At 39.3% G+C, this 72089-nt stretch overlaps 1 protein-coding gene across 1 annotated transcript; it reads left to right on the plus strand.

Annotated features, from left to right (window-relative positions):
- Positions 1-23191: 23191 nt before the first annotated feature.
- On the plus strand, positions 23192-24158 carry LOC124740641. Its single transcript, XM_047248625.1, has 2 exons — positions 23192-23938; positions 24048-24158. Exons 1-2 carry the CDS (start codon positions 23192-23194, stop codon positions 24156-24158), a joined length of 858 nt encoding a protein of 285 aa, XP_047104581.1.
- Positions 24159-72089: the final 47931 nt, after the last annotated feature.

A 72089-nucleotide genomic window follows, 5' to 3' on the forward strand; every position in this document is an offset into this window, starting at 1 on the left:
ATCGGAATTAAATACAAAAGGCACAATGCCGACTTAAGGACAAAAAGACTGACTCTTCTTACTGACTATGTTTTGAACCATTCCTGTGACACTAGTTATAGATTCCGATGCTTCACTTCAGGTTTACTGTATCCCTTTGATCTTCTTATTGACGATGAAACACAGAAATTGCATCGGAATTAAATACAAAAGGCACAATGCCAACTTTAGTACAAGAAGACTGACTCATCTTACTGTCTATGTTTTGATCCATTCCTGTGACACTAGTTATTGATTCCGATGCTTCACTTCAGCTTTACTGTATCTCTTGGACCTTCTTATTGACGTCGAAGCACAGAAATTGCATCGGAAATAAACACAAAAGGCACAATGCCGACTTAAGTACAAAAACAGTGACTCTTCTTATTGACTATGATTAGAACCATTCCTGTGACACTAGTTATAGATTCCGATGCTTCACTTCAGGTTTACTGTATCCCTCTGACCTTCTTATTGACGATGAAACACAGTAATTGCAACGGAATTAAATGAAAAAGGCACAACGCCGACTTAATTACAAGAAGACTGACTCTTTTTACTGCTAACGTTTTGAACTATTCCTGTGACACTAGTTGTGGATTCAGATGCTTCACTTTAGGTTTACTGTATCCCTCTGACCTTCTTATTCGCGATGTAACACAGAAATTGCATCGGAATTAAATACAAAAGGCACAATGCCGACTTAAGTACAAGAAGACTGACTCTTTTTACTGACTATGTTTTGAATCATTCCTGTGACACTAGTTATAGAATCGGATGCTTCACTTCAGGTTTACTGTATCCCTGTGACCTTCTTATTCTCGATGAAACACAGAAATTGCATCGGAATTAAATAGAAAAGGCACAATTCCGACTTAAGTACAAGACGACTGACTTTTCTTACTGTCTATGCTTTGAACCATTCCTGTGACACTAGTTATAGATTCCGATGCTTCACTTGAGGTTTACTGTATCCCTCTGACCTTCTTATTGACGATGAAACACAGAAATTGCATCGGAATTAGTACAAAAGGCACAATGCCGACTTAAATACAAGAAGACTGACTCTTCTTACTGTCTATGTTTGAACCATTCCCGTGACTCTAGTTATAGATCCCGATGCTTCACTTCAGGTTTACTATATCCCTCTGACCTTCTTATTGACGATGAAACACAGAAATTGCATCGGAATAAAAAAAAAAAGGCACAATGCCGACTTAAGTACAAGAAGACTGACTCTTTTTACTGACTATGTTTTGAACCATTGCTGTGACACTAGTTATAGATTCGGATGCTTCACTTCAGGTTTACTGTATCCCTCTGACCTTCTTATTCACGATGAAACACAGAAATTGCATCCGAATTAAACAGAAAAGGCACAATGCCAACTTAAGTACAAGAAGACTGACTCTTCCTACTGTCTATGCCTTGAACCATTCCTGTGACACTAGTTATAGATTCCGATGCTTCACTTCAGGTTTACTGTATCCCTCTGACCTTCTTATTCACGATGAAACACACGAATTGCAACGGAATTAAATAGAAACGCCACAATGCCTACTTAAGAACAAGATGGCTGACTCTTCTTACTGGCTATGTTTTGAACCATTCCTGTGACACTAGTTATATATTCCGATGCTTCACTTCAGGTTTACTGTATCCCTTGGACCTTCTTATTGACGATGAAACACAGAAATTGCATCGGAATTAAATACAAAAGGCACAATGCCGACATAAGTACAAGAAGACTGACTCTTCTTACTGTCTATGTTTAAAACCATTCCAGTGACACTAGTTATAGATTCCGATGCTTCACTTCAGGTTTACTGTATCCCTTGGACCTTCTTATTGACGATGAAACACAGATATTGCATCGGTATTAAATACAAAAGGCACAATGCCGACTTAAGTACAAGAAGACTGACTCACCTTACTGTCTATGTTTTGAACCTTTCCTGTGACACTAGTTCTTGATTCCGATGCTTCACTTCAGGTTTACAGTATCTCTTGGACCTTCTTATTGACGATGAAACACAGAAATTGCATCGGAATTAAACACAAAAGGCACAATGCCGTCTTAAGTACAAAAAGACTGACTCTTCTTACTGACTATGATTAGAACCATTCCTGTGACACTAGTTATAGATTCCGATGCTTCACTTCAGGTATACTGTATCCCTCTGACCTTCGTATTCGCGATGAAACACAGAAATTGCATCGGAATTATATACAAAAGGCACAATGCCGACTTAAGTACAAGGAGACTGACTCTTTTTACTGACTATGTTTTGAATCATTCCTGTGACACTAGTTGTAGATTCGGATGCTTCACTTCAGGTTTACTGTATCCCTCTGACCTTCTTATTCTCGATGAAACACAGAAATTGCATCGAAATTAAATAAAAAAGGCACAATGCCGACTTAAGTACAAGACGACTGACACTTCTAACTGTGTATGTTTTGAACCATTCCTGTGACACTAGTTATAGATTCCGATGCTCACTTCAAGTTTACTGTATCCCTCTGACCTTCTTATTGACGATGAAACACATAAATTGCATCGGAATGAAATAGAAAAAGCACAATGCCGACTTAAGTACAAGGACACTGACATATCATACTGTCTACGTTTTGAACCACTCCTGTGACATTAGTTATAGATTCCGATGCTTCACTTCAGGTTTACTGTATCCCTTGGATCTTCTTATTGACGATGAAACACAGAAATTACATCGGAATTAAATAGAAAAGGCACAATGCCGACTTAAGTACAAGAAGACTGACTCTTCCTACTGTCTATGTTTTGAACCATTCCTGTGACACTAGTTATAGATTCCGATGCTTCACTTCAGGTTTACTGTATCCCTTGCACCTTCTTATAAACGATGAAGCACAGAAATTGCATCGGAATTAAATACAAAAGGCACAATGCCGAATTAAGTACAAGAAGATTGACTCTTCTTACTGTCTATGTTTTGAACCATTCCTGTGACACTAGTTATAGCTTCCGATGCTTCACTTCAGGTTTACTGTATCCCTTGGACCTTCTTATTGACGATGAAACGCAGAAATTGCATCGGAATTAAACACAAAAGGCACAATGCCGACTTAAGTACAAGAAGACTGTCTCTTCCTACTGCCTATGTTTTGAACCATTCCTGTGACACTAGTTATACATTACGAAGCTTCATTTCAGGTTTACTGTATCCCTTGCACCTTCTTATTGACGATGAAACACAGAAATTGCATCGGAATTAAATGCAAAAGGCACAATGCCGACTTAAGTACAAGAAGACTGACTCTTTTCACTGACTATGCTTTGAACCATTCCTGTGACACTAGTTATAGATTCGGATGCTTCAATTCAGGTTTACTGTATCCCTCTCACCTTCATATTGACGATGAAACACATAAATTGCATCGGAATGAAATAGAAAATGCACAATGCCGACTTAAGTACAAGGAGACTGACATATCTTACTGTCTATGTTTTGAACCATTCCTGTGACATTAGTTATAGATTCCGATGCTTCACTTCAGGTTTACTGTATCCCTTGGACCTTCTTATTGACGATGAAACACAGAGATTACATCGGAATGAAATAGAAAAGGCACAATGCCGACTAAAGTACAAGAAGACTGACTCTTCCTACTGTCAATGTTTTGAATCATTCCTGTGACACTAGTTATAGATTCTGTTGCTTCACTTCAGGTTTACTGCATCCTTCTGATTTTCTTATTGACAATGAAAGACAGAAAGTATACCGGAATTAAATACAAAAGGCACAATGGCGACTTAAGTACAAGAAGACTGACTCCTCTTACTGTCTATATTTTGAACCATTCCTGTGAAACTAGTTATAGATTCCGATGCTTCACTTCAGGTTTACTGTATCCCTTGGACCTTCTTATTGACGATGAAACACAGAAATTGCATCGGAATTAAACACAAAGGGCACAATGCCTACTTAAGTACAAGAAGACTGACTCTTCTTACTGACTAAGTTTTGAATCATTCTTGTGACACTAGTTATAGATTCCGATGCTCACTTCAAGTTTACTGTATCCCTCTGACCTTCTTATTGACGATGAAACACAGAAATTGCATCGGGATTAAATACAAAAGGCACAATGCTGACTTAAGTACAAGAAGACTGACTCTTTTTACTGACTATGCTTTGAACCATTCCTGTGACACTAGTTATTGATTCGGATGCTTCACTTCAGGTTTACTGTATCCCTCTGACCTTCTTATTGACGATAAAACACATAAATTGCATCGGAATTAAATAGAAAATGCACAATGCCTACTTAAGTACAAGGCGACTGACATATCTTACTGACTATGTTTGAACCATTCCTATGACATTAGTTATAGATTCCGATGCTACACTTCAGGTTTACTGTATCCCTTGGACCTTCTTATTGACGATGAAACACAGAAATTGCATCGGAATTAAATACAAAAGGCACAATGCCGACTTTAGTACAAGAAGACTAACTCTTCCTACTGTCTATGCTTTGAACCATTCCTGTGACACTAGTTATAGATTCCGATGCTTCACTTGAGGTTTACTGTATCCCTTGGACCTTCTTATTGACGAAGAAACGCAGAAATTGCAACGGAATTAAATAAAAAAGGCCCAATGCCGACTTAAGTGCATGAAGACCGTCTCTTCCTACTGACAATGTTTTGAACCATTCCTGTGACACTAGTTATAGATTATTGCGATGCTTCACTTCAGGTTTACTGTATCCCTTGGACCTTCTTATTGACGATAAAATACAGAAATTGCATCGGAATTAAATACAAAAGGCACAATGCCGACTTAAGTACAAGATGACTGACTCTTCCTACTGTCTTTGTTTAGAACCATTCCTGTGACACTAGTTATAGATTCCGATGCTGCCCTTCAGGTTTACTGTATCCCTTGCACCTTCTTATTGACGATGAAACACAGAAATTGCATCGGAATTAAATACAAAAGGCACAATGCCGACTCAACTACAAGAAGATTGACTCTTCTTACTGTCTACGTTTTGAACCATTCCTGTGACCCTAGTTATAGCTTCTGATGCATCACTCCAGGTTTACTGTATCCCTTGGACCTTCTTATTGACGATGAAACGCAGAAATTGCATCAGAATTAAATACAAAAGGCACAATGCTGACTTAAGTAAAAGAAGTCTGTCTCTTCTTACTGTCTATGATTTGAACCACTCCTGTGACACTAGTTATAGATTCCGATGCTTCACTCCAGGTTTACTGTATCCCTCTGACTTTCTTATTGACGATGAAACACAGAAATTGCATCAGAATTAAATAGAAAATGCACAATGATGACTTAAGTACAAGAAGATTGACTCTTCTTACTGACTATGTTTTGAACCGTTCCTGTGACACTAGTTATAATTTCCGATGCTTCACTTCAGGTTTACTGTATCCCTTGGACATTCTTATTGACGATGAAACACAGAAATTGCATCGGAATTAAATACAAAAGGCACAATGCAGAATTAAGTACAAGACGACTGACTCTTATTACTGTCTATGTTTTGAACCATTCGTGTGACACTAGTTATAGATTCCGATGCTGCACTCCAGGTTTACTGTATCCGTTGGACCTTCTTATTGACGATGAAACGCAGAAATTGCATCGGAATTAAATACAAAAGGCACAATGCCGACTACAGTACAAGAAGACTGACTCTTTTTACAGTCTATGTGTTTGAACCTTTACTGTGACACTAGTTATAGTTTCCGGTGCTTCACTCCAGGTTTACTGTTTCCCTTGGACATTCTTATTGACGATGAAGCACAGGAATTGCATCAGAATGAAATAGAAAAGGCACAATACCAACTTAAATACAAGAAGACTGACGCTTCTTAGTAACTTTGTTTTGAACCAAACCTGTGACACTACTTGAAGATTCCAATGCTTCACTTCAGGTTTACTGTATCCCTTGGACCTTCTTATTGACGATGAAACACAGATATTGCATCGGAATTAAATAGAAAAGGAACAATGCCTAATTAATTGCAAGAAGACTGACTCTTCTTACTGTTTATGTTTTGAACCATTCCTGTGACACTAGTTATAGATTCCGATGCTTCACTACAGGTTTACTGTATCCCTTGGACCTTCTTATTGACGATGAAACACAGACATTGCATCAGAATTAAATAGAAAAGGCACAATGCCAACTTAAGTTCAAGAAGACTAACGCTTCTTACTGTCTATGTTTTGAACCATTCCTGTGACCCTAGTTATAGCTTCCGATGCTTCACTTCAGGTTTACTGTATCCCTTGGACCTTCTTATTGACGATGAAACAAAGAAATTGCATCGGAATTAAATACAAAAGGCACAATGCCGACTTAAGTACAAGAAGACTGTCTTCTCCTACTGTCTATGTTTTGAACCATTCCTGTGACACTAGTTATAGATTACGGTGCTTCATTTCAGGTTTACTGTAACCCATGCACCTTCTTATTGACGATGAAACACAGAAATTGCATCGGAATTAAATGCAAAAGGCACAATGCTGACTTAAGTACAAGAAGACTGACTCTTTTCACTGACTATGTTTTGAACCATTCCTGTGACACTAGTTATAGATTCGGATGCTTCACTTCAGGTTTACTGTATCCCTCTCACCTTCTTATTGACGATGAAACACATAAATTGCATCGGAATGAAATAGAAAATGCACAATGCCGACTTAAGTACAAGGAGACTGACATATCTTACTGTCTATGTTTTGAACCATTCCTGTGACATTAGTTATAGATTCCGATGCTTCACTTCAGGTTTACTGTATCCCTTGGACCTTCTTATTGACGATGAACCACAGAAATTACATTGGAATTAAATAGAAAAGGCACAATGCCGACTAAAGTACAAGAAGACTGACTCTTCCTACTGTCAATGTTTTGAACCATTCCTGTGACACTAGTTATAGATTCTGTTGCTTCACTTCAGGTTTACTGCATCCCTCTGATTTTCTTATTGACAATGAAACACAGAAAGTATACCGGAATTAAATACAAAAGGCACAATGGCGACTTAAGTACAAGAAGACTGACTCCTCTTACTGTCTATCTTTTCAACCATTCCTGTGAAACTAGTTATAGATTCCGATGCTTCACTTCAGGTTTACTGTATCCCTTGGACCTTCTCATTGACGATGAAACACAGAAATTGCATCGGAATTGAATACAAAAGGCACAATGCCGACTTAAGTACAAGAAAATTGACTCTTCTCACTGTCTATGTTTTGAGCCATTCCTGTGACACTAGTTATAGATTCCGATGCTCACTTCAAGTTTACTGTATCCCTCTGACCTTCATATTGACGATGAAACACAGAAATTGCATCAAAATTAAATACAAAATGCACAATGCCGACTCAAGTACGAGAAGACTGAGTCTTCCTACTGTCCATGATTTGACCATTCCTGTGACACTAGCTATAGATTTCGATGCTTCACGTCAGGTTTACTGTATCCCTCTGACCTTCTTATTGACGATGAAACACATAAATTGCATCGGAATTAAATAGAAAATGCACAATGTCGACTTAAGTACAAGGCGACTGACATATCTTACTGTCTATGTTTTGAACCATTCCTGTGACATTAGTTATAGATTCCGATGCTTCACTTCAGGTTTACTGTATCCCTTGGACCTTCTTAGTGACGATGAAACACAGAAATTGCATCGGAATTAAATACAAAAGGCACAATGCCGACTTACGTTTAAGAAGACTGACTCTTCCTACTGTCTATGTTTTGAACCATTCCTGTGACACTAGTTATAGATTCCGATGCTTCACTTCAGGTTTGCTGTATCCCCCTGACCTTCTTATTGACGATGAAACACAGAAATTGCAACGGAATTAAATGAAAAAGGCACAACGCCGACTTAAGTACAAGAAGACTTACTCTTTTTACAGACTACGTTTTGAACCATTCCTGTGACACTAGTTATGGATTCGGATGCTTCACTTCAGTTTTACTGTATCCCTCTGACCTTCTTATTCGCGATGAAACACAGAAATTGCATCGGAATTATATACAAAAGGCACAATGCCGACTCAAGTACAAGAAGACTGACTCTTTTTACTGACTATGTTTTGAATCATTCCTGTGACACTAGTTATAGATTCGGATGCTTCACTTCAGGTTTACTGTATCCCTGTGACCTTCTTATTCTCGATGAAACACAGAAATTGCATCGGAATTAAATAGAAAAGGCACAATGCCGACTTAAGTACAAGAAGACTGACTCTTTTTACTGACTATGTTTTGAACCATTCCTGTGACACTAGTTATAGATTCGGATGCTTCACTTCAGGTTTACTGTATCCCACTGACCTTCTTATTCACGATGAAACACAGAAATTGCATCCGAATAAAATAGAAAAGGCACAATGCCAACTTAAGTACAAGAAGACTGACTCTTCCTACTGTCTATGCTTTGAACCATTCCTGTGACACTAGTTATAGAATCCGATGCTTCCCTTCAGGTTTACTGTATCCCTCTGACCTTCTTATTCACGATGAAACACACGAATTGCAACGGAATTAAATAGAAACGCCACAATGCCTACTTAAGTACAAGATGGCTGACTCTTCTTACTGGCTATGTTTTGAACCATTCCTGTGACACTAGTTATATATTCCGATGCTTCACTTCAGGTTTACTGTATCCCTTGGACCTTCTTATTGACGATGAAACACAGAAATTGCATCGGAATTAAATACAAAAGGCACAATGCCGACTTAAGTACAAGAAGACTGACTCTTCTTACTGTCTATGTTTTGAACCATTCCTGTGACACTAGTTATAGATTCCGATGCTTCACTTCAGGTTTACTGTATCCCTTGGACCTTCTTATTGACGATGAAACACAGATATTGCATCGGTATTAAATACAAAAGGCACAATGCCGACTTAAGTACAAGAGGACTGACTCATCTTACTGTCTATGTTTTGAACCTTTCCTGTGACACTAGTTATTGATTCCGATGCTTCACTTCAGGTTTACTGTATCTCTTGGACCTTCTTATTGACGATGAAACACAGAAATTGCATCGGAATTAAATACAAAAGGCACAATGCCGACTTACGTTTAAGAAGACTGACTTCCTCCTACTGTCTATGTTTTGAACCATTCCTGTGACACTAGTTATAGATTCCGATGCTTCACTTGAGATTTTCTGTATCCCTTGGACGTTCTTATTAACGATGAAACACAGAAATTGCAACGGAATTAAATATAAAAGGCCCAATGCCGACTTAAGTACATAAAGACCGTCTCTTCCTACTGACAATGTTTTGAACCATTCCTGTGATACTGGTTATAGATTATTCCGATGCTTCACTTCAGGTTTACTGTATCCCTTGGACCTTCTTATTGACGATGAAACACACAAATTGCATCGGAATTAAATACAAAAGGCACAATGCCGACTTACGTACAAGAAGACTGACTCTTCCTACTGTCTATGATTTGACCATTCCTGTGACACTAGTTATAGATTTCGATGCTTCACTTCAGGTTTACTGTATCCCTCTGACCTTCTTATTGACGATGAAACACAGAAATTGCATCGGAATTAGATACAAAAGGCACAATGCCGACTTAAGTACAAGAAGACTGACTCATCTTACTGTCTATGTTTTGAACCGTTCCTGAGACACTAGTTACTGATTCCGATGCTTCACTTCAGGTTTACTGTATCTCTTGGACCTTCTTATTGACGATGAAACACAGATATTGCATCGGAATTAAACACAAAAGGCACAATGCCGTCTTAAGTACAAAAAGACTGACTCTTCTTACTGACTATGATTAGAACCATTCCTGTGACACTAGTTATAGATTCCGATGCTTCACTTCAGGTTTACTGTATCCCTCTGACCTTCTTATAGACGATGAAACACAGAAATTACAACGGAATTAAATGAAAAAGGCACAACGCCGACTTAAGTACATGAAGACTTACTCTTTTTACTGACTACGTTTTGAACCATTCCTGTGACACTAGTTATGGATTCGGATGCTTCACTTCAGTTTTACTGTATCCCTCTGACCTTATTCGCGATGAAACACAGAAATGGCATCGGAATTATATACAAAAGGCACAATGCCGACTTAAGTACAAGAAGACTGACTCTTTTTACTGACTGTGTTTTGAATCATTCCTGTGACACTAGTTATAGATTCGGATGCTTCACTTGATGTTTACTGTATCCCTCTGACCTTCTTATTGACGATGAAACACAGAAATTGCATCGGAATTAGTACAAAAGGCACAATGCCGACTTAAATACAAGAAGACTGACTCTTCTTACTGACTATGTTTGAACCATTCCCGTGACTCTAGTTATAGATCCCGATGCTTCACTTCAGGTTTACTATATCCCTCTGACCTTCTTATTGACGATGAAACACAGAAATTGCATCGGAATTAAATAAAAAAGGCACAATGCCGACTTAAGTACAAGAAGACTGACTCTTTTTACTGACTATGTTTTGAACCATTCCTGTGACTCTAGTTATAGATTCGGATGCTTCACTTCAGGTTTACTGTATCCCTCTGAACTTCTTATTCACGATGAAACACAGATATTGCATCCGAATTAAATAGAAAAGGCACAATGCCAACTTAAGTACAAGAAGACTGACTCTTCCTACTGTCTATGCATTGAACCATTCCTGTGACACTAGTTATGGAATCCGATGCTTCCCTTCAGGTTTACTGTATCCCTCTGACCTTCTTATTCACGATGAAACACACGAATTGCAACGGAATTAAATAGGAACGCCACAAAGCCTACTTAAGACAAGATGGCTGACTCTTCTTTCTGGCTATGTTTTGAACCATTCCTGTGACACTAGTTATATATTCCGATGCTTCACTTCAGGTTTACTGTATCCCTTGGACCTTCTTATTGACGATGAAACACAGAAATTACATCGGAATTAAATAGAAAAGGCACAATGCCGACTTAAGTACAAGAAGACTGACTCTTCCTACTGTCTATGTTTTGAACCATTCCTGTGACACTAGTTATAGATTCCGATGCTTCACTTCAGGTTTACTTTATCCCTTGCACCTCCTTATTGACGATGAAGCACAGAAATTTCATCGGAATTAAATACAAAAAGCACAATGCCGACTTAAGTACAAGAAGATTGACTCTTCTTACTGTCTATGTTTTGAACCATTCCTGTGACCCTAGTTATAGCTTCCGATGCTTCACTTCAGGTTTACTGTATCCCTTGGACCTTCTAATTGACGATGAAACACAGAAATTGCATCGGAATTAAATACAAAAGGCACAATGCCGACTTAAGTACAAGAAGACTGTCTCTTCCTACTGTCTATGTTTTGAACCATTCCTGTGACACTAGTTATAGATTACGATGCTTCATTTCAGGTTTACTGTATCCCTTGCACCTTCTTATTGACGATGAAACACAGAAATTGCATCGGAATTAATTGCAAAAAGCACAATGCTGACTTAAGTACAAGAAGACTGACTCTTTTCACTGACTATGTTTTGAACCATTCCTGTGACACTAGTTATAGATTCGGATGCTTCACTTCAGGTTTACTGTATCCCTCTCACCTTCTTATTGACGATGAAACACATAAATTGCATCGGAATGAAAGAGAAAGTGCACAATGCCGACTTAAGTACAAGGAGACTGACATATCTTACTGTCTATGTTTTGAACCATTCCTGTGACATTAGTTATAGATTCCGATGCTTCACTTCAGGTTTTCTGTATCATTTGGACCTTCTTATTGACGATGAAACACAGAAATTACATCGGAATTAAATAGAAAAGGCACAATGCCGACTAAAGTACAAGAAGACTATCTCTTCCTACTGTCTATGTTTTGAACCATTCCTGTGACACTAGTTATAAATTACGATGCTTCATTTCAGGTTTACTGTATCCCTTGCACCTTCTTATTGACGATGAAACACAGAAATTGCATCGGAATTAATTGCAAAAAGCACAATGCTGACTTAAGTACAAGAAGACTGACTCTTTTCACTGACTATGCTTTGAACCATTCCTGTGACACTAGTTATAGATTCGGATGCTTCACTTCAGGTTTACTGTATCCCTCTGACCTTCTTATTGACGATGAAACACAGAAACTGCATCGGAATTAGATACAAAAGGCACAATGCCGACTTAAGTACAAGAAGACTGACTCATCTTACTGTCTATGTTTCGAACCTTTCCTGTGACACTAGTTACTGATTCCGATGCTTCACTTCAGGTTTACTGTATCTCTTGGACCTTCTTATTGACGACGAAACACAGATATTGCATCGGAATTAAACACAAAAGGCACAATGCCGTCTTAAGTACAAAAAGACTGACTCTTCTTACTGACTATGATTAGAACCATTCCTGTGACACTAGTTATAGATTCCGATGCTTCACTTCAGGTTTACTGTATCCCTCTGACCTTCTTATTGACGATGAAACACAGAAATTGCAACGGAATTAAATGAAAAAGGCACAACGCCAACTTAAGTACATGAATACTTACTCTTTTTACTGACTACGTTTTGAACCATTCCTGTGACACTAGTTATGGATTCGGATGCATCACTTCAGTTTTACTGTATCCCTCTGACCTTCTTATTCGCGATGAAACACAGAAATGGCATCGGAATTATATACAAAAGGCACAATGCCGACTTAAGTACAAGAAGACTGACTCTTTTTTCTGACTATGTTTTGAATCATTCCTGTGACACTAGTTATAGATTCGGATGCTTCACTTCAGGTTTACTGTATCCCTGTGACCTTCTTATTCTCGATGAAACACAGAAATTGCATCGGAATTAAATAGAAAAGGCACAATGCCGACTTAGGAACAAGACGACTGACTTTTCTTACTGTCTATGCTTTGAACCATTCCTGTGACCCTAGTTATAGATTCCGATGCTTCACTTGATGTTTACTGTATCCCTCTGACCTTCTTATTGACGATGAAACACAGAAATTGCATCGGAATTAGTACAAAAGGCACAATGCCGACTTAAATACAAGAAGACTGACTCTTCTTACTGACTATGTTTGAACCATTCCCGTGACTCTAGTTATAGATCCCGATGCTTCACTTCAGGTTTACTATATCCCTCTGACCTTCTTATTGACGATGAAACACAGAAACTGCATCGGAATTAAATAAAAAAGGCACAATGCCAACTTAAGTACAAGAAGACTGACTCTTTTTACTGACTATGTTTTGAACCATTCCTGTGACTCTAGTTATAGATTCGGATGCTTCACTTCAGGTTTACTGTATCCCTCTGACCTTCTTATTCACGATGAAACACAGAAATTGCATCCGAATTAAATAGAAAAGGCACAATGCCAACTTAAGTACAAGAAGACTGACTCTTCCTACTGTCTATGCTTTGAACCATTCCTGTGACACTAGTTATAGAATCCGATGCTTCCCTTCAGGTTTACTGTATCCCTCTGACCTTCTTATTCACGATGAAACACACGAATTGCAACGGATTTAAATAGAAACGCCACAAAGCCTACTTAAGAACAAGATGGCTGACTCTTCTTACTGGCTATGTTTTGAACCATTCCTGTGACACTAGTTATATATTCCGATGCTTCACTTCAGGTTTACTGTATCCCTTGGACCTTCTTATTGACGATGAAACACAGAAATTACATCGGAATTAAATAGAAAAGGCACAATGCCGACTTAAGTACAAGAAGACTGACTCTTCCTACTGTCTATGTCTTGAACCGTTCCTGTGACACTAGTTATAGATTCCGATGCTTCACTTCAGGTTTACTTTATCCCTTGCACCTCCTTATTGACGATGAAGCACAGAAATTTCATCGGAATTAAATACAAAAAGCACAATGCCGACTTAAGTACAAGAAGATTGACTCTTCTTACTGTCTATGTTTTGAACCATTCCTGTGACCCTAGTTATAGCTTCCGATGCTTCACTTCAGGTTTACTGTATCCCTTGGACCTTCTAATTGACGATGAAACACAGAAATTGCATCGGAATTAAATACAAAAGGCACAATGCCGACTTAAGTACAAGAAGACTGTCTCTTCCTACTGTCTATGTTTTGAACCATTCCTGTGACACTAGTTATAGATTACGATGCTTCATTTCAGGTTTACTGTATCCCTTGCACCTTCTTATTGACGATGAAACACAGAAATTACATCGGAATTAAATAGAAAAGGCACAATGCCGACTAAAGTACAAGAAGACTGACTCTTCCTACTGTCAATGTTTTGAACCATTCCTGTGACACTAGTTATAGATTCTGTTGCTTCACTTCAGTTTTACTGCATCCCTCTGATTTTCTTATTGACAATGAAACACAGAAAGTATACCGGAATTAAATACAAAAGGCACAATGGCGACTTAAGTACAAGAAGACTGACTCCTCTTACTGTCTATCATTTGAACCATTCCTGTGAAACTAGTTATAGATTCCGATGCTTCACTTCAGGTTTACTGTATCCCTTGGACCTTCTTATTGACGATGAAAGACAGAAATTGCTTCGGAATTAAACACAAAGGGCACAATGCCGACTTAAGTACAAGAAGACTGACTCTTCTTACTGACTATGCTTTGAACCATTCCTGTGACACTAGTTATAGATTCGGATGGTTCACTTCAGGTTTACTGTATCCCTCTGACCTTCTTATTGACGATGAAACACATAAATTGCATCGGAATTAAATAGAACATGCACAATGCCTACTTAAGTACAAGGCGACTGACATATCTTACTGACTATGTTTGAACCATTCCTGTGACATTAGTTATAGATTCCGATGCTTCACTTCAGGTTTACTGTATCCCTTGGACCTTCGTATTGACGAAGAAACACAGAAATTGCAACGGAATTAAATATAAAAGGCCCAATGCCGACTTAAGTGCATGAAGACCGTCTCTTCCTACTGACAATTCTTTGAACCATTCCTGTGACACTAGTTATAGATTATTGCGATGCTTCACTTCAGGTTTACTGTATCCCTTGGACCTTCTTATTGACCATGAAATACAGATATTGCATCGGAGTTAAATACAAAAGGCACAATGCCGACTTAAGTACAAGAAGACTGACTCTTCTTACTGTCTATGTTTAGAACCATTCCTGTGACACTAGTTATAGATTCCGATGCTTCACTTCAGGTTTACTGTATCCCTTGCACCATTTATTGACGATGGAACACAGAAATTGCATCGGAATTAAATACAAAAGGCACAATGCCGACTTAAGTACAAGAAGATTGACTCTTCTTACTGTCTATGTTTTGAACCATTCCTGTGACCCTAATTATAGCTTCCGATGCATCACTCCAGGTTTACTGTATCCCTTGGACCTTCTTATTGACGATGAAACACAGAAATTGCATCAGAATTAAATACAAAAGGCACAATGCTGACTTAAGTAAAAGAAGTCTGACTCTTCTTACTGTCTATGATTTGAACCATTCCTGTGACACTAGTTATAGATTCCGATGCTTCACTCCAGGTTTACTGTATCCCTCTGACCTTCTTATTGACGATGAAACACAGAAATTGCATCAGAATTAAATATAAAATGCACAATGATGACTTAAGTACAAGAAGACTGACTCTTCTTACTGACTATGTTTTGAACCATTCCTGTGACACTAGTTATAATTTCCGATGCTTCACTTCAGGCTTACTGTATCCCTTGGACCTTCTTATTGACGATGAAACACAGAAATTGCATCAGAATTAAATACAAAAGGCACAATGCTGACTTAAGTAAAAGAAGTCTGACTCTTATTACTGTCTATGTTTTGAACCATTACTGTGACACTAGTTATAGATTCCGGTGCTTCACTCCAGGTTTACTGTTTCCCTTGGACCTTCTTATTGACGATGAAGCACAGGAATAGCATCAGAATGAAATAGAAAAGGCACAATGCCGACTTAAATACAAGAAGACTGACGCTGCTTACTAACTATGTTTTGAACCAATCCTGTGACACTACTTAAAGATTCCAATGCTTCACTTCAGGTTTACTGTATCCCTTGGACCTTCTTATTGACGATGAAACACAGATATTGCATCGGAATTAAATAGAAAAGGAACAATGCCTAATTAATTGCAAGAAGACTGACTCTTCTTACTGTTTATGTTTTCAACCATTCCTGTGACACTAGTTATAGGTTCCGATGCTTCACTACAGGTTTACTGTATCCCTTGGACTTTCTTATTGACGATGAAACACAGACATTGCATCAGAATTAAATAGAAAAGGCACAATGCCGTCTTAAGTACAAGAAGACTGACTCTTCCTACTGTCTATGATTTGACCATTCCTGTGACACTAGTTATAGAATCCGATGCTTCCCTTCAGGTTTACTGTTTCCCTCTGACCTTCTTATTCACGATGAAACACACGAATTGCAACGGAATTAAATGGAAACGCCACAAAGCCTACTTAAGAGCAAGATGGCTAACTCTTCTTACTGGCTATGTTTTGAACCATTCCTGTGACACTAGTTATATATTCCGATGCTTCACTTCAGGTTTACTGTATCCCTCTCACCTTCTTATTGACGATGAAACACATAAATTGCATCGGAATGAAAGAGAAAATGCACAATGCCGACTTAAGTACAAGGAGACTGACATATCTTACTGTCTATGTTTTGAACCATTCCTGTGACATTAGTTATAGATTCCGATGCTTCACTTCAGGTTTACAGTATCCCTTGGACCTTCTTATTGACGATGAAACACAGAAATTACATCGGAATTAAATAGAAAAGGCACAATGCCGACTAAAGTACAAGAAGACTGACTCTTCCTACTGTCAATGTTTTGAACCATTCCTGTGACACTAGTTATAGATTCTGTTGCTTCACTTCAGTTTTACTGCATCCCTCTGATTTTCTTATTGACAATGAAACACAGAAAGTATACCGGAATTAAATACAAAAGGCACAATGGCGACTTAAGTACAGGAAGACTGACTCCTCTTACTGTCTATCATTTGAACCATTCCTGTGAAACTAGTTATAGATTCCGATGCTTCACTTCAGGTTTACTGTATCCCTTGGACCTTGTTATTGACGATGAAAGACAGAAATTGCTTCGGAATTAAACACAAAGGGCACAATGCCGACTTAAGTACAAGTAGACTGACTCTTCTTACTGACTATGCTTTGAACCATTCCTGTGACACTAGTTATAGATTCGGATGCTTCACTTCAGGTTTACTGTATCCCTCTGACCTTCTTATTGACGATGAAACACATAAATTGCATCGGAATTAAATAGAACATGCACAATGCCTACTTAAGTACAAGGCGACTGACATATCTTACTGACTATGTTTGAACCATTCCTGTGACGTTAGTTATAGATTCCGATGCTTCACTTCAGGTTTACAGTATGCCTTGGATCTTCTTATTGACGATGAAACACAGAAATTGCATCAGAATTAAATAGAAAATGCACAATGATGACTTAAGTAAAAGAAGTCTCACTCTTATTACTGTCTATGTTTTGAACCATTACTGTGACACTAGTTATAGATTCCGATGCTTCACTCCAGGTTTACTGTATCCCTCTGACCTTCTTATTGACGATGAAACACAGAAATTGCAACGGAATTAAATATAAAAGGCCCAATGCCGACTTAAGTGCATGAAGACCGTCTCTTCCTACTGACAATGTTTTGAACCATTCCTGTGACACTAGTTATAGATTATTGCGATGCTTCACTTCAGGTTTACTGTATCCCTTGGACCTTCTTATTGACGATGAAATACAGATATTGCATCTGAATTAAATACAAAAGGCACAATGCCGACTTAAGTACAAGAAGACTGACTCTTCTTACTGTCTATGTTTAGAACCATTCCTGTGACACTAGTTATAGATTCCGATGCTTCACTTCAGGTTTACTGTTTCCCTTGCACCTTTTTATTGACGATGAAACACAGAAATTGCTTCGGAATTAAATACAAAAGGCACAATGCCGACTTAAGTACAAGAAGATTGACTCTTCTTACTGTCTATGTTTGAACCTTTCCTGTGACCCTAGTTATAGCTTCCGATGCATCACTCCAGGTTTTCTGTATCCCTTGGACCTTCTTATTGACGATGAAACACAGAAATTGCATCAGAATTAAATACAAAAGGCACAATGCTGACTTAAGTAAAAGAAGTCTGACTCTTCTTACTGTCTATGATTTGAACCATTCCTGTGACACTAGTTATAGATTCCCATGCTTCACTCCAGGTTTACTGTATCCCTCGGACCTTCTTATTGACGATGAAACACAGAAATTGGATCAGAATTAAATAGAAAATGCACAATGATGACTTAAGTACAAGAAGACTGACTCTTCTTACTGACTATGTTTTGAACCATTCCTGTGACACTAGTTATAATTTCCGATGCTTCACTTCAGGTTTACTGTATCCCTTGGACCTTCTTATTGACGATGAAACACAGAAATTGCATCAGAATTAAATACAAAAGGCACAATGCTGACTTAAGTAAAAGAAGTCTCACTCTTATTACTGTCTATGTTTTGAACCATTACTGTGACACTAGTTATAGATTCCGGTGCTTCACTCCAGGTTTACTGTTTCCCTTGGACCTTCTTATTGACGATGAAGCACAGGAATAGCATCAGAATGAAATAGAAAAGGCACAATGCCGACTTAAATACAAGAAGACTGACGCTTCTTACTAACTATGATTTGAACCAATCCTGTGACACTACTTAAAGATTCCAATGCTTCACTTCAGGTTTACTGTATCCCTTGGACCTTCTTATTGACGATGAAACACAGATATTGCATCGGAATTAAAAGAAAAGGAACAATGCCTAATTAATTGCAAGAAGAGTGACTCTTCTTACTGTTTATGTTTTGAACCATTCCTGTGACACTAGTTATAGTTTCCGATGCTTCACTACAGGTTTACTGTATCCCTTGGACCTTCTTATTGACGATGAAACACAGACATTGCATCAGAATTAAATAGAAAAGGCACAATGCCGACTTAAGTACAAGAAGACTGACTCTTCCTACTGTCTATGTTTTGACCATTCCTGTGACACTAGTTATAGATTTAGATGCTTCACTTCAGGTTTACTGTATCCCTCTGACCTTCTTATTGACGATGAAACACATAAATTGCATCGGAATTAAATAGAAAATGCACAATGCCGACTTAAGTGCAAGGCGACTGACATATCTTACTGTCTATGTTTTGAACCATTCCTGTGACATTAGTTATAGATTCCGATGCTTCACTTCAGGTTTACTGTATCCCTTGGACCTTCTTATTGACGATGAAACACAGAAATTGCATCGGAATTAAATACAAAAGGCACAATGCCGACTTACGTTTAAGAAGACTGACTCATCCTACTGTCTATGTTTTGAACCATTCCTGTGACACTAGTTATAGATTCCGATGCTTCACTTGAGATTTTCTGTATCCCTTGAACGTTCTTATTAACGATGAAACACAGAAATTGCAACGGAATTAAATATAAAAGGCCCAATGCCGACTTTAGTACATAAAGACCGTCTCTTCCTACTGACAATGTTTTGAACCATTCCTGTGACACTGGTTATAGATTATTCCGATGCTTCACTTCAGGTTTACTGTATCCCTTGGACCTTATTATTGACGATGAAACACAGAAATTGCATCGGAATTAAATACAAAAAGCACAATGCCGACTTACGTACTAGAAGACTGACTCTTCCTACTGTCTATGATTTGACCATTCCTGTGACACTAGTTATAGATTTCGATGCTTCACTTCAGGTTTACTGTATCTCTTCGACCTTCTTATTGACGATGAAACATAGAAATTGCATCGGAATTAAACACAAAAGGCACAATGCCGTCTTAAGTACAAAAAGACTGACTCTTCTTACTGACTATGATTAGAACCATTCCTGTGACACTAGTTATAGATTCCGATGCTTCACTTCAGGTTTACTGTATCCCTCTGACCTTCTTATTGACGATGAAACACAGAAATTGCAACGGAATTAAATGAAAAAGGCACAACGCCGACTTAAGTATAAGAAGACTTACTCTTTTTACTGACTACGTTTTGAACCATTCCTGAGACACTAGTTATGGATTCGGATGCTTCACTTCAGTTTTACTGTATCCCTCTGACCTTCTTATTCGCGATGAAACACAGAAATTGCATCGGAATTATATACAAAAGGCACAATGCCGACTTAAGTAGAAGAAGACTGACTCTTTTTACTGACTATGTTTTGAACCATTCCTGTGACACTAGTTATAGATTCGGATGCTTCACTTCAGGTTTACTGTATCCCCCTGACCTTCTTATTCTCGATGAAACACAGAAATTGCATCGAAATTAAATAAAAAAGGCACAATGCCGACTTAAGTACAAGACGTCTGACACTTCTTACTGTCTATGTCTTGAACCATTCCTGTGAGACTAGTTATAGATTCCGATGCTCACTTCAAGTTTACTGTATCCCTCTGACCTTCTTATTGACGATGAAACACATAAATTGCATCGGAATGAAATAGAAAATGCACAATGCCGACTTAAGTACAAGGACACTGACATATCTTACTGTCTATGTTTTGAAACCATTCCTGTGACATAAGTTATAGATTCCGAAGCTTCACTTCTGGTTTACTGTATCCCTTACACCTTCTTATTGACGATGAAGCACAGAAATTGCATCGGAATTAAATACAAAAGGCACAATGCCGGCTTAAGTACATAAAGACCGTCTCTTCCTACTGACAATGTATTGAACCATTCCTGTGACACTGGTTATAGATTATTCCGATGCTTCACTTCAGGTTTACTGTATCCCTTGGACCTTCTTATTGACGATGAAACACAGAAATTGCATCGGAATTAAATACAAAAGGCACAATGCCGACTTACGTACAAGAAGACTGACTCTTCCTACTGTCTATGTTTTGAACCATTCCTGTGACACTAGTTATAGATTCCGATGCTTCACTTCTGGTTTACTGTATCCCTTGCACCTTCTTATTGACGATGAAGCACAGAAATTGCATCGGAATTAAATACAAAAGGCACAATGCCGACTTAAGTACATAAAGACCGTCTCTTTCTACTGACAATGTATTGAACCATTCCTGTGACACTGGTTATAGATTATTCCGATGCTTCACTTCAGGTTTACTGTATCCCTTGGACCTTCTTATTGACGATGAAACACAGAAATTGCATCGGAATTAAATACAAAAGGCACAATGCCGACTTACGTACAAGAAGACTGTCTCTTCCTACTGTCTATGTTTTGAACCATTCCTGTGACACTAGTTATAGATTCCGATGCTTCACATGAGGTTTTCTGTATCCCTTGGACGTTCTTATTGACGATGAAACACAGAAATTTCAACGGAATTAAATATAAAAGGCCCAATGCCGACTTAAGTACATAAAGACCGTCTCTTCCTACTGACAATGTTTTGAACAATTCCTGTGACACTGGTTATAGATTATTCCGATTGTTGTAACCGCAGGAACAAGCCAAGTCTAAAAAGCAGTACCTTAAAAATAGTACGTAGGGAGAAGTTAAGATTGTAGCGCTGGGACGCCAGGCGTGGCCGAAGGGCCAGCCGAGGCGGCACTCGAACGGCTGGGCAGCTGGGCGCGTTGATAGGAAAGTAAACAGCCAGCAAATACAAACGAGGGTCTGTGCAGGGGTGCATGATAAGCATTCAATTAAGACTATCAACAAGAAAGCATTCCTGGCTAGAGAGAGAGGTCTGGGAGAGGAGAGAGAAAGAAAGAGGGCCCTTGGTGGGGACCGCACTACGTCAAGAGGAGCCAATGAAGGGCTCAGGACGCAGTGCGTGACCATATAGGGAGAGGCGCCTCTGCCCCTCCACTCAGCCTCTGAAGAACAATAGCAACAACAATGTTTTAACGATACCAAATAAGGGCACGTTGCCTTCGACGCTACGTCAGGCCAAGCGCTGGCGGGGTCGAAGGGGAAACGCTAACAAAACCCGAGAGCACGCCGCTCTGGGGAGCTAAGTTTTGTCTGGTGAGGGCGAAGAGTTAGATAGCAGCAGCCGACTTGGGCTGGGGAACGGGCTGTAGGCAGGCAGCCGGAGATAGTCGCTGGAGAGCGTCAGGGCGTAGCCGCGGGACTCTAACGTAGGGTGTTAAGAAACGTTGCAGAACTTCTAGTAGGCAGTCGGAACGGTGGAGTCAGTCACCGTCTCTGTGTTAGACTTGGCCTTCCTGTGAGTGCAACCACCGTCAGATAGGGCGATTTGTATTCACTTAGAATAAACTGCAATTTATTAAAGTTATCACGACTTTAATTTCTATCACCTTCCTAGCCTTGTGAAAACCAGGGATTATACATCTTAGCCAGATCAAAAGTCTCCCTCTCATTACGGTCAACCGGCTAAAATCCCATCCACGAACCGTGTCGCCCAATCCCTCGCAATACCCACGCTTGGGACGCGACATAAATAAAAAGTTTTTGGTGCCAGGTGTGGGGTTATCACAAAGGCGCGTAAGCTTCTACCTACAGAAGACGTTAGATTTTGCTACAGCGACTGTGGCAATTGGCAGGAAGTTGTGGCGACTCGCAACTTTCAGCATTAGTAGCACCAGTACGTTAGAGTCCAGAAAGGTAGTCCTCGCGGGTGCAGGGCAACGCAGGACAGCGGCAGCGCGACGCAGAGCGACGAGGCACAGAGGTGCCTAAGCAGCCAGCGATCGAGTCCGGGGGTCCGGGCCGAGCAGCAGCAGAAGCGGCAGCAGCCGTAGCAGCGGCGACCGAGGAGAGCGACGGGGTCGGCACAGCCCAGCAGAGCGGCGGCCGGCGCATCGCAGCAGCGCGGGACAGCGCGGGCGCAGAGACAGCGCGGAGCAGCGCGGGACAGCGCAGGCACAAAGAGAGCGCGGAGCAGCGCGTGACAGCGCGGGACAGCGCGAGCACACAGACGGCGCGAAGCGGCGCTGGACGACGCGGACGAACAAAGCAGACGGCGCACTACAAGAGAAGCGGTAATTGTAAAACTGTCTTAAGAATATTGTATTTTGCTGTGTAAAGTGTTAACTTAGTTAAGATGCCCCTAACTAATGAAGTTGCGTCATCCTCCACTAGTGGTAAGATGTCAGTGAAAGAGGCCCTATGTATTGTGTCGAAAGTGTTCGAAGGGAACAAGAAAGACTTAAGGGAATTTATCGAAAACGTAGATGCAGCTTTTGAATTAGTAAAGCCAGAGGAACACGAAACGTTATTAAAGTTCGTTAAGGCAAAAATAACCGGTGAAGCTAGGTCGAGATTGCAGGTGCGTGAACGCACAGGTACGTGGCAAGAGGTGAAACGCGTTTTGGAAGAGAATTATGCCAGTAAGCGTACTATAGACTATTACGCTTGTAAAATTTTTCAAGCCAGACAAGGACAAGGGGAACCAATAGCAATGTGGGCAAGCAGAATTGATGAAATGCAGAGAGACTTTCGAGAAGCAGTAAATAGAGTTACGGCCCGAGAAAACTTGAAAGGTGCAATAGAACTAGTTGACTCCCTAGGAAGAGCGTGTTTTATACAGGGTTTAAGTAATGACAGAATACAGACAATAGTGAGAAGCAGAGGCGACGAAATCACGTTGGCAGCAGCAGTGGAATTGGCACTGCAGGAAGAGAGTGCGATATTGTCTATGAGAGAGCGGGGACTAGCCCCGAGGGTAACGTACACTCGAAATAAGGAAGCTGTAAAAAGCGCGAGAGAAAGTAAAGAGTTGAAATGTTTTAATTGTGGGCTGAGAGGTCACATAGCGAGCAAGTGTAGGAAAAGCAGGCCAGAGCATAGAGTACGAACCATGACAGGTAGAGAATTTACAAATTTTTGCTATGGGTGTGACAAGCCGGGACACACAGACATGGAATGCAGGGTGCGGTTAAGGAAAGTTCACCCGATAGATGTCAGGGAATTCAGAGGGAATCACAGAGAAACCGATGGAGGGTTACGAGAGTGGAGATGTCCACAGTGTAATTTACCGGGGAACTGCGGAGTTCCGTGTACGAGAGTAAAAGATGTCGCATGTTTTAAGTGTAAGCGGCAGGGCCACTACGCGAAAGATTGCCACGAAGGGCCCTGGCACGCCTGGAGATAAGGCAGGGTGCCAGTATCGGGTAAAACTGAAAAGGTGAGACAGAAATTTCACGTGTACGGTAGAGGGCTAGACATTCCGTACGACGGATTGTTAGGGAGAAAATTCTTGACACAGCATAGAGTCAAGCTGGACTATGCGGGTAAAGTGATAAGACTAAGAGGGCGAGATATACCCTTAGTAGTAGAGGAAGAACCAAAGGGACACGAGAAAGAAGCAGATCCAGAAATAGGAGGGGAGATAGGGCCCCGGGAAGAAAGAATAATGTTGTTGAAAGTGGACGGAAAGGTACCACGGGGAATCGAACGAGAAATGGTCATACCAAGGCAGGAGATTGCACAAGGGGTGCATGTACCTGAGTCCTTAGTAAAAGTGCGAAATGGGAAATGCATAGTAAGTGCATTGAACGTGTCAGAGGACAGAGTTCGATTAGGAAGTGTAAGACTAATAACGGAAGAAGTAGAAAGAATAGCGAAAGTTCGCGAAGTAAAATGTAGCACTGAGGCAGTAGGTAAGACGGAAAGTCGTGCTAGTGTGTTGCGAAGGCAGCTCAGAATGGATCATTTGAACGGCGAAGAAAAGAGCGCTCTAGCAGAGGTCTGCACGGAGTACGGAGATGTATTTCATCTGCCGGGGGACAAATTGTCCTATACTTCTGCAGTGAAACATAGAATACCGATTGCGCCGGAACACGCGGGGAAAGTAGTGAACGCTAGACCGTACAGGATCCCTGAAGCGCAAAAGGAAGTGCTAAAAGAGCAAATAGAACAAATGCTGAAGGATGACATAATTGTCGAAAGCAAGAGCGCATGGAACGCACCGTTACTGTTAGTTCCAAAGAAGTTAGATGCCAGCGGCAAGCAGAAATGGAGAATAGTAGTGGACTACCGACAATTAAATGACATCACGGTAGGCGATGCATTTCCACTGCCGAATATCTCCGATATTTTGGATCAATTAGGGCAAGCCAAGTACTTCTAGACGCTTGACCTTGCAAGCGGGTACCATCAAATATTGACGGACGAGAAGGACAGAGAGAAAACGGCATTCAGCTCAAACTATCAACATTACGAATACAAAAGAATGCCGATGGGACTGAAGGGAGCCCCAGGATGTTTCCAGAGACTAATGAACACAGTACTGGCAGGTTTACAGGGTGTTAAATGTTTTGTCTATTTGGACGACATAGTATGTTATGGGAGAAACCTGCAGGAGCATAACGAAAAGCTCCGGGAAATATTTGACAGGTTGCGCGAGCATAATCTGAAGTTGCAACCAGACAAGTGTGAATTTCTGAGGAAGGAGGTAATATTCCTAGGTCATTGTATCACGGACAAGGGAATATCACCGGATATGGCAAAGGTGGAGAAGGTGAAGTTCTTCCCACAGCCGAGAACAACAAAAGAACTAAAAGGGTTTCTGGGATTGATAGGGTACTATCGACGTTTCATTGCCAATTTCAGCAAAATTGCGAAACCTCTCCATGAGCTCCTAAAGAAAGGAGTAGAGTACCAATGGGGAGAACGACAGAAGAATGCGTTCGAGGAACTGAAAGAGAAATTAGTGAATCCTCCGTTACTTCAGTATCCTGACTTCACGAAACCGTTTATAATCACAACGGATGCGAGTAACGCAGCGTTGGGAGCCGTGTTATCGCAAGGGAAAAAGATTGGCGAAGACTTGCCGATTGCATATGCATCCAGAGCACTGAACAAAGCAGAACTGAACTATAGTACAACGGAAAAAGAGTTGTTGGCTATAGTGTACGCGGTAAAGCAGTTTAGGCCATACGTGTATGGGCGAAAATTCACAGTGGTGACAGACCATAAGCCACTAACATGGATTTTCAGTGTAAAGGATCCGAGTTCGAGGCTCTTGAAGTGGAGACTGAAGCTCGAAGAGTACGACTACGAGGTAGTATATAAGCCAGGAAGGCTAAACAGTAATGCAGGCGCGTTAAGCCGGATACGGCAGGAAGAAAAGGAAGAGAGAATGTCAAAGCGAAATGTGGAGGCGGAAAGAACCTCCGTAGCACAAGCAAAGGCGGAACAGAGTTCCGTAAATGTGCGGCAAGCGCAAGTGTCAGGTGAAATAAAGCAGGAAACAAATGGTAGTGAGGAAATTAGCCCCGAAGAAAAGGAAAGCATATTAAAGGAGATGCATGATAATCCCTTGGGAGGGCACCAGGGAATGCATAGGACATTCGAGAGGATAAAAGCGTACAAGCAGTGGCGCGGAATGAAGCGAGACATTGAAAATTATATTAGAAAGTGTCCATCATGCCAAAAGAACAAAAATACACAGATGAAAACAAGGATGCCATTAGAAATTACAGACACAGCTGAGACAATATTTGAAAAATGTGCAATGGATATAGTGGGTCCACTAGATGTATCTAGTACAGGGAAAAGATACATGCTAACGTTCCAAGACGATCTGAGTAAATTCACAGTAGCAGTCCCGATTGATAAGCAAGACGCGGAAACTGTAGCAGAAGCGTTTGTGGAAAATATAGTACTAAGATATGGGATTCCATCAGTTTTGTTAACTGATCAAGGATCGAATTTTCTGAGTGATGTGTTTAAAAGTGTATGTAAATTGTTGAAGGTAAAACGTATAAATACCACAGCGTACCACCCTGAGTCAAATGGTGCTCTAGAAAGGAGCCATAGAACAATTGTAGAATATCTCAGACATTTTGTAACAGGAGATCAAAGTTCATGGGACAAATGGGTACCGTATGCAATTTTTGTATTCAACACTACACCACACAGCAGCACAGGTTATACACCATTTGAGTTAATGTACGGAAGAAAGGTTAACATACCAGGAGTACTGCAGCAAGAAACACCGCAGGTGAGTTACGATTATGACTCGTATGTAAATAAGCTAAGAGCAAGAATGCAGGAAGCCCATAGAGTGGCTAGGGATTCTATTATAAAAAGTAAGGTAATCAGTAAAGGACAGTATGATTTGAAACAGAACCCAAAAGAATTTAATGTAGGGGACAAGGTATTATTACACGACGAATCAGTGAGACGTGGTAGATCTCGGAAACTAGATTCGCAATGGAGAGGTCCATTTGAAGTATTAAAAGTGGAAGGTCCTAACGTAGTCATAAGAGTTAAAAGAAGTAAAGAAACAAAAGTACATGCCAACAGGCTGAAACAGTTCTTTTAAATTTCAGGTATGGCACTCAAGTGGCAAGTGATGCAACTCATCATAGTGATAGCAACATACAACTTCGTTGCATCAGAATACGAAACGAACGATTTTAAAGTGACCTCAATACCAAGCTCATCAGGACTATATTACGATCACGTAGGACAAATAGAGATATACAGTACCACATGGAGGATAGTTACATATGTTAACTTAGATGTAATAACAGAAAGATTCCAAAAAGCCGAGAGGTACGGTAAGGCAGCGGTGCAGCGGTGCCGTGACACATTGAAACAATTAAACATTGGATTAATAGAATGTAGGGTATTAGATCAGCAAGTTACACATCACGTTGAAAAGATTACAGGGCTACAGCAACTCGTACAGCAACTCACAAAACACGAAACCAGAAGGAAGAGAGGAGTGTTCAACTTCGTCGGACAGGTAAGTAAAATACTGTTCGGAACATTGGACGAAGCAGACGCAGCATATTATAAGGAAAGAATAGATGCTATGGAAAAGAATTCGGAAGGGTTGCTGAGGTTAACTAAGGAACAGGTGGCAGTGGTAAGGGCCACGTTAGCAGGAGTAAACAGAACAGTGTATACACTAGAATCAAACGAACACATTTTAAGAACAGGCATGCAGAGACTCGAAAGGTTTATGAAAGAATACGTGAAGGAGACAGATATAGGTTTCAAACGAGTAGCAACTTTTGCCACCGTAACGGAACAAGTATTACAGTTAGCGGCAGTGTTTGGCCAAATCGAGGAAGAGTATGAGCAAATGATAAATGCCATTGTAAATGCTCAAAAAGGAATACTTCAGCCTCACATAATTAACCCAGTGCAAATTGTGAAGTATCTAAGTTTAATCCGAGACGAATTAAAGGACGTGAAGTTTCCTGTTCCTCTCGCGGAGTCATCAGGCTACCTCTTCTTAAGAATAATTGACTTAGATGTGTTCATTTCCGGTAGCATACTAGGGTATGTAATTAATATCCCCTTAATAGATAATAATAATTTCAATTTGTACAGAGTTCTCCCATTACCAAAGGAGATCCCAAATATGAAAGGAAGGTACATATACATACAGCCAGAGAAAGAATTTCTACTGATAGATGAATCCAAAAGGCAGTACGCGAAACTTTCCGCGGATGATTTAAAATGTAAAGAATTGAGTAAGAGCAGAAGACTGTGCAGACAGTCATTTGCATTGCTATCGACATTCGACCATGAGGAATGCGAAGCCAAATTATTACAACCGGTAAGAGAAATTCCGGAAGATTGTGTGCGAAAAATAGTCGCACTAAATCAGAGCCTTTGGACCCATCTAAACAGTAATGAGTGGCTATATGTAGCTCCGAAGGAAGAAGGACTAACAGTATTATGTGGAAAGGAACCCCCGAAGGATTTATTAATGAAAGGGGTAGGAAAGATAAGCTTTTATAGCAAATGTAAAGGGTATGGAACGAGAGTGTTCATACAAACAGATAGAGTAATTCATAGTAACGTAACGAAAAAGGATATAATACCTCAAATTAATTTAGAATTTGACTGTTGTGTAGTAAACGAAGAAAAGAAGAACGTCTCAATGCTAACTTTAGATTTACCATTGGAGCAGGTAGTAACCCAATTAGACGACTTGAAGGTCGCTGGGAAAAGGTTGGACGATGTCCAGCGGATGGCAGAAATGCAGGAGGAAGAACTAAAATACTCCCGATACCTTACCCATTACTCTGTAACTACATACATAGCTATAGCAATAGTCATTGTTATTGTAATAACATGTTGTTGTAGAAATTGTAAATGCTGTAAAGAATGCTTCAAAAGTTTATGGAAGTACTTTGACGATAGTAACTGTTGTGGGAAAGTATGTATAAGAAACACCATAGTAAATCAATATCCAGAGACTAGCTTAAGTAGAAGACAAGCTAATAAAGACACCGAAGAGATAGTAGTATACGAAAGATGTGGTAAAAACCAAGAAGAGTCAGTTCTGTTCAGAAACAGACGATAAGTCAAACCTACAGTTACAATATATTAGAAGTGTCTTATGAAAAAGGTGTAATCGATTTTAGTGTTTGTCCATGTTTTATGAAACTGTACGTACTTGTAATTACCAATGTAGAATGAAAGTGGTATTTTGCATCAATGTTTAAAAATGTACCTTGATTGTAATTGTATCAATGATTTAACAATGATTTAAAAGAAAAGAAGAAAAAGTGTATCATGACAAATGCATGTGTAAAATGTTTGTGTCTCACATGAAATTAAGTATAGATGAAAGAAAAAGAAAACATATGAAGTGTAATATATGTAACAAAAGAAAATGTAAGAAAATAAAATGAGAGAATCTCAATTGACGCTACTCTGAGGAGTAACGCCAATTTCCCTGGCGGGGGAGGTGTTGTAACCGCAGGAACAAGCCAAGTCTAAAAAGCAGTACCTTAAAAATAGTACGTAGGGAGAAGTTAAGATTGTAGCGCTGGGACGCCAGGCGTGGCCGAAGGGCCAGCCGAGGCGGCACTCGAACGGCTGGGCAGCTGGGCGCGTTGATAGGAAAGTAAACAGCCAGCAAATACAAACGAGGGTCTGTGCAGGGGTGCATGATAAGCATTCAATTAAGACTATCAACAAGAAAGCATTCCTGGCTAGAGAGAGAGGTCTGGGAGTGGAGAGAGAAAGAAAGAGGGCCCTTGGTGGGGACCGCACTACGTCAAGAGGAGCCAATGAAGGGCTCAGGACGCAGTGCGTGACCATATAGGGAGAGGCGCCTCTGCCCCTCCACTCAGCCTCTGAAGAACAATAGCAACAACAATGTTTTAACGATACCAAATAAGGGCACGTTGCCTTCGACGCTACGTCAGGCCAAGCGCTGGCGGGGTCGAAGGGGAAACGCTAACAAAACCCGAGAGCACGCCGCTCTGGGGAGCTAAGTTTTGTCTGGCGAGGGCGAAGAGTTAGATAGCAGCAGCCGACTTGGGCTGGGGAACGGGCTGTAGGCAGGCAGCCGGAGATAGTCGCTGGAGAGCGTCAGGGCGTAGCCGCGGGACTCTAACGTAGGGTGTTAAGAAACGTTGCAGAACTTCTAGTAGGCAGTCGGAACGGTGGAGTCAGTCACCGTCTCTGTGTTAGACTTGGCCTTCCTGTGAGTGCAACCACCGTCAGATAGGGCGATTTGTATTCACTTAGAATAAACTGCAATTTATTAAAGTTATCACGACTTTAATTTCTATCACCTTCCTAGCCTTGTGAAAACCAGGGATTATACATCTTAGCCAGATCAAAAGTCTCCCTCTCATTACGGTCAACCGGCTAAAATCCCATCCACGAACCGTGTCGCCCAATCACTCGCAATACCCACGCTTGGGACGCGACACGATGCTTCACTTCAGGTTTACTGTATCCCTTGGACCTTTTTATTGACGATGAAACACAGAAATTGCATCGGAATCAAATACAAAAGGCACAATGCCGACTTACGTACAAGAAGACTGACTCTTCCTACTGTCTATGGTTTGACCATTCCTGTGACACTAGTTATAGATTTCGATGCTTCACTTCAGGTTTACTGTATCCCTCTGACCTTCTTGTTGACGATGAAACGCAGAAATTGCATCGGAATTAAATACAAAAGGCACAATGCCGACTTAAGTACAAGATGACTGACTCATCTGACTGTCTATGTTTTGAACCTTTCCTGTGACACTAGTTATTGATTCCGATGCTTCACTTCAGGTTTACTGTATCTCTTGGACCTTCTTATTGACGATGAAACACAGAAATTGCATCGGAATTAAACACAAAAGGCACAATGCCGTCTTAAGTACAAAAAGACTGACTCTTCTTACTGACTATGATTGGAACCATTCCTGGGACACTAGTTATAGATTCCGATGCTTCACTTCAGGTTTACTGTATCCCTCTGACCTTCTTATTGACGATGAAACACAGAAATTGCAACGGAATTAAATGAAAAAGGCACAACGCCGACTTAAGTACAAGAAGACTGACTCTTTTTATTGACTACGTTTTGAACCATTCCTGTGACACTAGTTATGGATTCGGATGCTTCACTTCAGTTTTACTGTATCCCTTGCACCTTCTTATTGACGATAAAACGCAGAAATTGCATCGGAATTAAATGCAAAAGGCACAATGCTGTCTTAAGTACAAGAAGACTGACTCTTTTCACTGACTATGTTTTGAACCATTCCTGTGACACTAGTTATAGATTCGGATGCTTCACTACAGGTTTACTGTATCCCTCTCACCTTCTTATTGACGATGAAACACATAAATTGCATCGGAATGAAATAGAAAATGCACAATGCTGACTTAAGTACAAGGAGACTGACATATCATACTGTCTATGTTTTGAACCATTCCTGTGACATTAGTTATCGATTCCGATGCTTCACTTCAGATTAACTGTATCTTTTGGACCTTCTTATTGACGATGAAACACAGAAATTACATCGGAATTAAATAGAAAAAGCACAATGCCGACTAAAGTACAAGAAGACTGACTCTTCCTACTGTCAATGTTTTGAACCATTCCTGTGACACTAGTTATAGATTCGGATGCTTCACTTGATGTTTACTGTATCCCTCTGAACTTCTTATTGACGATGAAACACAGAAATTGCATCGGAATTAGTACAAAAGGCACAATGCCGACTTAAATACAAGAAGACTGACTCTTCTTACTGACTATGTTTGAACCATTCCCGTGACTCTAGTTATAGATCCCGATGCTTCACTTCAGGTTTACTATATCCCTCTGACCATCTTATTGACGATGAAACACAGAAATTGCATCGGAATTAAATAAAAAAGGCACAATGCCGACTTCAGTACAAGAAGACTGACTCTTTTTACTGACTATGTTTTGAACCATTCCTGTGACACTAGTTATAGATTCGGATGCTTCACTTCAGGTTTACTGTATCCCTCTCACCTTCTTATTGACGATGAAACACATAAATTGCATCGGAATGAAGTAGAAAATGCACAATGCCGACTTAAGTACAAGGAGACTGACATATCTTACTGTCTATGTTTTGAACCATTCCTGTGACATTAGTTATAGATTCCGATTCTTCACTTCAGGTTTACTGTATCCCTTGGACCTTCTTATTGACGATGAAACACAGAAATTACATCGGAATTAACTAGAAAAAGCACAATGCCGACTAAAGTACAAGAAGACTGACTCTTCCTACTGTCAATGTTTTGAACCATTCCTGTGACACTAGTTATAGATTCTGTTGCTTCACTTCAGGTTTACTGCATCCCTCTGATTTTCTTATTGACAATGAAACACAGAAAGTATACCGGAATTAAAAACAAAAGGCACAATGGCGACTTAAGTACAAGAAGACTGACTTTTCTTATTGTCTATCTTTTGAACCATTCCTGTGAAACTAGTTATAGATTCCGATGCTTCACTTCAGGTTTACTGTATCCCTCTGACCTTCTTATTGACGATGAAATACAGAAATTGCATCAGAATTAAATAGAAAATGCACAATGATGACTTAAGTACAAGAAGACTGACTCTTCTTACTGACTATGTTTTGAACCATTCCTGTGACACTAGTTATAATTTCCGATGCTTCACTTCAGGTTTACTGTATCCCTTGGACCTTCTTACTGACGATGAAACACAGAAATTGCATCGGAATTAAATACAAAAGGCACAATGCCGACTTAAATACAAGAAGACTGACGCTTCTTACTAACTATGCTTTGAACCAATCCTGTGACACTACTTAAAGATTCCAATGCTTCACTTCAGGTCTACTGTATCCCTTGGACCTTCTTATTGACGATGAAACACAGATATTGCATCGGAATTAAATAGAAAAGGAACAATGCCTAATTAATTGCAAGAAGACTGACTCTTCTTACTGTTTATGTTTTGAACCATTCCTGTGACACTAGTTATAGATTCCGATGCTTCACTACAGGTTTACTGTATCCCTTGGACCTTCTTATTGACGATGAAACACAGACATTGCATCAGAATTAAATAGAAAAGGCACAATGCCGACTTAAGTACAAGAAGACTAACGCTTCTTACTGACTATGCTTAGAACCATTCCTGTGACACTAGTTATAGATTCCGATGCTCACTTCAAGTTTACTGTATCCCTCTCACCTTCATATTGACGATGATACACAGAAATTGCATCAAAATTAAATACAAAATGCACAATGCCGACTCAAGTACGAGAAGACTGACTCTTCCTACTGTCTATGATTTGACCATTCCTGTGACACTAGTTATAAATTTCGATGCTTCACTTCAGGTTTACTGTATCCCTCTGATCTTCTTATTGACGATGAAACACATAAATTGCATCGGAATTAAATAGAAAATGCACAATGCTGACTTAAGTACAAGGCGACTGACATATCTTACTGTCTATGTTTTGAACCATTCCTGTGACATCAGTTATAGATTCCGATGCTTCACTTCAGGTTTACTGTATCCCTTGGACCTTCTTATTGACGATGAAACACAGAAATTGCATCGGAATTAAATACAAAAGGCACAATGCCGACTTACGTTTAAGAAGACTGACTCTTCCTACTGTCTATGTTTTGAACCATTCCTGTGACACTAGTTATAGATTCCGATGCTTCACTTGAGATTTTCTGTATCCCTTGGATGTTCTTATTAACGATGAAACACAGAAATTGCAACGGAATTAAATATAAAAGGCCCAATGCCGACATAAGTGCATAAAGACCGTCTCTTAATACTGACAATGTCTTGAACCATTCCTGTGACACTGGTTATAGATTATTCCGATGCTTGACTTCAGGTTTACTGTATCCCTTGGACCTTCTTATTGACGATGAAACACAGAAATTGCATCGGAATTAAATACAAAAGGCACAATGCCGACTTACGTACTAGAAGACTGACTCTTCCTACTGTCTATGATTTGACCATTCCTGTGACTCTAGTTATAGATTTCGATGCTTCACTTCAGGTTTACTGTATCCCTCTGACCTTCTTATTGACGATGAAACACAGAAATTGCATCGGAATTAAATACAAAAGGCACAATGCCGACTTAAGTACAAGAAGACTGAATCATCTTACTGTCTATGTTTTGAACCTTTCCTGTGACACTAGTTATTGATTCCGATGCTTCACTTCAGGTTTACTGTATCTCTTCGACCTTCTTATTGACGATGAAACACAGAAATTAAATCGATATTAAACACAAAAGGCACAATGCCGTTTTAAGTACAAAATGACTGACTCTTCTTACTGACTATGATTAGAACCATTCCTGTGACACTAGTTATAGATTCCGTGCTTCACTTCAGGTTTACTGTATCCCTCTGACCTTCTTATTGACGATGAAACACAGAAATTGCAACGGAATTAAATGAAAAAGGCACAACGCCGACTTAAGTACAAGAAGACTGACTCTTTTTACTGACTATGTTTTGAATCATTCCTGTGACACTAGTTATAGATTCGGATGCTTCACTTCAGGTTTACTGTATCCCTCTGACCTTCTTATTCTCGATGAAACACAGAAATTGCATCGAAATTAAATAAAAAAGGCACAATGCCGACTTAAGTACAAGAGGACTGACACTTCTTACTGTCTATGTTTTGAACCATTCCTGTGACACTAGTTATAGATTCCGATGCTCACTTCAAGTTTACTGTATCCCTCTGACCTTCTTATTGACGATGAAACACTTAAATTGCATCGGAATGAAATAGAAAATGCACAATGCCGACTTAAGTACAAGGACTCTGACACATCTTACTGTCTATGTTTTGAACCATTCCTGTGACATTAGTTATAGATTCCGATGCTTCACTTCAGGTTTACTGTATCCCTTGGACCTTCTTATTGACGATGAAACACAGAAATTACATCGGAATTAAATAGAAAAGGCACAATGCCGACTTAAGTACAAGAAGACTGACTCTTCCTACTGTCTATGTTTTGAACCATCCCTGTGACACTAGTTATAGATTCCGATGCTTCACTTCTGGTTTACTGTATCCCTTACACCTTCCTATTGACGATGAAGCACAGAAATTGCATCGGAATTAAATACAAAAGGCACAATGCCGACTTAAATACAAGAAGATTGACTCTTCTTACTGTCTATGTTTTGAACCATTCCTGTGACCCTAGTTATAGCTTCCGATGCTTCACTTCAGGTTTACTGTATCCCTTGGACCTTCTTATTGACGATGAATTACAGATATTGCATCGGAATTAAATAGAAAAGGAACAATGCCTAATTAATTGCAAGAAGACTGACTCTTCTTACTGTTTATGTTTTGAACCATTCCTGTGACACTAGTTATAGATTCCGATGCTTCACTACAGGTTTACTGTATCCCTTGGACCTTCTTATTGACGATGAAACACAGACATTGCATCAGAATTAAATAGAAAAGGCACAATGCCGACTTAAGTACAAGAAGACTAACGCTTCTTGCTGACTATGGTTAGAACCATTGCTGTGACACTAGTTATAGATTCCGATGCTCACTTCAAGTTTACTGTATCCCTCTGACCTTCATATTGACGATGAAACACAGAAATTGCATCAAAATTAAATACAAAATGCACAATGCCGACTCAAGTACGAGAAGACTGACTCTTCCAACTGTCTATGATTTGACCATTCCTGTGACACTAGTTATAGATTTCGATGCTTCACTTTAGGTTTACTGTATCCCTCTGACCTTCTTATTGACGATGAAACACATAGATTGCATCGGAATTAAATAGAAAATGCACAATGCCGACTTAAGTACAAGGCGACTGAAATATCTTACTGTCTATGTTTTGAACCGTTCCTGTGACATTAGTTATAGATTCCGATGCTTCACTTCAGGTTTACTGTATCCCTTGGACCTTCTTATTGACGATGAAACACAGAAATTGCATCGGAATTAAATACAAAAGGCACAATGCCGACTTAAGTACAAGATGACTGGCTCTTCCTACTGTCTATGTTTTGAACCATTCCTGTGACACTAGTTATAGATTCCAATGCTTCACTTGAGGTTTTCTGTATCCCTTGGACGTTCTTATTGACGATGAAACACAGAAATTGCAACGGAATTAAATATAAAATGCCCAATGCCGACTTAAGAACATAAAGACCGTCTCTTCCTACTGACAATGTATTGAACCATTCCTGTGACACTGGTTAAAAATTATTCCGATGCTTCACTTCAGGTTTACTGTATCCCTTGGACCTTCTTATTGACGATGAAACACAGAAATTGCATCGGAATTAAATACAAAAGGCACAATGCCGACTTACGTACAAGAAGACTGACTCTTCCTACTGTCTATGTTTTGAACCATTCCTGTGACACTAGTTATAGATTCCGATGCTTCACTTGAGGTTTTCTGTATCCCTTGGACGTTCTTATTGACGATGAAACACAGAAATTGCAACGGAATTAAATATAAAAGGCCCAATACCGACTTAAGTACATAAAGACCGTCTCTTCCTACTGACAATGTTTTGAACCATTCCTGTGACACTGGTTATAGATTATTCCGATGCTTCACTTCAGGTTTACTGTATCCCTTGGACCTTCTTATTGACGATGAAACACAGAAATTGCATCGGAATTAAATACAAAAGGCACAATGCCGACTTACGTACAAGAAGACTGACTCTTCCTACTGTCTATGATTTGACCATTCCTGTGACACTAGTTATAGATTTCGATGCTTCACTTCAGGTTTACTGTATCCCTCTGACCTTCTTATTGACGATGAAACGCAGAAATTGCATCGGAATTAAGTACAAAAGGCACAATGCCGACTTAAGTACAAGAAGACTGACTCTTTTTACTGACTACGTTTTGAACCATTCCTGTGACACTAGTTATGGATTCTGTTGCTTCACTTCAGTTTTACTGTATCCCTTGCACCTTCTTATTGACGATGAAACACAGAAATTGCATCGGAATTAAATGCAAAAGGCACAATGCTGACTTAAGTACAAGAAGACTGACTCTTTCACTGACTATGTTTTGAACCATTCCTGTGACACTAGTTATAGATTCGGATGCTTCACTTCAGGTTTACTGTATCCTTCTCACCTTCTTATTGACGATGAAACACATAAATTGCATCGGAATGAAATAGAAAATGCACAATGCCGACTTAAGTAGAAGGAGACTGACATATCTTACTGTCTGTGTTTGAACCATTCCTGTGACATTAGTTATAGATTCCGATGCTTCACTTCAGGTTTACTGTATCTTTTGGACCTTTTATTGACGATGAAACACGGAAATTACATCGGAATTAAATAGAAATGGCACAATGCCGACTAAAGTACAAGAAGACTGACTCTTCCTACTGTCAATGTTTTGAACCATTCCTGTGACACTAGTTATAGATTCTGTTGCTTCACTTCAGGTTTACTGCATCCCTCTGATTTTCTAATTGACAATGAAACACAGAAAGTATACCGGAATTAAATACAAAAGGCACAATGGCGACTTAAGTACAAGAAGACTGACTCCTCTTACTGTCTATCTTTTGAACCATTCCTGTGAAACTAGTTATAGATTCCGATGCTTCACTTCAGGTTTACTGTATCCCTTGGACCTTCTTATTGACGAAGAAACACAGAAATTGCAACGGAATTAAATATAAAAGGCCCAATGCCGACATAAGTGCATGAAGACCGTCTATTCCTACTGACAATGTTTTGAACAATTCCTGTGACACAAGTTATAGATTATTGCGATGCTTCACTTCAGGTTTACTGTATCCCTTGGACCTTCTTATTGACGATGAAATACAGAAATTGCATCGGAATTAAATACAAAAGGCACAATGCCGACTTAAGTACAAGATGACTGACTCTTCCTACTGTCTATGTTTAGAACCATTCCTGTGACACTAGTTATAGATTCTGATGCTTCACTTCAGGTTTACTGTATCCCTTGCACCTTCTTATTGACGATGAAACACAGAAATTGCATCGGAATTAAATACAAAAGGCACAATGCCGACTTAAGTACAAGAAGATTGACTCTTCTTACTGTCTATGTTTTGAACCATTCCTGTGACCCTAGTTATAGCTTCCGATGCTTCACTCCAGGTTTACTGTATCCCTTGGACCTTCTTATTGACGATGAAACACAGAAATGGCATCAGAATTATATACAAAAGGCACAATGCTGACTTAAGTAAAAGAAGTCTGACTCTTCTTACTGTCTATGATTTGAACCATTCCTGTGACACTAGTTATAGATTCCGATGCTTCACTCCAGGTTTACTGTATCCCTCTGACCTTCTTATTGACGATGAAACACAGAAATTGCATCAGAATTAAATAGAAAATGCACAATGATGACTTAAGTACAAGAAGACTGACTCTTCTTACTGACTATGTTTTGAACCATTCCTGTGACACTAGTTATAATTTCCGATGCTTCACTTCAGGTTTACTATATCCCTTGGACCTTCTTATTGACGATGAAACACAGAAATTGCATCGGAATTAAATACAAAAGGCACAATGCAGAATTAAGTACAAGACGACTGACTCTTATTACTGTCTATGTTTTGAACCATTCCTGAGACACTAGTTATAGATTCCGATGCTTCACTCCAGGTTTACTGTTTCCCTTGGACCTTGTTATTGACGATGAAAGACAGAAATTGCATCGGATTTAAATACAAAAGGCACAATGCCGACTTAAGGACAAGAAGACTGACACTTCTTACTGACTATGTTTTGAACCATTCCTGTGACACTAGCTATAGATTCCGATGCTTCACTACAGGTTTACTGTATCCCTTGGACCTTCTTAGCGACGATGAAACACAGACATTGCATCAGAATTAAATAGAAAAGGCACAATGCCGACTTAAGTACAAGAAGACTAACGCTTCTTACTGACTATGGTTAGAACCATTCCTGTGACACTAGTTACAGATTCCGATGCTCACTTCAAGTTTACTGTATCCCTCTGACCTTCATATTGACGATGAAACACAGAAATTGCATCAAAATTAAATACAAAATGCACAATGCCGACTCAAGTACGAGAAGACTGATTCTTCCTACTGTCTATGATTTGACCATTCCTGTGACACTAGTTATAGATTTCGATGCTTCACTTCAGGATTACTGTATCCCTCTGAGCTTCTTATTGACGATGATACACATAAATTGCATCGGAATTAAATAGAAAATGCACAATGCCGACTTAAGTACAAGGCGACTGACATATCTTACTGTCTATGATTTGAACCATTCCTGTGACATTAGTTATAGATTCCGATGCTTCACTTCAGGTTTACTGTATCCCTTGGACCTTCTTATTGACGATGAAACACAGAAATTGCATCGGAATTAAATACAAAAGGCACAATGCCGACTTACGTACAAGAAGACTGACTCTTCCTACTGTCTATGATTTGATCATTCCTGTGACACTAGTTATAGATTTCGATGCTTCACTTCAGGTTTACTGTATCCCTCTGACCTTCTTATTGACGATGAAACACAGAAATTGCATCGGAATTAAATACAAAAGGCACAATGCTGACTTAAGTACAAGAAGACTGACTCTTTTCGCAGACTATGCTTTGAACCATTCCTGTGACACTAGTTATAGATTCGGAAGCTTCACTTCAGGTTTACTGTATCCCTCTCACCTTCTTATTGACGATGAAACACATAAATTGCATCGGAATGAAATAGAAAATGCACAATGCCGACTTAAGTACAGGGAGACTGACATATCTTACTGTCTATGTTTTGAACTATTCCTGTGACATTAGTTATAGATTCCGATGCTTCACTTCAGGTTTAGTGTATCCCTTGGACCTTCTTATTGACGATGAAACACAGAAATTACATCGGAATTAAATAGAAAATGCACAATGCCGACTACAGTACAAGAAGACTGACTCTTCCTACTGTCAATGTTTTGAACCATTCCTGTGACACTAGTTATAGATTCTGTTGCTTCACTTCAGGTTTACTGCATCCCTCTGATTTTCTTATTGACAATGAAACACAGAAAGTATACCGGAATTAGATACAAAAGGCACAACGGCGACTTAAGTACAAGAAGTCTGACTCCTCTTACTGTCTATCATTTGAACCATTCCTGTGAAACTAGTTATAGATTCCGATGCTTCACTTCAGGTTTACTGTATCCCTTGGACCTTCTTATTGACGATGAAACACAGAAATTGCATCGGAATTAAACACAAAGGGCACAATGCCGACTTAAGTACAAGAAGACTGACTCTTCTTACTGACTAAGTTTTGAACCATTCCTGTGACACTAGTTATAGATTCCGATGCTCACTTCAAGTTTACTGTATCCCTCTGACCTTCTTATTGACGATGAAACACAGAAATTGCATCGGGATTAAATACAAAAGGCACAATGCTGACTTAAGTACAAGAAGACTGACTCTTTTTACAGACTATGTTTTGAACCATTCCTGCGACACTAGTTATAGATTCGGATGCTTCACTTCAGGTTTACTGTATCCCTCTGACCTTCTTATTGACGATGAAACACATAAATTGCATCGGAATTAAATAGAAAATGCACAATGCCTACTTAAGTACAAGGCAACTGACATATCTTACTGACTCTGTGTGAACCATTCCTGTGACATTAGTTATAGATTCCGATGCTTCACTTCAGGTTTACTGTATCCCTTGGACCTTCTTATTGACGATGAAACACAGAAATTGCATCGGAATTAAATACAAAAGCCACAATGCCGACTTAAGTACAAGAAGACTAACTCTTCCTACTGTCTATGCTTTGAACCATTCCTGTGACACTAGTTATAGATTCCGATGGTTCACTTGAGGTTTACTGTATCCCTTGGACCTTCTTATTGACGAAGAAACACAGAAATTGCAACGGAATTAAATATAAAAGGCCAAATGCCGACTGAAGTGCATGAAGACCGTCTCTTCCTACTGACAATGTTTTGAACCATTCCTGTGACACTAGTTATAGATTATTGCGATGCTTCACTTCAGGATTACTGTATCCCTTGGACCTTCTTATTGATGATGAAATACAGAAATTGCATCGGAATTAAATACAAAAGGCACAATGCCGACTTAAGTACAAGATGACTGACTCTTCCTACTGTCTATGTTTAGAACCATTCCTGTGACACTAGTTATAGATTCCGATGCTTCACTTCAGGTTTACTTTATCCCTTGCACCTTCTTATTGAAGATGAAACACAGAAATTGCATCGGAATTAAATACAAAAGTCACAATGCCGACTTAAGTACAAGAAGATTGACTCTTCTTACTGTCTATGTTTTGAACCATTCCTGTGACCCTAGTTATAGCTTCCGATGCATCACTCCAGGTTTACTGTATCCCTTGGACCTTCTTATTGACGATGAAACACAGAAATTGCATCAGAATTAAATACAAAAGGCACAATGCTGACTTAAGTAAAATAAGTCTGACTCTTCTTACTGTCTATGATTTGAACCATTCCTGTGACACTAGTTATAGATTCCGATGCTTCACTCCAGGTTTACTGTATCCTTCTGACCTTCTTATTGACGATGAAACACAGTAATTGCATCAGAATTAAATAGAAAATGCACAATGATGACTTAAGTACAAGAAGACTGACTCTTCTTACTGACTATGTTTTGAACCATTCCTGTGACACTAGTTATAATTTCCGATGCTTCACTTCAGGTTTACTGTATCCCTTGGACCTTCTTATTGACGATGAAACACAGAAATTGCATCGGAATTAAATACAAAAGGCACAATGCAGAATTAAGTACAAGACGACTGACTCTTATTACTGTCTATGTTTTGAACCATTCCTGTGACATTAGTTATAGATTCCGATGCTTGACTCCAGGTTTACTGTATCCGTTGGACCTTCTTATTGACGATGAAACGCAGCAATTGCATCGTAATTAAATACAAAAGGCACAATGCCGACTACAGTACAAGAAGACTGACTCTTCTTACAGTCTAAGTTTTTGAACCATTACTGTGACACTAGTTATAGATTCCGGTGCTTCACTCCAGGTTTACGGTTTCCCTTGGACCTTCTTATTGACGATGAAGCACAGGAATTGCATCAGAATGAAATAGAAAAGGCACAATGCCGACTTAAATACAAGAAGACTGACGCTTCTTACTAACTATGTTTTGAACCAATTCTGTGACACTACTTAAAGATTCCAATGCTTCACTTCAGGTTTACTGTATCCCTTGGTCCTTCTTATTGACGATGAAACACAGATATTGCATCGGAATTAAATAGAAAAGGAACAATGCGTAATTAATTGCAAGAAGACTGACTCTTCTTACTGTTTATGTTTTGAACCAGTCCTGTGAGACTAGTTATAGATTACGATGCTTCGCTACAGGTTTACTGTATCCCTTGGACCTTCTTATTGACGATGAAACACAGACATTGCATCAGAATTAAATAGAAAAGGCACAATGCCGACTTACGTACAAGAAGACTGACTCTTCCTACTGTCTATGTTTTGAACCATTCCTGTGACACTAGTTATAGATTCCGATGCTTCACTTCAAGTTTACTGTATCCCTCTGACCTTCTTATTGACGATGAAACACAGAAATTGCATCGGAATTAAATACAAAAGGCACAATGCTGACTTACGTACAAGAAGACTGACTCTTTTTACTGACTATGTTTTGAACCATTCCTGTGACACTAGTTATAGATTTCGATGCTTCACTTCAGGTTTACTGTATCCCTCTCACCTTCTTATTGACGATGAAACACAGAAATTGCATCGGAATTAAATACAAAAGGCACAATGCTGACTTACGTACAAGAAGACTGACTCTTTTTACAGTCTATGTTTTGAACCATTCCTGTGACACTAGTTATAGATTCCGATGCTTCACTTCAGGTTTACTGTATCTCTTGGACCTTTATATTGACGATGAAACACAGAAATTGCATCGGAATTAAACACAAAGGGCACAATGCCGACTTAAGTACAAGAAGACTGACTCTTCATACTGACTAAGTTTTGAACCATTCCTGTGACACTAGTTATAGATTCCGATGCTCACTTCAAGTTTACTGTATCCCTCTGACCTTCTTATTGACGATGAAACACAGAAATTGCATCGGGATTAAATACAAAAGGCACAATGCTGACTTAAGTACAAGAAGACTGACTCCTTTTACTGACTATGTTTTGAACCATTCCTGTGACACTAGTTATAGATTCGGATGCTTCACTTCAGGTTTACTGTATCCCTCTGACCTTCTTATTGACGATGAAACACATTAATTGCATCGGAATTAAATAGAAAATGCACAATGCCTACTTAAGTACAAGGCGACTGACATATCTTACTGACTCTGTGTGAACCATTCCGGTGACATTAGTTATAGATTCCGATGCTTCACTTCAGGTTTACTGTATCCCTTGGTCCTTCTTATTGACGATGAAACACAGAAATTGCATCGGAATTAAATACAAAAGGCACAATGCCGACTTAAGTACAAGAAGACTAACTCTTCCTACTGTCTATGCTTCGAACCATTCCTGTGACACTAGTTATAGATTCCGATGCTTCACTTGAGGTTTACTGTATCCCTTGGACCTTCTTATTGACGAAGAAACACAGAAATTGCAACGGATTAAATATAAAAGGCCCAATGCCGACTTAAGTGCATGAAGACTGTCTCTTCCTACTGACAATGTTTTGAACCATTCCTGTGACACTAGTTATAGATTATTGCGATGCTTCACTTCAGGATTACTGTATCTCTTGGACCTTCTTATTGACGATGAAATACAGAAATAGCATCGGAATTAAATACAAAAGGGACAATGCCGACTTAAGTACAAGATGACTGACTCTTCCTACTGTCTATGTTTAGAACCATTCCTGTGACACTAGTTATAGATTCCGATGCTTCACTTCAGGTTTACTGTATCCCTTGCACCTTCTTATTGAAGATGAAACATAGAAATTGCATCGGAATTAAATACAAAAGTCACAATGCTGACTTAAGTACAAGAAGATTGACTCTTCTTACTGTCTATGTTTTGAACCATTCCTGTGACTCTAGTTATAGCTTCCGATGCATCACTCCAGGTTTACTGTATCCCTTGGACCTTCTTATTGACGATGAAACACAGAAATTGCATCAGAATTAAATACAAAAGGCACAAACCTGACTTAAGTAAAAGAAGTCTGACTCTTCTTACTGTCTATGATTTGAACCATTCCTGTGTCACTAGTTATAGATTCCGATGCTTCACTCCAGGTTTACTGTATCCTTCTGACCTTCTTATTGACGATGAAACACAGAAATTGCATCAGAATTAAATTGAAAATGCACAATGATGACTTAAGTACAAGAAGACTGACTCTTCTTACAGTCCAAGTTTTTGAACCATTACTGTGACACTAGTTATAGATTCCAGTGCTTCACTCCAGGTTTACTGTTTCCCTTGGACCTTCTTATTGACGATGAAGCACAGGAATTGCATCAGAATGAAATAGAAAAGGCACAATGCCGACTTAAGTACAAGAAGACTAACGCTTCTTACTGACTATGGTTAGAACCATTCCTGTGACACTAGTTATAGATTCCGATGCTCACTTCAAGTTTACTGTATCCCTCTGACCTTCATATTGACGATGAAACACAGAAATTGCATCAAAATTATTACAAAATGCACAATGCCGACTCAAGTACGAGAAGATTGACTCTTCCTACTGTCTATGATTTGACCATTCCTGTGACACTAGTTATAGTTTTCGATGCTTCACTTCAGGTTTACTGTATCCCTCTGACCTTCTTATTGACGATGAAACACATAAATTGCATCGGAATTAAATAGAAAATGCACAATGCCGACTTAAGTACAAGGCGACAGACATATCTTACTGTCTATGTTTTGAACCATTCCTGTGACATTAGTTATAGATTCCGATGCCTCACTTCAGGTTTACTGTATCCCTTGGACCTTCTTATTGACGATGACACACAGAAATTGCATCGGAATTAAATACAAAAGGCACAATGCTGACTTACGTACAAGAAGACTGACTCTTCCTACTGTCTATGTTTTGAACCATTCCTGTGACACTAGTTATAGATTCCGATGCTTCACTTGAGGTTTTGTGTATCCCTTGGACGTTCTTATTGACGATGAAACACAGAAATTGCAACGGAATTAAATATAAAAGGCCCAATGCCGACATAAGTACATAAAGACCGTCTCTTCCTACTGACAATGTTTGGAACCATTCCTGTGACACTGGTTATAGATTATTCCGATGCTTCACTTCAGGATTACTGTATCCCTTGGACCTTCTTATTGACGATGAAATACAGAAATTGCATCGGAATTAAATACAAAAGGCACAATGCCGACTTAAGTACAAGATGACTGACTCTTCCTACTGTCTATGTTTTGAACCATTCCTGTGACACTAGTTATAGATTCCGATGCTTCACTTCAAGTTTACTGTATCCCTTGCACCTTCTTATTGACGATGAAACACAGAAATTGCATCGGAATTAAATACAAAAGGCACAATGCTGACTTAAGTACAAGAAGACTGACTCTTTTTACTGACTATGTTTTGAACCATTCCTGTGACACTAGTTATAGATTCGGATGCTTCACTTCAGGTTTACTGTATCCCTCTGACCTTCTTATTGACGATGAAACACATAAATTGCATCGGAATGAAATAGAAATTGCACAATGCCGACTTAAATACAAGGAGACTGACATATCTTACTGTCTATGTTTTGAACCATTCCTGTGACATTAGTTATAGATTCCGAGGCTTCACTACTGGTTTACTGTATCCCTTGGACTTTCTTATTGACGATGAAATACAGAAATTGCATCGGAATTAAATAGAAAAGGCACAATGCCGACATAAGTACAAGAAGACTGACTCTTCCTACTGTCAATGTTTTGAACCATTCCTGTGACACTAGTTATAGATTCTGTTGCTTTACTTCAGGTTTAGTGCATCCCTCTGATTTTCTTATTGACAATGAAACACAGAAATTATACCGGAATTAAATACAAAAGGCACAATGGCGACTTAAGTACAAGAAGACTGACTCCTCTTACTGTCTATCTTTTGAACCATTCCTGTGACACTAGTTATAGATTACAATGCTTCATTTCAGGTTTACTGTATCCCTTGCACCTTCTTATTGACGATGAAACACAGATATTGCATCGGAATTAAATACAAAAGGCACAATGTCGACTTAAGTACAAGAAGACTAACACTTCCTACTGTCTATGTTTTGAACCATTCCTGTGACACTAGTTATAGATTCCGATGCTTCACTTGAGGTTTACTGTATCCCTTGGACCTTCGTATTGACGAAGAAACACAGAAATTGCAACGGAATTAAATATAAAAGGCCCAATGCCGACTTAAGTGCATGAAGACCGTCTCTTCATACTGACTATGTTTTGAACCATTCCTGTGACACTTGTTATAGATTCGGATGCTTCACTTCAGGTTTACTGTATCCCTCTGACCTTCTTATTGACGATGAAACACAGAAATTGCATCGGAATTAAATAGAAAATGCACAATGCCGACTTAAGTACAAGACGACTGACTTTTCTTACTGTCTATGCTTTGAACCATTCCTGTGACACTAGTAATAGATTCCGATGCTTCACTTCAGGTTTACTGAATCCGTTGGACCTTCTTATTCACGATGAAACACAGAAATTGCATCGGAATTAAATACAAAAGGCACAATGCCGACTTAAGTACTAGAAGACTGACTCTTTTTACTGACTATGATTTGAACCATTCCTGTGACACTAGTTATAGATTCATATGCTACACTCCAGGTTTACTGTATCCCTTGGACCTTGTTATTGACGATGAAGCACAGAATTTGCAACGGAATTAAATGCAAAAGGCACAATGCCGACATAAGGAAAAGAAGTCTGACTCTTCTTACTGACTTTGTTTTAAACCATTCCTGTGACACTAGTTATAGATTGTGATGCTTCACTTCAGGTTCACTGTATCCCTTGGATCTTCTTATTGACGATGAAATACAGAAATTGCATCGGAATTAAATACAAAAGGCACAATGCCGTCTTAAGTACAAGACGACTGACCCTTCCTACTGTCTATGTTTGAACCATTCCTGTGACACTAGTTATAGATTCCGATGCTTCACTTCAGGTTTACTGTATCCCTTGGACCTCCTTATTGACGATGAAACACAGAAATTGCATCGGAATTAAATACAAAAGGCACAATGCCGACATTAGGACAAGAAGACTGACTCTTCTTACTGACTTTGCTTTGAAAAATTAGCGTGACCCTAGTTATAGATTCCGATGCTTCACTTCAGGTTTACTGTATCGCTTGGACCTTCTTATTGACGATGAAACACAGAAATTGCATCGGAATTAAATACAAAAGGCACAATGCCGAATGAAGTACAAGAAGACTGCCTCTTCCTACTGTCTATGTTTTGAACCATTCCTGTGACACTAGTTATAGATTCCGATGCTTCACTTCATGTTTACTGTATCCCTTGGACCTTCTTATTGACGATGAAACATAGAAATTGCATCGGAATTAAATACAAAAGGCACAATGCCGACTTAAGTACATGAAGACCGACTCTTCCTACTGACTATGATTTGAACCATTCCTGTGACACTAGTTATAGATTCCGATGCTTCACTTGAGGTTTACTGTATCCCTTGGACATTCTTATTAACGATGTAACACAGAAATTGCATCGGAATTAAAACAAAAGGCACAATGCAGACTTAAGTACAAGAAGACTGACTCTTCTTAATGTCTAGGCTTTGAACCATTCGTGCGACATTAGTTATAGATTCCGATGCTTCACTCCAGGTTTACTGTATCCCTTGGACCTTCTTATTGACGATGAAACACAGAAATTGCATCGGAATAAAATACAATTGGCACAATGTCGACTTAAGGACAAGAAGACTGACACTTCTTACTGACTATGTTTTGAACCATTCCTGTGACACTAGCTATAGATTCCGATGCTTCACTTCAGGTTCACTGTATCCCTCTGACCTTCTTATTGACGATGAAACACAGATATTGCATCGGAATTAAATACAAAAGGCACAATGCCGACTTAAGTACAAGAAGACTGACTCTTCTTACTGTCTATGTTTTGAACCATTCCATTGACACTAGTTATAGATTCCGATGCTTCACTCCAGGTTTACCGTATCCCTTGGACCTTGTTATTGACGATGAAACACAGGAATTGCATCGGAATTAAATAGAAAATTTATACTGCCGACTTAAGTACAAGAAGACTGACTCTTCTTAATGACCATGCTTTGAACCATACCTGTGACACTAGTTATAGATTCCGATGCTTCACCTCAGGTTTACTGTATCCCTTGGACCTTCTTATTGACGATGAAACACAGAAATTGAATCGGAGTTAAATACAAAAGGCAAAATGCCGACTTAAGTACACGAAGACTGACTCTTCTTACTGTCTATGTTTTGAACCATTCCTGTGACACTACTTATAGATTCCGATGCTTCACTTCAGGTTTACTGTATACCGTGGACGTTCTTATTGACGATGAAACACAGAAATTGCATCGGAATTAAATACAAAAGGCACAATGCCGACTTATGTACAAGTAGACTGATTCTTCCTACTGTCTATGTTTTGAACCATTCCTGTGACACTAGTTTAGGATTCCGATGCTTCACTTCAGGTTTACTGTATCCCTCTGACCTTCTTATTGACGAAGAAACACAGAAATTGCATCGGAATTAAATACAAAAGGCACAATGAGGACTTAAGTACAAAAAGACTGGCTCTTCCATCTGTCTATGTTTTGAACGATTCCTGTGACACTAGTTATAGTTTCTGATGCTTCACTCCAGGCTTTCTGTATCCCTTGGGCCTTCTTGTTGACGATGAGACACAGAAATTGCATCGGAATTAAATACAAAGGCACAATGCCGACTTAGTACAAGAAGGCTGACTCTTCTTACTGACTATGTTTTGAACCATTCCTGTGACACTAGTTATAGATTCCGATGCTTCACTTCAGGTTTACTGTATCCCTTGGACCATCTTATTGACGATGAAACACAGAAATTGCATCGAAATAAAATAGAAAAGGCACAATGCCGACTTCAGTACAAGAAGACTGACTCTTCTTACTGTCTATGTTTTGAACCATTCCTGTGACACTAGTTATAGATTCCGATGCTTCACTTCAGGTTTGCTGTATCCCTTGGACCTTCGTATTGACGATGAAACACAGAAATTGCATCGGAATTAAATACAAAGCGCACAATACCGACTTAAGTACAAGAAGACTGACTCTTCTTACTGTCTATGTTTTGAACCATTCCTGTGACACTAGTTATAGATACCGATGGTTCACTTCAGGTTTACTTCATGCCTTGGACCTTCTTATTGACGATGAAACACAGAAATTGCATCGGAATTAAACACAAAAGGCACAATGCCGACTTAAGTTCAAAAAGACTGACTCTTCTTACAGACTATGTTTGGAACCATTCCTGTGACACTAATTATAGATTCTGATGCTTCACTTCAGGTTTACTGTATCCCTCTGACCTTCTTGTTGACGATGAAACACAGAAATTGCATCGGAATTAAATACAAAAGGCACAATGCCGACTTAAGTACTAGACGACTGACTTTTCTTACTGTCTATGTTTTGAACCATTCCTGTGACACTAGTTATAGATTCCGATGATTCACTTCAGGTTTACTGTATCCCTTGGACCTTCTTATTGACGATGAAACACAGAAATTGCATCGGAATTAAATACAGAAGGCACAATGCCGACTCAAGTACAAGAAGACTGACTCTTCCTACTGTCTATGATTTGAACCAATCCTCTGACACTAGTTACAGATTCCGAAGCTTCACTTGAGGTTTACTGTATCCCTTGGACCTTCTTGTTGCCGATGAAACAAAGAATTTGCATCGGAATTAAATACAAAAGTCACAATGCCGACTTAAGTACATGAAGACCGACTCTTCCTACTGACTATGATTTGAAACATTCCTGTGACACTAGTTTTGGATTCCGATGCTTCACTTGAGGTTTACTGTATCCCTTGGACGTTCTTAATGACGATGAAACACAGAAATTGCATCGGAATTAAATACAAAAGGCACAATGCCGACTTAAGTACAAGAACACTGATTCTTCTTACTGACTATGCTTTGAACCGTTCCTGTGACACTAGCTATAGATTCCGATACTTCACTTCAGGTTTACTGTATCGCTCTCACCTTCTTAATGACGATGAAACACTGAAATTGCATCGGAATTAAATCCAAAAGGCACAATGCCGTCTTAAATACAAGAAGACTGACTCTTCTTACTGTCTATGTTTCGAACCATTCGTATGACACTAGTTATAGATTCCGATGCATCACTCCAGGTTTACTGCATCCCTTTGACCTTGTTATTGACGATGAAACACAGAAATTGCATCGGAACTAAATTGAAAATGCACAATGCCGACTTAAGTACAAGAAGACTGACTCTTCCTACTGTCTATGTTTTGAACCATTCCTGTGACACTAGTTATAGCTTCCGATGCTTCACTTCAGGTTTACTGTATCCCTTGGACCTTCTTATTGAAGATGAAACACAGAAATTGCATCGGAATTAAATACATAAGGCACAATGCCGACATAAGTACATGAAGATCGACTCTTCCTACTGACTATGTTTTGAACCATTCCTGTGACACTAGTTATAGATTCCCATGCTTCACTTGAGGTTTACTGTATCCCTCTGACCTTCTTATTGACGAGGAACACAGAAATTGAATCGGAATTAAATTGAAACGCCACAATGCCTACTTAAGTACAAGAAGACTGCTCTTCTTACTGTCTATGTTTTGAACCATTCCTGTGACACTAGTTATAGATTCCGATGGATGACTTCAGTTTTACTGTATCCCTTGGACTTTCTTATTGACGATGAAACACAGAAACTGCATCGGATTTAAATACAAAAGGCACAATGCCGACTTAAGTACATGAAGACCGACTCTTCCTACTGACTATGTTTTGAACCATTCCTGTGACACTAGTTATGGATTCCGATGCTTCACTTGAGTTTTACTGTATCCCTTGGACCTTCTTATTCACGATGAAACACAGAAATTGCATCGGAATTAAATACAAAAGGCACAATGCCGACTTAAGTACTAGAAGACTGACTCTTTTTACTGACTATGATTTGAACCATTCCTGTGACACTAGTAATAGATTCCGATGCTTCACTTCAGGTTTACTGAATCCCTTGGACCTTCTTATTCACGATGAAACACAGAAATTGCATCGGAATTAAATACAAAAGGCACAATGCCGACTTAAGTACTAGAAGACTGACTCTTTTTACTGACTATGATTTGAACCATTCGTGTGACACTAGTTATAGATTCATATGCTACACTCCAGGTTTACTGTATCCCTTGGACCTTGTTACTGACGATGAAGCACAGAATTTGCGTCGGAATTAAATGCAAAAGGCACAATGCCGACATAAGGAAAAGAAGTCTGACTCTTCTTACTGACTTTGTTTTAAACCATTCCTGTGACACTAGGTATAGATTGTGATGCTTCACTTCAGGTTCACTGTATCCCTTGGATCTTCTTATTGACGATGAAATACAGAAATTGCATCGGAATTAAATACAAAAGGCACAATGCCGTCTTAAGTACAAGACGACTGACCCTTCCTACTGTCTATGTTTGAACCATTCCTGTGACACTAGTTATAGATTCCGATGCTTCATTTCAGGTTTACTGTATCCCTTGGACCTCCTTATTGACGATGAAACACAGAAATTGCATCGGAAATAAATACAAAAGGCACAATGCCGACATAAGGACAAGAAGACTGACTCTTCTTACTGACTTTGCTTTGAAAAATTAGCGTGACCCTAGTTATAGATTCCGATGCTTCACTTCAGGTTTACTGTATCGCTTGGACCTTCTTATTGACGATGAAACACAGAAATTGCATCGGAATTAAATACAAAAGGCACAATGCCGACTTAAGTACAAGAAGACTGCCTCTTCCTACTGTCTATGTTTTGAACCATTCCTGTGACACTAGTTATAGATTCCGATGCTTCACTTCATGTTTACTGTATCCCTTGGACCTTCTTATTGACGATGAAACATAGAAATTACATCGGAATTAAATACAAAAGGCACAATGCCGACTTAAGTACATGAAGACCGACTCTTCCTACTGACTATGATTTGAACCATTATTATGACACTAGTTATAGATTCCGATGCTTCACTTGAGGTTTACTGTATCCCTTGGACATTCTTATTAACGATGAAACACAGAAATTGCATCGGAATTAAATACAAAAGGCACAATGCAGACTTAAGTACAAGAAGACTGACTCTTCTTAATGTCTAGGTTTTGAACCATTCGTGCGACATTAGTTATAGATTCCGATGCTACACTCCAGGTTTACTGTATCCCTTGGACCTTCTTATTGACGATGAAACACAGAAATTGCATCGGAATTAAATACAAAAGGCACAATGTCGACTTAAGGACAAGAAGACTGACACTTCTTACTGACTATGCTTTGAACCATTCCTGTGACACTAGCTATAGATTCCGATGCTTCACTTCAGGTTCACTGTATCCCTCTGACCTTCTTATTGACGATGAAACACAGATATTGCATCGGAATTAAATACAAAAGGCACAATGCCGACTTAAGTACAAGAAGACTGACTCTTCTTACTGTCTATGTTTTGAACCATTCCATTGACACTAATTATAGATTCCGATGCTTCACTCCAGGTTTACCGTATCCCTTGGACCTTGTTATTGACGATGAAACACAGGAATTGCATCGGAATTAAATAGAAAAGGCACAATGCCGACTTCAGTACAAGAAGACTGACTCTTCTTACTGTCTATGTTTTGAAACATTCCTGTGACACTAGTTATAGATTCCGATGCTTCACTTCAGGTTTGCTGTATCCCTTGGACCTTCTTATTGACGATGAAACACAGAAATTGCATCGGAATTAAATACAAAGCGCACAATACCGACTTAAGTACAAGAAGACTGACTCTTCTTACTGTCTATGTTTTGAACCATTCCTGTGACACTAGTTATAGATACCGATGCTTCACTTCAGGTTTACTTCATGCCTTGGACCTTCTTATTGACGATGAAACACAGAAATTGCATCGGAATTAAACACAAAAGGCACAATGCCGACTTAAGTTCAAAAAGACTGACTCTTCTTACAGACTATGTTTGGAACCATTCCTGTGACACTAATTATAGATTCTGATGCTTCACTTCAGGTTTACTGTATCCCTCTGACCTTCTTATTGACGATGAAACACAGAAATTGCATCGGAATTAAATACAAAAGGCACAATGCCGACTTAAGTACAAAAAGACTGGCTCTTCCATCTGTCTATGTTTTGAACGATTCCTGTGACACTAGTTATAGTTTCTGATGCTTCACTCCAGGCTTTCTGTATCCCTTGGGCCTTCTTGTTGACGATGAGACACAGAAATTGCATCGGAATTAAATACAAAGGCACAATGCCGACTTAGTACAAGAAGGCTGACTCTTCTTACTGACTATGTTTTGAACCATTCCTGTGACACTAGTTATAGATTCCGATGCTTCACTTCAGGTTTACTGTATCCCTTGGACCTTCTTATTGACGATGAAACACAGAAATTGCATCGAAATAAAATAGAAAAGGCACAATGCCGACTTCAGTACAAGAAGACTGACTCTTCTTACTGTCTATGTTTTGAACCATTCCTGTGACCCTAGTTATAGATTCCGATGCTTCACTTCAGGTTTGCTGTATCCCTTGGACCTTCTTATTGACGATGAAACACAGAAATTGCATCGGAATTAAATACAAAGCGCACAATACCGACTTAAGTACAAGAAGACTGACTCTTCTTACTGTCTATGCTTTGAACCATTCCTGTGACACTACTTGTAGATACCGATGCTTCACTTCAGGTTTACTTCATGCCTTGGACCTTCTTATTGACGATGAAACACAGAAATTGCATCGGAATTAAACACAAAAGGCACAATGCCGACTTAAGTTCAAAAAGACTGACTCTTCTTACAGACTATGTTTGGAACCATTCCTGTGACACTAATTATAGATTCTGATGCTTCACTTCAGGTTTACTGTATCCCTCTGACCTTCTTGTTGACGATGAAACACAGAAATTGCATCGGAATTAAATACAAAAGGCACAATGCCGACTTAAGTACTAGACGACTGACTTTTCTTACTGTCTATGTTTTGAACCATTCCTGTGACACTAGTTATAGATTCCGATGATTCACTTCAGGTTTACTGTATCCCTTGGACCTTCTTATTGACGATGAAACACAGAAATTGCATCGGAATTAAATACAGAAGGCACAATGCCGACTCAAGTACAAGAAGACTGACTCTTCCTACTGTCTATGTTTTGAACCAATCCTCTGACACTAGTTACAGATTCCGAAGCTTCACTTGAGGTTTACTGTATCCCTTGGACCTTCTTGTTGCCGATGAAACAAACAATTTGCATCGGAATTAAATACAAAAGTCACAATGCCGACTTAAGTACATGAAGACCGACTCTTCCTACTGACTATGATTTGAACCATTCCTGTGACACTAGTTTTGGATTCCGATGCTTCACTTGAGGTTTACTGTATCCCTTGGACGTTCTTAATGACGATGAAACACAGAAATTGCATCGGAATGAAATACAAAAGGCACAATGCCGACTTAAGTACAAGAACACTGATTCTTCTTACTGACTATGTTTTGAACCGTTCCTGTGACACTAGCTATAGATTCCGATACTTCACTTCAGGTTTACTGTATCGCTCTCACCTTCTTAATGACGATGAAACACTGAAATTGCATCGGAATTAAATACAAAAGGCACAATGCCGTCTTAAATACAAGAAGACTGACTCTTCTTACTGTCTATGTTTTGAACCATTCGTATGACACTAGTTATAGATTCCGATGCATCACTCCAGGTTTACTGCATCCCTTTGACCTTGTTATTGACGATGAAACACAGAAATTGCATCGGAACTAAATTGAAAATGCACAATGCCGACTTAAGTACAAGAAGACTGACTCTTCCTACTGTCTATGTTTTGAACCATTCCTGTGACACTAGTTATAGCTTCCGATGCTTCACTTCAGGTTTACTGTATCCCTTGGACCTTCTTATTGAAGATGAAACACAGAAAATGCATCGGAATTAAATACATAAGGCACAATGCCGACATAAGTACATGAAGATCGACTCTTCCTACTGACTATGCTTTGAACCATTCCTGTGACACTAGTTATAGATTCCCATGCTTCACTTGAGGTTTACTGTATCCCTCTGACCTTCTTATTGACGAGGAACACAGAAATTGAATCGGAATTAAATTGAACGCCACAATGCCTACTTAAGTACAAGAAGACTGCTCTTCTTACTGTCTATGTTTTGAACCATTCCTGTGACACTAGTTATAGATTCCGATGCATGACTTCAGTTTTACTGTATCCCTTGGACTTTCTTATTGACGATGAAACACAGAAACTGCATCGGATTTAAATACAAAAGGCACAATGCCGACTTAAGTACATGAAGACCGACTCTTCCTACTGACTATGTTTTCAACCATTCCTGTGACACTAGTTATGGATTCCGATGCTTCACTTGAGTTTTACTGTATCCCTTGGACCTTCTTATTGACGATGAAACACAGATATTGCATCGGAATTAAATACAAAAGGCACAATGCCGACTTAAGTACAAGAAGACTGACTCCTCTTACTGTCTATGTTTTGAACCATTCCTGTGACACTAGTTATTGATTCCGATGCTTCACTTGAGGTTTTCTGTATCCCTCTGACCTTCTTATTGACGAGGAAACACAGAAATTGATTCGGAATTAAATAGAATCGCCACAATGCCTACTTAAGTACAAGAAGACTGACTCTTCTTACTGTCTACGTTTTGAACCATTCCTGTGACACTAGTTATAGCTTCCGATGCTTCACTTCAGGTTAACTGTATCCCTTGCACCTTCTTATTCACGATGAAACACAGAAATTGCATCGGAATTAAATACAAAAGGCACAATGCCGACTTAAGTACTAGAAGACTGACTCTTTTTACTGACTATGATTTGAACCATTCCTGTGACACTAGTAATAGATTCCGATGCTTCACTTCAGGTTAACTGAATCCCTTGGACCTTCTTATTCACGATGAAACACAGAAATTGCATCGGAATTAAATACAAAAGGCACAATGCCGACTTAAGTACTAGAAGACTGACTCTTTTTACTGACTATGATTTGAACCATTCGTGTGACACTAGTTATAGATTCATATGCTACACTCCAGGTTTACTGTATCCCTTGGACCTTGTTACTGACGATGAAGCACAGAATTTGCATCGGAATTAAATGCAAAAGGCACAATGCCGACATAAGGAAAAGAAGTCTGACTCTTCTTACTGACTTTGTTTTAAACCATTCCTGTGACACTAGTTATAGATTGTGATGCTTCATTTCAGGTTCACTGTATCCCTTGGATCTTCTTATTGACGATGAAATATAGAAATTGCATCGGAATTAAATACAAAAGGCACAATGCCGTCTTAAGTACAAGACGACTGACCCTTCCTACTGTCTATGTCTGAACCATTCCTGTGACACTAGTTATAGATTCCGATGCTTCATTTCAGGTTTACTGTATCCCTTGGACCTCCTTATTGACGATGAAACACAGAAATTGCATCGGAATTAAATACAAAAGGGACAATGCCGACATAAGGACAAGAAGACTGACTCTTCTTACTGACTTTGCTTTGAAAAATTTGCGTGACCCTAGTTATAGATTCCGATGCTTCACTTCAGGTTTACTGTATCGCTTGGACCTTCTTATTGACGATGAAACACAGAAATTGCATCGGAATTAAATACAAAAGGCACAATGCCGACTTAAGTACAAGAAGACTGCCTCTTCCTACTGTCTATGTTTTGAACCATTCCTGTGACACTAGTTATAGATTCCGATGCTTCACTTCATGTTTACTGTATCCCTTGGACCTTCTTATTGACGATGAAACATAGAAATTGCATCGGAATTAAATACAAAAGGCACAATGCCGACTTAAGTACATGAAGACCGACTCTTCCTACTGACTATGATTTGAACCATTATTGTGACACTAGTTATAGATTCCGATGCTTCACTTGAGGTTTACTGTATCCCTTGGACATTCTTATTAACGATGAAACACAGAAATTGCATCGGAATTAAATACAAAAGGCACAATGCAAACTTAAGTACAAGATGACTGACTCTTCTTAATGTCTAGGCTTTGAACCATTCGTGCGACATTAGTTATAGATTCCGATGCTTCACTCCAGGTTTACTGTATCCCTTGGACCTTCTTATTGACGATGAAACACAGAAATTGCATCGGAATTAAATACAAAAGGCACAATGTCGACTTAAGGACAAGAAGACTGACACTTCTTACTGACTATGCTTTGAACCATTCCTGTGACACTAGCTATAGATTCCGATGCTTCACTTCAGGTTCACTGTATCCCTCTGACCTTCTTATTGACGATGAAACACAAATATTGCATCGGAATTAAATACAAAAGGCACAATGCCGACTTAAGTACAAGAAGACTGACTCTTCTTACTGTCTATGTTTTGAACCATTCCATTGACACTAATTATAGATTCCGATGCTTCACTCCAGGTTTACCGTATCCCTTGGACCTTGTTATTGACGATGAAACACAGGAATTGCATCGGAATTAAATAGAAAATTTATACTGCCGACTTAAGTACAAGAAGACTGACTCTTCTTACTGACTATGCTTTGAACCATACCTGTGACACTAGTTATAGATTCCGATGCTTCACCTTAGGTTTACTGTATCCCTTGGACCTTCTTATTGACGATGAAAAACAGAAATTGAAACGGAGTTAAATACAAAAGGCAAAATGCCGACTTAAGTACACGAAGACTGACTCTTCTTACTGTCTATGTTTTGAACCATTCCTGTGACACTACTTATAGATTCCGATGCTTCACTTCAGGTTTACTCTATCCCTCTGACCTTCTTGTTGACGTTGAAACACAGAAATTGCATCGGAATTAAATACAAAAGGCACAATGCCGACTTAAGTACTAGACGACTGACTTTTCTTACTGTCTATGTTTTGAACCATTCCTGTGACACTAGTTATAGATTCCGATGATTCACTTCAGGTTTACTGTATCCCTTGGACCTTCTAATTGACGATGAAACACAGAAATTGCATCGGAATTAAATACAGAAGGCACAATGCCGACTCAAGTACAAGAAGACTGACTCTTCCTACTGTCTATGTTTTGAACCAATCCTGTGACACTAGTTACAGATTCCGAAGCTTCACTTGAGGTTTACTGTATCCCTTGGACCTTCTTATTGCCAATGAAACAAAGAATTTGCATCGGAATTAAATACAAAAGGCACAATGCCGACTTAAGTACATGAAGACCGACTCTTCCTACTGACTATGATTTGAACCATTCCTGTGACACTAGTTTTAGATTCCGATGCTTCACTTGAGGTTTACTGTATCCCTTGGACGTTCTTAATGACGATGAAACACAGAAATTGCTTCGGAATTAAATACAAAAGGCACAATGCCGACTTAAGTACAAGAACACTGATTCTTCTTACTGACTATGTTTTGAACCGTTCCTGTGACACTAGCTATAGATTCCGATACTTCACTTCAGGTTTACTGTATCACTCTGACCTTCTTAATGACGATGAAACACTGAAATACCATCGGAATTAAATACAAAAGGCACAATGCCGACTTAAGTACAAGAAGACTGACTCTTCCTACTGTCTATGTTTTGAACCATTCCTGTGACACTAGTTATAGCTTCCGATGCCTCACTTCAGGTTTACTGTATCCCTTGGACCTTCTTATTGAAGATGAAACACAGAAATTGCATCGGAATTAAATACATAAGGCACAATGCCGACATAAGTACATGAAGCCCGACTCTTCCTACTGACTATGTTTTGAACCATTCCTGTGACACTAGTTATAGATTCCCATGTTTCACTTGAGGTTTACTGTATCCCTCTGACCTTCTTATTGACGAGGAACACAGAAATTGAATCGGAATTAAATTGAAACGCCACAATGCCTACTTAAGTACAAGAAGACTGCTCTTCTTACTGTCTATGTTTTGAACCATTCCTGTGACACTAGTTATAGATTCCGATGCATGACTTCAGTTTTACTGTATCCCTTGGACTTTCTTATTGACGATGAAACACAGAAACTGCATCGGATTTAAATACAAAAGGCACAATGCCGACTTAAGTACATGAAGACCGACTCTTCCTACTGACTATGTTTTGAACCATTCCTGTGACACTAGTTATGGATTCCGATGCTTCACTTGAGTTTTACTGTATCCCTTGGACCTTCTTATTGACGATGAAACACAGATATTGCATCGGAATTAAATACAAAAGGCACAATGCCGACTTAAGTACAAGAAGACTTACTCCTCTTACTGTTTATGTTTTGAACCATTCCTGTGACACTAGTTATTGATTCCGATGCTTCACTTGAGGTTTTCTGTATCCCTCTGACCTTCTTATTGACGAGGAAACACAGAAATTGAATCGGAATTAAATAGAATCGCCACAATGCCTACTTAAGTACAAGAAGACTGACTCTTCTTACTGTCTACGTTTTGAACCATTCCTGTGACACTAGTTATAGCTTCCGATGCTTCACTTCAGGTTAACTGTATCCCTTGCACCTTCTTATTCACGATGAAACACAGAAATTGCATCGGAATTAAATACAAAAGGCACAATGCCGAGTTAAGTACTAGAAGACTGACTCTTTTTACTGACTATGATTTGAACCATTCCTGTGACACTAGTAATAGATTCCGATGCTTCACTTCAGGTTTACTGAATCCCTTGGAACTTCTTATTCACGATGAAACACAGAAATTGCATCGGAATTAAATACAAAAGGCACAATGCCGACTTAAGTACTAGAAGACTGACTCTTTTTACTGACTATGATTTGAACCATTCGTGTGGCACTAGTTATAGATTCATATGCTACACTCCAGGTTTACAGTATCCCTTGGACCTTGTTACTGACGATGAAGCACAGAATTTGCATCGGAATTAAATGCAAAAGGCACAATGCCGACATAAGGAAAAGAAGTCTGACTCTTCTTACTGACTTTGTTTTAAACCATTCCTGTGACACTAGTTATAGATTGTGATGCTTCACTTCAGGTTCACTGTATCCCTTGGATCTTCTTATTGACGATGAAATACAGAAATTGCATCGGAATTAAATACAAAAGGCACAATGCCGTCTTAAGTACAAGACGACTGACCCTTCCTACTGTCTATGTTTGAACCATTCCTGTGACACTAGTTATAGATTCCGATGCTTCATGTCAGGTTTACTGTATCCCTTGGACCTCCATATTGACGATGAAACACAGAAATTGCATCGGAATTAAATACAAAAGGCACAATGCCGACATAAGGACAAGAAGACTGACTCTTCTTACTGACTTTGCCTTGAAAAATTAGCGTGACCCTAGTTATAGATTCCGATGCTTCACTTCAGGTTTACTGTATCGCTTGGACCTTCTTATTGACGATGAAACACAGAAATTGCATCGGAATTAAATACAAAAGGCACAATGCCGACTTAAGTACAAGAAGACTGCCTCTTCCTACTGTCTATGTTTTGAACCATTCCTGTGACACTAGTTATAGATTCCGATGCTTCACTTCATGTTTACTGTATCCCTTGGACCTTCTTATTGACGATGAAACATAGAAATTGCATCGGAATTAAATACAAAAGGCACAATGCCGACGTAAGTACATGAAGACCGACTCTTCCTACTGACTATGATTTGAACCATTATTGTGACACTAGTTATAGATTCCGATGCTTCACTTGAGGTTTACTGTATCCCTTGGACATTCTTATTAACGATGAAACACAGAAATTGCATCGGAATTAAATACAAAAGGCACAATGCAGACTTAAGTACAAGAAGACTGACTCTTCTTAATGTCTAGGTTTTGAACCATTCGTGCGACATTAGTTATAGATTCCGATGCTTCACTCCAGGTTTACTGTATCCCTTGGACCTTCTTATTGACGATGAAACACAGAAATTGCATCGGAATTAAATACAAAAGGCACAATGTCGACTTAAGGACAAGAAGACTGACACTTCTTACTGACTATGCTTTGAACCATTCCTGTGACACTAGCTATAGATTCCGATGCTTCACTTCAGGTTCACTGTATCCCTCTGACCTTCTTATTGACGATGAAACACAGATATTGCATCGGAATTAAATACAAAAGGCACAATGCCGACTTAAGTACAAGAAGACTGACTCTTCTTACTGTCTATGTTTTGAACCATTCCATTGACACTAATTATAGATTCCGATGCTTCACTCCAGGTTTACCGTATCCCTTGGACCTTGTTATTGACGATGAAACACAGGAATTGCATCGGAATTAAATAGAAAATTTATACTGCCGACTTAAGTGCAAGAAGACTGACTCTTCTTACTGACTATGCTTTGAACCATACCTGTGACACTAGTTATAGATTCCGATGCTTCACCTTAGGTTTACTGTATCCCTTGGACCTTCTTATTGACGATGAAACACAGAAATTGAATCGGAGTTAAATACAAAGGGCAAAATGCCGACTTAAGTACACGAAGACTGACTCTTCTTACTGTCTATGTTTTGAACCATTCCTGTGACACTACTTATAGATTCCGATGCTTCACATCAGGTTTACTGTATCCCTCTGACCTTCTTGTTGACGATGAAACACAGAAATTGCATCGGAATTAAATACAAAAGGCACAATGCCGACTTTAGTACTAGTCGACTGACTTTTCTTACTGTCTATGTTTTGAACCATTCCTGTGACACTAGTTATAGATTCCGATGATTCACTTCAGGTTTACTGTATCCCTTGGACCTTCTTATTGCCAATGAAACAAAGATTTTGCATCGGAATTAAATACAAAAGGCACAATGCCGACTTAAGTACATGAAGACCGACTCTTCCTACTGACTATGATTTGAACCATTCCTGTGACACTAGTTTTAGATTCCGATGCTTCACTTGAGGTTTACTGTATCCCTTGGACGTTCTTAATGACGATGAAACACAGAAATTGCTTCGGAATTAAATACAAAAGGCACAATGCCGACTTAAGTACAAGAACACTGATTCTTCTTACTGACTATGTTTTGAACCGTTCCTGTGACACTAGCTATAGATTCCGATACTTCACTTCAGGTTTACTGTATCACTCTGACCTTCTTAATGACGATGAAACACTGAAATACCATCGGAATTAAATACAAAAGGCACAATGCCGACTTAAGTACAAGAAGACTGACTCTTCCTACTGTCTATGTTTTGAACCATTCCTGTGACACTAGTTATAGCTTCCGATGCCTCACTTCAGGTTTACTGTATCCCTTGGACCTTCTTATTGAAGATGAAACACAGAAATTGCATCGGAATTAAATACATAAGGCACAATGCCGACATAAGTACATGAAGCCCGACTCTTCCTACTGACTATGTTTTGAACCATTCCTGTGACACTAGTTATAGATTCCCATGTTTCACTTGAGGTTTACTGTATCCCTCTGACCTTCTTATTGACGAGGAACACAGAAATTGAATCGGAATTAAATTGAAACGCCACAATGCCTACTTAAGTACAAGAAGACTGCTCTTCTTACTGTCTATGTTTTGAACCATTCCTGTGACACTAGTTATAGATTCCGATGCATGACTTCAGTTTTACTGTATCCCTTGGACTTTCTTATTGACGTTGAAACACAGAAACTGCATCGGATTTAAATACTCAAGGCACAATGCCGACTTAAGTACATGAAGACCGACTCTTCCTACTGACTATGTTTTGAACCATTCCTGTGACACTAGTTATGGATTCCGATGCTTCACTTGAGTTTTACTGTATCCCTTGGACCTTCTTATTGACGATGAAACACAGATATTGCATCGGAATTAAATACAAAAGGCACAATGCCGACTTAAGTACAAGAAGACTGACTCCTCTTACTGTCTATGTTTTGAACCATTCCTGTGACACTAGTTATTGATTCCGATGCTTCACTTGAGGTTTTCTGTATCCCTCTGACCTTCTTATTGACGAGGAAACACAGAAATTGAATAGGAATTAAATAGAATCGCCACAATGCCTACTTAAGTACAAGAAGACTGACTCTTCTTACTGTCTACGTTTTGAACCATTCCTGTGACACTAGTTATAGCTTCCGATGCTTCACTTCAGGTTAACTGTATCCCTTGCACCTTCTTATTCACGATGAAACACAGAAATTGCATCGGAATTAAATACAAAAGGCACAATGCCGAGTTAAGTACTAGAAGACTGACTCTTTTTACTGACTATGATTTGAACCATTCCTGTGACACTAGTAATAGATTCCGATGCTTCACTTCAGGTTTACTGAATCCCTTGGAACTTCTTATTCACGATGAAACACAGAAATTGCATCGGAATTAAATACAAAAGGCACAATGCCGACTTAAGTACTAGAAGACTGACTCTTTTTACTGACTATGATTTGAACCATTCGTGTGGCACTAGTTATAGATTCATATGCTACACTCCAGGTTTACAGTATCCCTTGGACCTTGTTACTGACGATGAAGCACAGAATTTGCATCGGAATTAAATGCAAAAGGCACAATGCCGACATAAGGAAAAGAAGTCTGACTCTTCTTACTGACTTTGTTTTAAACCATTCCTGTGACACTAGTTATAGATTGTGATGCTTCACTTCAGGTTCACTGTATCCCTTGGATCTTCTTATTGACGATGAAATACAGAAATTGCATCGGAATTAAATACAAAAGGCACAATGCCGTCTTAAGTACAAGACGACTGACCCTTCCTACTGTCTATGTTTGAACCATTCCTGTGACACTAGTTATAGATTCCGATGCTTCATGTCAGGTTTACTGTATCCCTTGGACCTCCTTATTGACGATGAAACACAGAAATTGCATCGGAATTAAATACAAAAGGCACAATGCCGACATAAGGACAAGAAGACTGACTCTTCTTACTGACTTTGCCTTGAAAAATTAGCGTGACCCTAGTTATAGATTCCGATGCTTCACTTCAGGTTTACTGTATCGCTTGGACCTTCTTATTGACGATGAAACACAGAAATTGCATCGGAATTAAATACAAAAGGCACAATGCCGACTTAAGTACAAGAAGACTGCCTCTTCCTACTGTCTATGTTTTGAACCATTCCTGTGACACTAGTTATAGATTCCGATGCTTCACTTCATGTTTACTGTATCCCTTGGACCTTCTTATTGACGATGAAACATAGAAATTGCATCGGAATTAAATACAAAAGGCACAATGCCGACGTAAGTACATGAAGACCGACTCTTCCTACTGACTATGATTTGAACCATTATTGTGACACTAGTTATAGATTCCGATGCTTCACTTGAGGTTTACTGTATCCCTTGGACATTCTTATTAACGATGAAACACAGAAATTGCATCGGAATTAAATACAAAAGGCACAATGCAGACTTAAGTACAAGAAGACTGACTCTTCTTAATGTCTAGGTTTTGAACCATTCGTGCGACATTAGTTATAGATTCCGATGCTTCACTCCAGGTTTACTGTATCCCTTGGACCTTCTTATTGACGATGAAACACAGAAATTGCATCGGAATTAAATACAAAAGGCACAATGTCGACTTAAGGACAAGAAGACTGACACTTCTTACTGACTATGCTTTGAACCATTCCTGTGACACTAGCTATAGATTCCGATGCTTCACTTCAGGTTCACTGTATCCCTCTGACCTTCTTATTGACGATGAAACACAGATATTGCATCGGAATTAAATACAAAAGGCACAATGCCGACTTAAGTACAAGAAGACTGACTCTTCTTACTGTCTATGTTTTGAACCATTCCATTGACACTAATTATAGATTCCGATGCTTCACTCCAGGTTTACCGTATCCCTTGGACCTTGTTATTGACGATGAAACACAGGAATTGCATCGGAATTAAATAGAAAATTTATACTGCCGACTTAAGTGCAAGAAGACTGACTCTTCTTACTGACTATGCTTTGAACCATACCTGTGACACTAGTTATAGATTCCGATGCTTCACCTTAGGTTTACTGTATCCCTTGGACCTTCTTATTGACGATGAAACACAGAAATTGAATCGGAGTTAAATACAAAGGGCAAAATGCCGACTTAAGTACACGAAGACTGACTCTTCTTACTGTCTATGTTTTGAACCATTCCTGTGACACTACTTATAGATTCCGATGCTTCACATCAGGTTTACTGTATCCCTCTGACCTTCTTGTTGACGATGAAACACAGAAATTGCATCGGAATTAAATACAAAAGGCACAATGCCGACTTTAGTACTAGACGACTGACTTTTCTTACTGTCTATGTTTTGAACCATTCCTGTGACACTAGTTATAGATTCCGATGATTCACTTCAGGTTTACTGTATCCCTTGGACCTTCTTATTGACGATGAAACACAGAAATGGCATCGGAATTAAATACAGAAGGCACAATGCCGACTCAAGTGCAAGAAGACTGACTCTTCCTACTGTCTATGTTTTGAACCAATCCTGTGACACTAGTTACAGATTCCGAAGCTTCACTTGAGGTTTACTGTATCCCTTGGACCTTCTTATTGCCAATGAAACAAAGAATTTGCATCGGAATTAAATACAAAAGGCACAATGCCGACTTAAGTACATGAAGACCGACTCTTCCTACTGACTATGATTTGAACCATTCCTGTGACACTAGTTTTAGATTCCGATGCTTCACTTGAGGTTTACTGTATCCCTTGGACGTTCTTACTGACGATGAAACACAGAAATTGCATCGGAATTAAATACAAAAGGCACAATGCCGACTTAAGTACAAGAACACTGATTCTTCTTACTGACTATGTTTTGAACCGTTCCTGTGACACTAGCTATAGATTCCGATACTTCACTTCAGGTTTACTGTATCGCTCTGACCTTCTTAATGACGATGAAACACTGAAATAGCATCGGAATTAAATACAAAAGGCACAATGCCGACTTAAGTACAAGAAGACTGACTCTTCCTACTGTCTATGTTTTGAACCATTCCTGTGACACTAGTTATAGCTTCCGATGCCTCACTTCAGGTTTACTGTATCCCTTGGACTTTCTTATTGACGATGAAACACAGAAACTGCATCGGATTTAAATACAAAAGGCACAATGCCGACTTAAGTACATGAAGACCGACTCTTCCTACTGACTATGTTTTGAACCATTCCTGTGACACTAGTTATGGATTCCGATGCTTCACTTGAGTTTTACTGTATCCCTTGGACCTTCTTATTGACGATGAAACACAGATATTGCATCGGAATTAAATACAAAAGGCACAATGCCGACTTAAGTACAAGAAGACTGACTCCTCTTACTGTCTATGTTTTGAACCATTCCTGTGACACTAGTTATTGATTCCGATGCTTCACTTGAGGTTTTCTGTATCCCTCTGACCTTCTTATTGACGAGGAAACACAGAAATTGAATCGGAATTAAATAGAATCGCCACAACGCCTACTTAAGTACAAGAAGACTGACTCTTCTTACTGTCTACGTTTTGAACCATTCCTGTGACACTAGTTATAGCTTCCGATGCTTCACTTCAGGTTTACTGTATCCCTTGGACCTTCTTATTGAAGATGAAACACAGAAATTGCATCGGAATTAAATACATAAGGCACAATGCCGACTTGAGTACATGAAGACCGACTCTTCCTACTGACTATGTTTTGAACCATTCCTGTGAGACTAGTTATAGATTCCGATGCTTCACTTGAGGTTTACTGTATCCCTCTGACCTTCTTATTGACGAGGAACACAGATATTGAATCGGAATTAAATTGAAACGCCACATTGCCTACTTAAGTACAAGAAGACTGCTCTTCTTACTGTCTATATTTTGCACCATTCCTGTGACACTAGTTATGGATTCCGATGCTTCACTTGAGTTTTACTGTATCCCTTGGACCTTCTTATTGACGATGAAACACAGATATTGCATCGGAATTAAATACAAAAGGCACAATGCCGACTTAAGTACAAGAAGACTGACTCCTCTTACTGTCTATGTTTTGAACCATTCCTGTGACACTAGTTATTGATTCCGATGCTTCACTTGAGGTTTTCTGTATCCCTCTGACCTTCTTATTGACGAGGAAACACAGAAATTGAATCGGAATTAAATAGAATCGCCACAACGCCTACTTAAGTACAAGAAGACTGACTCTTCTTACTGTCTACGTTTTGAACCATTCCTGTGACACTAGTTATAGCTTCCGATGCTTCACTTCAGGTTTACTGTATCCCTCTGACCTTCTTGTTGACGATGAAACACAGAAATTGCATCGGAATTAAATACAAAAGGCACAATGCCGACTTAAGTACAAGAAGACTGCCTCTTCCTACTGTCTATGTTTTGAACCATTCCTGTGACACTAGTTATAGATTCCGATGCTTCACTTCATGTTTACTGTATCCCTTGGACCTTCTTATTGACGATGAAACATAGAAATTGCATCGGAATTAAATACAAAAGGCACAATGCCGACGTAAGTACATGAAGACCGACTCTTCCTACTGACTATGATTTGAACCATTATTGTGACACTAGTTATAGATTCCGATGCTTCACTTGAGGTTTACTGTATCCCTTGGACATTCTTATTAACGATGAAACACAGAAATTGCATCGGAATTAAATACAAAAGGCACAATGCAGACTTAAGTACAAGAAGACTGACTCTTCTTAATGTCTAGGTTTTGAACCATTCGTGCGACATTAGTTATAGATTCCGATGCTTCACTCCAGGTTTACTGTATCCCTTGGACCTTCTTATTGACGATGAAACACAGAAATTGCATCGGAATTAAATACAAAAGGCACAATGTCGACTTAAGGACAAGAAGACTGACACTTCTTACTGACTATGCTTTGAACCATTCCTGTGACACTAGCTATAGATTCCGATGCTTCACTTCAGGTTCACTGTATCCCTCTGACCTTCTTATTGACGATGAAACACAGATATTGCATCGGAATTAAATACAAAAGGCACAATGCCGACTTAAGTACAAGAAGACTGACTCTTCTTACTGTCTATGTTTTGAACCATTCCATTGACACTAATTATAGATTCCGATGCTTCACTCCAGGTTTACCGTATCCCTTGGACCTTGTTATTGACGATGAAACACAGGAATTGCATCGGAATTAAATAGAAAATTTATACTGCCGACTTAAGTGCAAGAAGACTGACTCTTCTTACTGACTATGCTTTGAACCATACCTGTGACACTAGTTATAGATTCCGATGCTTCACCTTAGGTTTACTGTATCCCTTGGACCTTCTTATTGACGATGAAACACAGAAATTGAATCGGAGTTAAATACAAAGGGCAAAATGCCGACTTAAGTACACGAAGACTGACTCTTCTTACTGTCTATGTTTTGAACCATTCCTGTGACACTACTTATAGATTCCGATGCTTCACATCAGGTTTACTGTATCCCTCTGACCTTCTTGTTGACGATGAAACACAGAAATTGCATCGGAATTAAATACAAAAGGCACAATGCCGACTTTAGTACTAGACGACTGACTTTTCTTACTGTCTATGTTTTGAACCATTCCTGTGACACTAGTTATAGATTCCGATGATTCACTTCAGGTTTACTGTATCCCTTGGACCTTCTTATTGACGATGAAACACAGAAATGGCATCGGAATTAAATACAGAAGGCACAATGCCGACTCAAGTGCAAGAAGACTGACTCTTCCTACTGTCTATGTTTTGAACCAATCCTGTGACACTAGTTACAGATTCCGAAGCTTCACTTGAGGTTTACTGTATCCCTTGGACCTTCTTATTGCCAATGAAACAAAGAATTTGCATCGGAATTAAATACAAAAGGCACAATGCCGACTTAAGTACATGAAGACCGACTCTTCCTACTGACTATGATTTGAACCATTCCTGTGACACTAGTTTTAGATTCCGATGCTTCACTTGAGGTTTACTGTATCCCTTGGACGTTCTTACTGACGATGAAACACAGAAATTGCATCGGAATTAAATACAAAAGGCACAATGCCGACTTAAGTACAAGAACACTGATTCTTCTTACTGACTATGTTTTGAACCGTTCCTGTGACACTAGCTATAGATTCCGATACTTCACTTCAGGTTTACTGTATCGCTCTGACCTTCTTAATGACGATGAAACACTGAAATAGCATCGGAATTAAATACAAAAGGCACAATGCCGACTTAAGTACAAGAAGACTGACTCTTCCTACTGTCTATGTTTTGAACCATTCCTGTGACACTAGTTATAGCTTCCGATGCCTCACTTCAGGTTTACTGTATCCCTTGGACTTTCTTATTGACGATGAAACACAGAAACTGCATCGGATTTAAATACAAAAGGCACAATGCCGACTCAAGTACATGAAGACCGACTCTTCCTACTGACTATGTTTTGAACCATTCCTGTGACACTAGTTATGGATTCCGATGCTTCACTTGAGTTTTACTGTATCCCTTGGACCTTCTTATTGACGATGAAACACAGATATTGCATCGGAATTAAATACAAAAGGCACAATGCCGACTTAAGTACAAGAAGACTGACTCCTCTTACTGTCTATGTTTTGAACCATTCCTGTGACACTAGTTATTGATTCCGATGCTTCACTTGAGGTTTTCTGTATCCCTCTGACCTTCTTATTGACGAGGAAACACAGAAATTGAATCGGAATTAAATAGAATCGCCACAACGCCTACTTAAGTACAAGAAGACTGACTCTTCTTACTGTCTACGTTTTGAACCATTCCTGTGACACTAGTTATAGCTTCCGATGCTTCACTTCAGGTTTACTGTATCCCTTGGACCTTCTTATTGAAGATGAAACACAGAAATTGCATCGGAATTAAATACATAAGGCACAATGCCGACTTGAGTACATGAAGACCGACTCTTCCTACTGACTATGTTTTGAACCATTCCTGTGAGACTAGTTATAGATTCCGATGCTTCACTTGAGGTTTACTGTATCCCTCTGACCTTCTTATTGACGAGGAACACAGATATTGAATCGGAATTAAATTGAAACGCCACATTGCCTACTTAAGTACAAGAAGACTGCTCTTCTTACTGTCTATATTTTGCACCATTCCTGTGACACTAGTTATAGCTTCCGATGCATGACTTCAGTTTTACTGTATCCCTTGGACTTTCTTATTGACGATGAAACACAGAAACTGCATCGGATTTAAATAGAAAAGGCACAATGCCGACTTAAGTACATGAAGACCGACTCTTCCTACTGACTATGTTTTGAACCATTCCTGTGACACTAGTTATAGATTCCGATGCTTCACTTGAGTTTTACTGTATCCCATGGACCTTCTTATTGACGATGAAACACAGATATTGCATCGGAATTAAATGCAAAAGGTACAATGCCGACTTAAGTACAAGAAGACTGACTCCTGTAACTGTCTATGTTTTGAACCATTCCTGTGACACTAGTTATAAATTCCGATACATGACTTCAGTTTTACTTTATCCCTTTGACCTTGTTATTGACGATGAAACACAGAAATTGCATCGGAATTAAATACAAAAGGCACAATGCCTACTTAAGGACAAGAAGACTGACTAATCTTACTGACTATGTTTTGAACCATTCCTGTGACACTATCTATAGATTCCGATGCTTCACTTCAGGTTTACTATATCCCTCTGACCTTCTTATTGACGATAAAACACAGAAAATGCATCGGAATTAAATACAAAAGGCACAAAGCCGACTTAAGTACAAGAAGACTGACTCTTCTTACTGTCGATGCTTTGAACCTTTCCATTGACACTGGTTATAGATTCCGAGGCTCACTTCAGGTTTACAGTATCCCTCTGACCTTCTTATTGACGATGAAACACATAAATTGCACCGGAATTAAATACAAAAGGCACAATGCCGACATAAGGACAAGAAGACTGACTCTTCTTACTGACTTTGCTTTGAACCATTCCTGTGGCACTAGTAATAGATTCCGATGCTTCAATTCAGGTATACTGCATCCCTTGGACCTTCTTATTGACGATGAAACACAGAAATTGCATCGGAATTAAATACAAAAGGCACAATGCCGACTTAAGTACACGAAGACTGACTCTTCTTACTGTCTATGTTTTGTACCGTTCCTGTGACACTAGTTATAGTTTCCGATGCTTCACTTCAGGTTTACTGTATACCGTGGACCTTCTTATTGACGATGAA

This window comes from Schistocerca piceifrons, unplaced genomic scaffold, assembly GCF_021461385.2.
Source record: "Schistocerca piceifrons isolate TAMUIC-IGC-003096 unplaced genomic scaffold, iqSchPice1.1 HiC_scaffold_1796, whole genome shotgun sequence".
Classification (NCBI taxonomy): domain Eukaryota; kingdom Metazoa; phylum Arthropoda; class Insecta; order Orthoptera; family Acrididae; genus Schistocerca; species Schistocerca piceifrons.

What these genes read in the sequence shown, in the direction of transcription:
- LOC124740641 (XM_047248625.1), top strand. Translation starts at nt 23,192, where the DNA reads ATGCCCCTAACTAATGAAGTTGCGTCATCCTCCACTAGTGGTAAGATG. An exon ending in AAAGCAGGCCAGAGCATAGA is followed by an intron (nt 23,939 to 24,047) that starts GTACGAACCATG and finishes TTCACCCGATAG; the next exon opens with ATGTCAGGGAATTCAGAGGG.